Source organism: Arachis ipaensis, chromosome B1 (assembly GCF_059453495.1).
Source record: "Arachis ipaensis isolate K30076 ecotype BB chromosome B1, ASM5945349v1, whole genome shotgun sequence".
Taxonomy (NCBI): domain Eukaryota; kingdom Viridiplantae; phylum Streptophyta; class Magnoliopsida; order Fabales; family Fabaceae; genus Arachis; species Arachis ipaensis.
The window spans coordinates 8,550,478-8,622,566 of NC_142436.1; the positions used below are offsets into that span (position 1 = coordinate 8,550,478).

The 72,089-nt window shown below is 31.5% G+C and overlaps 4 protein-coding genes and 1 long non-coding RNA gene across 6 annotated transcripts in view; 3 read left to right on the plus strand and 2 right to left on the minus strand.

Annotated features, from left to right (window-relative positions):
• Positions 1 to 8,148: 8,148 nt before the first annotated feature.
• On the plus strand, positions 8,149 to 12,438 carry LOC148575656 (uncharacterized). The gene is made up of 3 exons (XR_015902662.1): positions 8,149 to 8,479; positions 9,697 to 11,171; positions 12,333 to 12,438. It is a non-coding gene; the product is annotated as an uncharacterized LOC148575656 (long non-coding RNA).
• Positions 12,439 to 18,294: 5,856 nt separating this feature from the next.
• Positions 18,295 to 19,739, minus strand: LOC148575657 (cytochrome b561 and DOMON domain-containing protein At5g47530-like). The gene is made up of 2 exons (XM_088500972.1): positions 19,128 to 19,739; positions 18,295 to 18,965 (listed from the first exon to the last, which is right to left on the minus strand). Exons 1-2 carry the CDS (start codon positions 19,737 to 19,739, stop codon positions 18,420 to 18,422), a joined length of 1,158 nt encoding a protein of 385 aa, XP_088357098.1. The 3' UTR covers positions 18,295 to 18,419.
• Positions 19,740 to 27,821: 8,082 nt separating this feature from the next.
• LOC107645609 (uncharacterized) lies at positions 27,822 to 28,643 on the plus strand. The gene has a single exon (XM_016349681.1). It carries the CDS (start codon positions 27,822 to 27,824, stop codon positions 28,641 to 28,643), a length of 822 nt encoding a protein of 273 aa, XP_016205167.1.
• A 32,515-nt stretch (positions 28,644 to 61,158) lies between these two features.
• Positions 61,159 to 62,803, plus strand: LOC107617967 (serine acetyltransferase 1, chloroplastic). Its single transcript, XM_088500971.1, has one exon. The coding sequence runs from the start codon at positions 61,377 to 61,379 to the stop codon at positions 62,433 to 62,435; it is 1,059 nt and encodes a 352-aa protein (XP_088357097.1). The 5' UTR covers positions 61,159 to 61,376; the 3' UTR covers positions 62,436 to 62,803.
• Positions 62,804 to 70,350: 7,547 nt separating this feature from the next.
• Positions 70,351 to 72,089, minus strand: part of LOC107618054 (uncharacterized) — a 5,474-nt gene continuing 3,735 nt past the window's right edge. For both annotated transcript variants that reach the window (XM_016320090.3, XM_016320013.3), the window contains exons 8-11: positions 71,129 to 71,171; positions 70,973 to 71,044; positions 70,752 to 70,853; positions 70,351 to 70,650 (exon numbers count right to left, since the gene is read on the minus strand). In XM_016320090.3, coding sequence (XP_016175576.1) covers positions 70,531 to 70,650; positions 70,752 to 70,853; positions 70,973 to 71,044; positions 71,129 to 71,171 — 337 coding nt within the window. In that variant the 3' untranslated portion in view covers positions 70,351 to 70,530. The remainder of the gene's footprint in view (positions 70,651 to 70,751; positions 70,854 to 70,972; positions 71,045 to 71,128; positions 71,172 to 72,089) is intronic.

Genomic DNA, 72,089 nt, shown 5'->3' on the forward strand with positions numbered 1-72,089 from the left:
TAATTGTAGTGAATGGAGGCTATACAATCACGATGTTGAAAGAAGGAGAATGATGTCAATAGTAAAAATATAGAAAAGTGCATCTAGTGGTGAGAGTAAAAGAACTACGAATCCAATAATGAGATAAAAATTAATAACAAAAGAATGAGATCAAATTCTTAATATAAAGTATTCACATATAGAATATACCCAAAACAAAATGATAAGATCTATACAAAATTATTTATCACTGCTAATTATTCTTTTCCTCCTTTTATTCCTTTTATACCTGGCATCGAAAATCAACATTTGGCATCGTCGTTATTTAGTTCATAAAACCATAAAAATTCATCCAAATAATTGTTATATACAGAGAAGCACATTTAGAATGGAGAAGAGAATTAAGAAAAATTGAAAAGGATAAATTATTGAAATGAAAAATTGAAGAAGAGGTTAAGCATTTCTACTGTTATTAGTAAAAACACATAATGAAAATGAGATAGAAGAATATGTGTTGTTGTTAACGGTGGAAGTTTTTTATTTAAAGTAACCGACGCATGCATGTACGGAGAACTTCTATCATTAAGGGCAATATTGGAACATAAAGTTGGATACCAAAAACTCTGTTTTGGCATTATATATTGCTATAGATATATAGAGAAGCACATTTAGAATGGAGAAGAGAATTAAGAAAAATTGAAAAGGATAAATTGTTGAAATAAAAAATTGAAGAGGAGGTTAAGCATTTCTACTGTTATTAGTGAAAACACATAATGAAAATGAGATAGAAGAATATGTGTTGTTGTTAACGGTAAAAGTTTTTTATTTAAAGTAACCGACGCATGCATGTACGTAGAACTTCTATCATTAAGGGCAATATTGGAACATAAAGTTGGACACCAAAAACTCTGTTTTGGCATTATATATTGCTATAGATGTATAGATAGTTCTAATTTAAAAATTTAAATATATCTAAACCAATTTAAATTGGTCAAGTGATTAGCCTAGTCGTCTACTTAAATAATTATTAGAAGTTTGAATTCTGTCTCGTATGTGTAGCAACTCATTGCCAGTCCAACTGCAGAATCTTAAACAAGTGTATTAACCCGTGTCATGCACGTGATAAGATTGAAATTATAATTTTAAATTATTTTATTAAAAATAATTTAAATTATAATAATTTGATTAATAAAAATATAACATGGCACGGTGATAAGATTGAAATTATAATTTTAAATTATTTTATTAAAATTAATTTAAATTATAATAATTTTATTAATAAAAATATAACATGTTATATATTATTTGTTTTTTCTTAATCTAGTGTTAAATATATTAACTCTAAAATAGTTATTAATTGATTTTAGTAATCTACTTTCTTCAATAAATCAAGGCTCATCCTTAAACGCTCCTGGTTAAGTATGGAGTGCTGCACACCTTGTGAATTCGTAAATCTGAACTCTTCATTTATTATATTTTATTTGAATGGTCTGGATTTAAAAAGGTAACCTGTTAATCAGGTTAATCATTTTTTGATAAGTTTTAGATTTTTTTTGTAAGTCTCAGGTATTGAGCTGAAGTTCAAAATAAAAAAATAGTATATAAATATTAAAAACATGTCTGTAAAAAAATTATTGGACTTTAGAATTAAAATAAATAATACATAAAAAATAAGTTGAAAATTCATGAACTAAATCTAAAAAAACAGATATATTAGAATCTTAAAAAAAATAATATTAAATATATATTATGTATATAATATTAAAATTTAAATAAATTTTATTTTGTGTGAAATAAAATTATAATATTAAATATATACACAATGCTAAAAAATTTTGTGTTATATATATATATATATATATATATATATATATATATTATGTATATAATATTAAAATTTAAATAAATTTTATTTTATGTGAAATAAAATTATAATATTAAATATAAACACAATGATAAAAAATTTTGTGTTATATATATATATAATTTTATTTTGTGAGAAACAAAATTAAAACATTAAATATGAATAGAATGATAAAAGATTTTGTATTATACTAATTTAATTAAAAAAATATATATACAACGTAAAAAGCAAACAAACATATAATAATTTTATTTTGTGCGAAACAAAAATTCATATAAGTTTTTATTAACAATTTTTTTATTGAAATATGTCATTTTACTATATTTATAATATATTATTTGGAATAATTATATTATTTTAGTTAATATATATTATTTAAAAAAATATTTAAAATTTATTATTTTGTATTAAGAATATTATTAAAAATATATTATTAGTTTTTCTTAAAATAATACTTTTTTTTTCTTTGGTTCAAATAGTATGACAATAAATTTTTTTTACATAACTGCGTCTACTCAATAAATATTATATTCATTTATTTCTATATTGTATGTAAAATAAATAATTAATGTTTAAAAAAGTTAATAAAAAAAAGTATTCTTTTTTTTTTACTAACTCTTAGGTGAATATAGAGACTATGTCATTTAAACTATAACTCGTTGGCAAAGAAAGAAATACTCTTAATTATATATTAAATAAAATAATTATTTATTAGGCTCATTCTTATACAAATAGAAATTTTTCTTAGTTTTATATATGTAATATTTTATACCAATTAGCTTCAAAATTTAATTATTTTTTGAATAAATTAATAAAAATAATACAAATAATTGTTTAAATATAATTGTATTTTAATTTTTCATTCTATTACGTACACGTTGAGGATAATTTGAAATAAAAGATAATGAACTTGTTGTAACTGTCATGTATTTTGTGCTTTGATTGCGTTGTCATGTGAGAATCATGGCGCCTTCATGGAGACCGGATTCTTCTACAGAATCAGTTTTACGTTTGGAGTTAGCCAACCAGCAGCGGTGACAGACAGCGTCTTCCTTTTCTATGGCAGCAATTTTTCGAGCTTTGAAGGTCCATTTATGGTAGATGTGGAATCGGGTGGGTTCAAGAGCGTCAAAATCTGTGGCTAGACAGAACAATAGTGGAAGCACCTGCTAGCAAACAAAACAGTAAAAATGCTTGAAGACATCACATCAACAATAACAGAATAACGGAGGAAGTCGATCAAATTTTTCTGAATACTTTTATGGTGTAAAGATAGTCCTGTGTTAAACGAGCGAATTAGTTTTTTTGTTAGTGCCGGTTTGTTTGTTCAGCCCATGACAAAAAAAAATAACAATAATAAATAAATTTAATTTACCTAATTACTTTTGATAGCAGGTTAACTTTTAAAGAGTGCTGCACTCTTTACTTTGTCTAGAGTGCACTAGCTTTCGCCATCAATCAAACATATATACTCAATGTGACCATAAATAACTTAATAATACTTAGATTCACCAATAAATTTTTATATATTATTTTACTGTCAAGTAAGAACATATCAAAATTAGCTCAAAATAAATAATAAATTATTAGAGAATTCTAATGCACAAAATTCTCTAATAAACAATAAATAATTTAAATCTACTAAAAAACAACTCAACACTTTTCTTTGATGCCTGCAAAACATATATCTAAAATAATAGAGTAAAGTATCATTTTTGTCCCCAACGTTTGGGGTAAGTCCCAAAGTTGTCCCTAACGTTTCAATCGTCCTATTTAAGTCCCTAACGTTTCAAAACTGACTCAATGTTATCCTGCAGTTAGAGATCTGTTAACAGAATTGACGGTGGGACAAAATTGAGACGATTTTGAAACGTTAGGGACTTAAATAGGACGAAAACGTTGGGGATAAAAATGATATATAGAAATAAGTTTTAATTTTATTCTTCAATAATATTAATTTTTTACTATATATAATATTCAATTATTTTTTTAATCACATCTAAGTAAATTACACTTAATCTCATATTACTTTCATTTTAAATAAATTAATTTTTTTATAATTTTACTCTTAAAGATTATTAGTTATCATGAAATATTTGTAGAATGACTAGTATATAAATTTGCAGAAAAAAAAATATATATACAATAAAATATAAATTATACTTTTATCTATAATGTATCAAAATTCTTTAAAATTATAAAAAAATAAATTTATTTAAAATGAAAGTAATACAATTAAGTGTAATTTATTTAGATTTAATTAAAAAAGAATTGAATACTATGTACAGTAAAAAATTAATATTATTGAAAGATAAAATTAAATTAAAATTTATTTTTATGTATCATTTTTGTCCCTAACGTTGTCGTCTTATTTAAGTCCCTAACGTTTCAAAATCGTCTCAATTTTATCCCACCGTCAATTCTGTTAATGGATCCCTAACGGCAGAACAACATTGAGTCAATTTTGAAACGTTGGGGACTTAAATAGGACGATTGAAACGTTAGGGACAACTTTGGGACTTACCCCAAACGTTGGGGACAAAAACGATACTTTACTCTAAAATAATATTATATCAATGTTAGTATACAGTTTTACAATCATCGACCGTATTTACTATACATGACTCATTCTTAAAAGTTATTCTACAGACATGTGCAGTTGGAAGATAAATTACTGGACTTTATTTTATTTTTCTAAATTATTATAATTATGCATTATTCATTAAATGCTAATTGTAATATCGTAATATAATTATAATAAAGATATTTTTCTAAAATAAATTTAGAAGAGAGAATAGTGCTTTCATTTTGGAGGGAAAATAAATTCATAAAGAATTGACACCTCACTTTTATTAGTTGATAATGTATTAAATATTGATTTTATATAATTATAATAAAAATATTTCTCTAAATTAGTATAATCATGCATTATTTATTAAATGTTAATTGTAATATAATTATAATAAATATATTTTTCTAAAATAAATTTAGAAAAGAAAATAATGATTTCATTTTAGAGAAAAAATAAATTCATGAGGAATTAACACCTCACTTTTATTAGTTGGAGAAAAAATTCAGTATATTTTGTCATTATTATACATTTTTCTCTAATCATATATCCACTGTTTTCTTTTCTTTGTTTCACCATTTTGAACCTGGGTTTAACTTCTCGTAGTTCTCACTTTTTAGTCATTCTATTAGATGTAGTTGATAACTATTGAAATTCTTCGATTAATATAAGAGAAAAATATATTATTATATGATAGAATTAATATGAGTATATTTTATTATTAAATAAACAAAGTTAATATAAAATAAAATTATACATAAAAAAAGCAAAGAAATAAAATTAAAATAGCAAAAGTGATAAAAAGATTATTTTTATAATTTTGTTTTGTCATTTTTATGTATAGAAGATTAGAAAATAGTAAATTTTTAACTAAATTAATTTATATTTGTTGTATTCAATTTAAATAAGTAATAAATTATTTTATTTTAATTTATTTCTTAAATTTATATATCATAAAAATTAAATCAAATAATTAATATACATAATTTTAAATTGTGTGATACTTAAATATCTATTCAAATCAATTAGTTGATATAATTAATTTATCATAATGAATTGTCTTTAATGAGTTAAACAAAATAAAGCAGAAGCATGCTACGTTGATTCTATCATTAAAGGTAAAAATTCGATTTTTATATAATAGAATAGATAATATAATAGACGGCGAGAAAGAGAAAGATAAACATTTTAGATCCTAAGTTGTTTCATTTGGATGTTGCAATGTCACATTATTTTACTTATTCTACCCTATGGACTCTTTTGTAATTTTATTTCAGTATCAATGGAATTTCACTACCTTTGAAAAATACTCTAAATAATAAAAAGCCAAATTAACTTTAATATTAAATTCATTAATACGATTTTAATTTTATATAATAGTTAGATAATAGATTAGTAAAAGCAAATGGAAGAATGGCTTTAATTAGTATTTGATAAAATATTCATTTAGAATAATTAAAAAATATAAAATTATGATATTATTAAAAATAATACATTTTTATGTTAAAAAATTATATTTAAATAAAATATTTATAAAATATAAAATTTAGAGTAACATAGCTTCATGAACATTAATCATTAATCAATTATGAACTAACATAAAATTATAATATAATTTATTTATAAAAAAAATAATCAATAATTAATATTAATAAATATAAAAATCATCCAAACACTTTGATTAAAAGTATTAGTGGTTAATTATTATTTATTATTAATAATATTTTGTTCATAACAAAAACTGAAAATATAATTATTCAGATTTAGATTTTAGAAAAATAAACGTATAAGTAACAAATGATCTATTTTATCATGTATATTATAAATTAATGAATTAAACTAACTGATATAATGAATTATAATTAATTAATTGGTATAAATTATAATAAATTATATATGATATTTAAAAAGAAAATAAAATGAATAAAAAAATAAAAAGAAATAGAAGAATAGAAGACACAATAAAATAAATTGAATGTGAATTTTTTTTCTTTTTACAAATTTTATATCACATCCACTTCAATAATAATAAATAAAAATACATCAACTTAATATCTAAAAGAAAATGATGAGATAAAATTATAACACAATTTTAAAATAAAAGCTTAAATTAAACCATAATATCATTACACAACACAAATTGAAAGTAATTTCACACTACAATATATCACACAAATAGGTAAATGACTTAAGCTTAATTACGGATTTTTTTTATTTATGCATACATGATAACACCATGGTCTATAAATGTTTAATGGATAACATATCATATATTGCTCTGAATGATGAGTACGGGAGTTGAAGAGTGTGTGTTGATTTGTATCCATGATAGTTTCCTTCTTGTGACGACGCCTCATAGGAAGAAAAAGAATTGTTGTAAAAGCTACCAAATGAAAAAGTAATTGGTAAATGATTGATATTTTCTTCTAGCATATATGGTCTTTTATAGTGGTAAAATAAAAATAGAAGGAATAAAATTCTGTATTTTTATATTAGAAATAGAATTTGATATTTATCCTAATAAAATTAAATAACTAATTAGTTATATTTAAATAAATAAAATAAATTAAATAAAAATATTTTTAAAATTAATCAAATCAATTAGTCAATACAAATAATTAATTTTATTTGATTTATTGAATTTAAAAAATAAATTAAAAAATAATTGATTAAATTAATTAGTTGATATCATTAATTTATTATAATTGATTAGATTTAATAAATTAAAAAAAATAAATAAGAAAACATAGGAGACACTGATTTTTTTTAAATAAATTAATATGTATTTATTATATTTAATCAGTATAAGTAACAAATCATCTATGTTATTATGTACCTTATAAATTAATGAATTAAAATAATTGATATAATAAATTACAATTATTTGATTGATATAAATTATAATAAATCGTGTGATATTTAAATACCTAATCAAATCAATTAGTTGATATAATTAATTTACTATAATAAATTGTATTTAATGAGTTATAAAAAATAAATTAAGAAACACGCTAAGAAGTATGCCACGCAAATCATTAAGTACAGAAATTCAATTTTTATATAATAAAAATATACATTTATGTTATAGAAATATGATTTGATTCCATTAACTTATTTATTTTTTTTAAACTTGCCACTTATATTCAACATGGAATTTTAATTTTTCTAAAATAAATTTAGAAGAGAGAATAGTACTTTCATTTTGAAGAGAAAATAAATTCATGAAAAATTGACACATCGCTTTCATTAGTTGATAATGTATTAAATATTAATTTTATATAATAGTTATAATAAATATATTTTTCTAAATTAGCATAATCATGCATTATTCATTAAATGTTAATTGTAATATAAATATAATAAAGATATTTTTCTAAAATAAATTTAGAAGAGAGAATAGTGCTTTTATTTTAGGAAAAAAACAAATTTATGAAAAATTGACACCTCACTTCAATTAGTTAGGGAAAAATACAATTTTAATATATTAAGTAGAAGTATATTATAATATCCGAATTTTTTTAAAATTAAATTTTATTATTATTATTATTATTATAGTTTAAAAGAAGAAAAAAAAAAAAAGAGTTGGCCGAAGGCCCATATATATCCATATATATATCTATATACATATAGCTAGTAAAGAAATTAAAGAAAGCAACGTGTCAATTCATATATGCATATATATACATATATATGACACATTCCCCTTTATATCTCTTAATCATCATCATATACGAAGGGTACCATTCATTCTTTGAAGAAGAAAAAGAAAGAGAATGGCCGTGAGAGAGAGAACGTGAAACCATGGCCAACCTTCTTCTTGAGTTCGATTTCTTTAAATTCGTAACTCCAATTAAAAATCTAATCCGATAAAAGTGTTCGTATCCTTCTCCTCTACGTGTTGGCGTTACTTTTGTCCGGTGGAAGTCGACGGTGACGTAGCTCCCCTACCCCTTGAGTTCGGTTAACTGGAGTTCTAGGAAGCACAGACGATTTCTGACGCTTTCTCCTTCAGCAGCTCGGTCAGAAAGTTTTTCCGGAGCTTTCGATAATTTTGATTTCATACGAAGGTAGGGGATTTAGTTTTGAAATTAACTGTTTTTAAACTATGAATGCCATGGAAGTTTAGTGGGTATTTGTAAATAATTTATGATTATTTGCAATGACTGAATGATGAGTTTGAGTTGTGTTTGTGATTGAATTTGATGAATATGTATTTGATTTCTTGATTGAAAAGAGGTTGAAAATGGTTCAGTTGGGACCCGAAAAAGGGTGGCTAACCCCGAGTTTTAGGGGAAGTGTTGCCGAAATTTTATAAAATCTGAGGTTTTATTTGAAAAGCTATTTTAAAAGATTTGGTTTTGGAAAATTAAATTATTTAAAATATATTTAGTTAAGAAAAGATTTATTCTATTTTAAAATTTGATTTATTAAGAAAAATATAATGTTTTAAACCCAATCTTTTAAGGAGAGATTTTGTTTTAAGTAAAGATTTGAGCTCGGTTTATTAAGAAAAGGAATCTCTGCAACAGGAGAGCAGAGAACAAGGATTTAAAGAATATATTAATTAATGAAGTGTCTGCCACAGGAGAGCAGATGTGACATTGTTTGGGCCTTAGTGCCAAATGTAAAGTGGGGACGCCCACACACTGAGAACTGTTTTCCAGATGTACGCTTATTGATTTGGAAAGTCACACTGTATGCGGCCTGGCCGTACGACTTAAAGTCACACTGTATGCGGCCTGGCCGTACGACTTATAAGCACACTGTATGCATCTGGAAAGCCATACCTGGGACTTGTGCCTGGGTAATGTCGGGAGCGGGTAGGCAATCGACACATGAGCTCATGGCCTGCGTTAGGGATAGACATGCATCATATTGATTGCGCATTTGCATTTGATTGCGCTTGCCTGTTTTATTACTTTGTGATTGTATTGTTTGTCTTGTTGTGACTTGCTTGTACATTGAATTGAATCTCTTGCTTGCACTATTTGTTTGTGAGTGTATTAAAGTGATTACGAGTTGACATTTGACTGAGGATTAACTATGTGGCTGAGAGGCAGAAAATGTGACTAGTTTTATATTTAAAACTTGTTTTGAGTTTAGAAATTTAAAGAAAAGTAATTATTTATCTAAAGTAGAAATAAAAGTATTTCCAAAGGGTTAACAAAATAGTTTTATTGAGTAAAGTTAATTATTTGCATTAAATTCATTACTTTTACGGCATTCCCATTCCCTACTGAGAACGTGTGGTTTGTTCTCACCCCAAAATCTTCCACCCTTTCAGTGACACAGGTTCGAAGATTCAGTTAGAAGATGCAGACGACTATTAGTTTTACTTGTGATTCCTGTTATTTTTATAGAGTTCCCTCGCCCCTGTTGCTTTAAGTTTTATTTTATCCAGAGGGATAGGTATTGTATTTGAGTTTTATATTAAATTCACTTGTATAGCATTTATTATTATGAATAATTGTGTGATTTTAATTACTACAAATAATTTTTCTGGTATTTTCTTATAAACTGAAACGCGATATCGACCTAAAGGCTCAATAGTAAATTTATAATAAAGGAAATCAGGTCCGTAACGCCTTACTTTTGGTACGATCATGACGTGCTAAAAGTTAGGGTGTTACATTATGGTATCAGAGCAGTTCGTTTCCGTTAGAGCCTTGGGAATGGACTGACTATGCTTTACTGCATACTCTGAGTGTCTGTCATGCAGTAGGACTTGTCCCACTGACAAGAGGTTGAGTTTCAAATGCATGATTGTCTATTGATTAATGCTGTTAGTCGACCGTTGCATCTCTCATGGTATTAGGTTTGGCCAACTTAATACTAATGATTCATGTACATGGAAACACTAATGGATTATCGTAGACGAGATAGAAGTAATAGGTAACGTTAATCGTGGGTTTTGGGAACGTTAGAAGTTAAGTTTAGGGGTTAGCTCCGTTTCAACGCATAATCCTTATTCGTGCTAATGTGAGTCTCTTTCTTGGTTGTTTGCCGTAAGACTTTTTGTTTCAAACTTCTTTCATCAAATATGGTTTCTTTCACATTTGCAAACTGAACATGTCATACCTCTCTATTTCCTTTCTTCGATATTTTTTGAAAATGGAGTTGATATGAATCTTTTCCATCTTATATCAATTTTTGAGGGCGAAAATTTTTGTAAGGTGGATAGGATATAATATCCGAATTTTTTTAAAATTAAATTTTATTATTATTATTATTATTATTATTATAGTTTAAAAGAAGAAAAAAAAAAAAAAGAGTTGGCCGAAGGCCCATATATATCCATATATATATCTATATACATATAGCTAGTAAAGAAATTAAAGAAAGCAACGTGTCAATTCATATATGCATATATATATACATATATATGACACATTCCCCTTTATATCTCTTAATCATCATCATATACGAAGGGTACCATTCATTCTTTGAAGAAGAAAAAGAAAGAGAATGGCCGTGAGAGAGAGAACGTGAAACCATGGCCAACCTTTTTCTTGAGTTCGATTTCTTTAAATCCGTAACTCCAATTAAAAATCTAATCCGATAAAAGTGTTCGTATCCTTCTCCTCTACGTGTTGGCGTTACTTTTTTTCGGTGGAAGTCGACGGTGACGTAGCTCCCCTACCCCTTGAGTTCGGTTAACTGGAGTTCTAGGAAGCACAGACGATTTCTGACGCTTTCTCCTTCAGCAGCTCGTTCAGAAAGTTTTTTCGGAGCTTTCGATAATTTTGATTTCATACGAAGGTAGGGGATTTTGTTTTGAAATTAACTGTTTTTAAACTATGAATGCCATGGAAGTCTAGTGGGTATTTGTAAATAATTTATGATTGTTTGCAATGACTGAATGATGAGTTTGAGTTGTGTTTGTGATTGAATTTGATGAATATGTATTTGATTTCTTGATTGAAAAGAGGTTGAAAATGGTTCAGTTGGGACCCGAAAAAGGGTGGCTAACCCCGAGTTTTAGGGGAAGTGTTGCCGAAATTTTATAAAATCTGAGGTTTTATTTGAAAAGATATTTTAAAAGATTTGGTTTTAGAAAATTAAATTATTTAAAATATATTTAGTTAAGAAAAGATTTATTCTATTTTAAAATTTGATTTATTAAGAAAAATATAATGTTTTAAACCCAATCTTTTAAGGAGAGATTTTGTTTTAAGTAAAGATTTGAGCTCGGTTTATTAAGAAAAGGAATCTCTGCCACAGGAGAGCAGATGTGACATTGTTTGGGCCTTAGTGCCAAATGTAAAGTGGGGACGCCCACACACTGAGAACTGTTTTTCAGATGTACGCTTATTGATTTGGAAAGTCACACTGTATGCGGCCTGGCCGTACGACTTAAAGTCACACTGTATGCGGCCTGGCCGTACGACTTATAAGCACACTGTATGCATCTGGAAAGCCATACCTGGGACTTGTGCCTGGGTAATGTCGGGAGCGGGTAGGCAACCGACACATGAGCTCATGGCCTGCGTTAGGGATAGACATGCATCATATTGATTGCGCATTTGCATTTGATTGCGCTTGCCTGTTTTATTACTTTGTGATTTTATTGTTTGTCTTGTTGTGACTTGCTTGTACATTGAATTGAATCTCTTGCTTGCACTATTTGTTTGTGAGTGTATTAAAGTGATTACGAGTTGACATTTGACTGAGGATTAACTATGTGGCTGAGAGGCAGAAAATGTGACTAGTTTTATATTTAAAACTTGTTTTGAGTTTAGAAATTTAAAGAAAAGTAATTATTTATCTAAAGTAGAAATAAAAGTATTTCCAAAGGGTTAACAAAATAGTTTTATTGAGTAAAGTTAATTATTTGCATTAAATTCATTACTTTTACGGCATTCCCATTCCCTACTGAGAACGTGTGGTTTGTTCTCACCCCAAAATCTTCCACTCTTTCAGTGACACAGGTTCGAAGATTCAGTTAGAAGATGCAGACGACTATTAGTTTTACTTGTGATTCCTGTTATTTTTATAGAGTTCCCTCGCCCCTGTTGCTTTAAGTTTTATTTTATCCAGAGGGATAGGTATTGTATTTGAGTTTTATATTAAATTCACTTGTATAGCATTTATTATTATGAATAATTGTGTGATTTTAATTACTACAAATACTTTTTCTGGTATTTTCTTATAAACTGAAACGCGATATCGACCTAAAGGCTCAATAGTAAATTTATAATAAAGGAAATCAGGTCCGTAACGCCTTACTTTTGGTACGATCATGACGTGCTAAAAGTTAGGGTGTTACATATATTATTATTATTATTATTATTATTAAAATGATTAAAAATATTTTCGATTGATAATTAATAAGTAGTTTAATAATATATTAAATATGGATTTTATATAATTATAATGAAGATATTTTTCTAAATTAGTATAATTATGCATTATTCATTAAATGCATTCATTTTGGAGGGAAAATGAATTTATGAGGAATTCACACCTCACTCTCATTAGTCGAGAAAAAATCCAATTTTAATATATTAAGTAGATTATTATATAAATAGAAATACTTGCTAAGTATATATAAAAGAGGAGATATATAATTATATATAATATAATTGCTGTATATGTAACAGATATAAATTGTTATAATTATAGAGACTTACTATAATTATATTAAATTTAATTATGAATGTAAATAAATAAAAGTGATAATAATTAATTTATTTTTTTCTTTTTTATATTTAATATTTACCGTAAATATAAAAAATATTGAGAAGAAAAAGTAGATACTGACTTTATTTTATTTTATTTTACGTCATGGATTTCTTTACTAAAATTAATGGAGGAAAAAAAAATCTTTATGATTATATATCAATCTCAATTACAATAAATAAGATGAATCGGTTAAACAACTAACAAATTTAACGGGTAAATGTTATGGAAAAAATGAGATAACATACATGCGTATATTAATATAGGAAGAATATATACTCACAGTTTTAAAATCTTCAAGAATATTCGATTGTATTATCCTTCAAACCAAAAAATCCATCCTTTATTTTCATTAAATATTTATATTAATTCAATTAGATGAGTGTTTTAATAAAAGAAAAGATGATTATTATTATTGAATAATAACGATAATTATCGTTATTAATATTAAATTAATTGGTTATATATATATATCATTACTATTAAATTAGTTATTTATATATATATTTATTGTTGCTTCTACAATCGTGCAATAATATTTTCTTTCATTTGTTAACTAATTATTAAACTTGGTTATTTATATTAAATATATTTAATGATTACTAAATATTAATCATATAATTATCATTATTAATAACCAATTATTAATAACCAATTTGTATTTCTCTAAAATATAATTTTTTATCTTATTATTATTATTATTATTATTATATAGGTCACTATTAAGATAATAACTTGTTACTAATAAAATTTTAGGATAATGAATAAAAAATAGAATATATCAATATAATTAAAATAGTTAAAAATATTTCTGATTGATAATTAGGTTACTAATGCATTAGTTATTGATTTTATATAATTATAATAGAGATATTTTTTAAATTAGTATAATTATGAATTATTCATTAAATGCTAAGTATAATATTGTTATATAGTTATAATTAAGATAATTTTCTGAAATAAATTTAAAAGAGATTAGTATAATTATAATAAAGAGATTATCTTAAATTAGTATAATTATGTATCATTTATTAAATACTAATTATAATATAATTATATCAATTAAAGATAATTTTTAAAAATAAATTTAAAAGAGAGAAATAGTACAATCATTTTGGAGGAAAAATGGATTCACGAGAAAATGACACCTCACCATCATAAGTTGGGGGAAAACCCAGTTTTAGTAGATTAAGTAGATAGATAGATAGATTGGTATAAATTATAATAAATTATATAACATTTAAAAAGAAAATAAAATGAATAAAAAGAAAATAAAAATAAATAGAATAGATAGAAGACTACAATAAAATAAATTGAATGTGAGTTTTTTTTTATACATTTCATATCACATCCGTTTCAATAATAATAATAAATAAAAATACGTCAACTTGATATCTAAGAAAAAATGATGAGATAAAATCATAATACAGTTCTAAAGTAAAAGCTTAAATTAGAACATAATATCATTACACAACACATATTGAAAGTAATTTCACACTATAATATACCACAAACAGGTAAATAACTTAAATTTAAATACGAAACATTTTTTATTTATGCATACATGATAACACCATGGTCTATAAATACTTCATAGATAACATATCTTATATAGTTCTGAATGATGAGCACGAAAGTTAAAGAGTGTGGTAGTTTATGTCCACGATAGTTGCCTTCTTGCAACAACGCCTCATAGGAAGAAAAAGAATTGTTGTAAAAGCTATCAAATGAAAGAGTAATTGGTAAACGAATGATATTTTCTTCTAGCATACATGGTCTTTTATAGTGGTAAAATAAAAATGGAAGGAATTAAATTTTATATTTTTATATTAGGAATAGAATTTGATATTTATCCTAATAAAATTATTATTATTGTCAATATAAATGGGTTAATAACTTGCCACTAATAAAATCATTGATTAATGAATAAGAATTAGAAGGATATCAATATAATTAAAATGAATATAATTAAAATGTTTAAAAATACTTTTGATTGATAATTAGTTTAATAATGCATTAAATATTAATTTTATATAATTATAATAAAGATATTTTTTTAAATTAGTATACTTATGCATTATTCATTAAAATAATTAAAAATATTTTTGATTAATAATTGATAAGTAGTTTAATAATGTATTAAATATTGATTTTATATAATTATAATAAAGATATTTTTCAAAATTAGTATAATTATGTATTATTCATTAAATGAATTCATTTTGGAGGGAAAATGGGTTCACTAGAAAGTGACACCTCACTTTCATTAGTAGGGAAAAACCCAGTTTTAGTATATTAAGTAGATGGAATTCAAATTCACGAGGAATTAGTCCTTAATTTATTGGGTATCGTGGGAGGCCAAAAAAAATATCTATACCTAAAATATATTATATTCATGAGTTAGGTTTTTTTTTTATTTATTTTAGAATATAAATCTTTGTTGTAATAAAATTATTTTATATTTATTTTTTTAACTAATTAAAATTTTTCCCTCCTAAATTTATTGAAAAAAGTTAATATTCAACCTAGAAATATTTAAGTACAAATTAAATTATGTCTAAATATATCTATTAGTTTTGGATTTGCACGTAAATTGTACTTGAGTGCAGAGATTGTGTATTTACACGTAAATCGTGCTAGGGTTGTAGGCTTTAGGTGAAAAAACCTAATTCATGTTAAAGTAGGACTATTTACATACAGCTTAAAAAACACATTGCCCTGGATGATTTATGTGTATTTGTTCAATAAATTTCATGCATAAATCATCCTAGGATAACATGTTTTATGCATTATCTAACTCACATCATCCTATGACGATTTATATATTATATAATTTAGGGGATTCAAGTTTTAAAATTTTATTTAGGGGATTCACGTAAATTTGATCTTCTATTATTTTATTTAAATAAAAAAACCTTTGATATATTATATATATACCGAGACGGATAATGGCAGGTATTATCTAAACTTAAACTTAACCCCGCCGGTCCCGCTCAAGACTATGTCCCGCCAAAATTCGCCCCACACCAGGTCGGATAATTATTTGCCCCGATTGAATATGGACAGCGCCATGGTCCTGCGTACTCATTACAATTCCCGCGTACGCATGAATGTCATTTCCTTTAAAAAGCTGTTAAAATGCAGAAAACCAATTTTTCACACCAAACTTCCGACACCCATAACTTTTTCGTTAAAAATCATTTTCATTCCGTTCTTTGAATGTTATAAACTTCACAGACCCAAATTTTCATTCAAAACAAGTTTTATAAGATTTGAGAGTCCAAAAACTAAATTATGGCTCACCAAAATAGGTTAAAAATAAGTTTTTACTAAAGTCTAGAAAACTTTTAATTTTCCAAAATTCTTAGTTTAAAACCAGTCAAACCATACCAAAAATATTCCTTTATATTATTAAGCACTTCTCAACCAATTTTCAATCGGCCAATACTTAGAACATTCAATTTATTTAATACTTTTCATTCCTCTATATTATTAAGTACTTCTCAACCAATTTTCAATCATCCAATACTTAGAACATTCAATTTATTCAATACTTTTCATTCCAAAATCTACAAAATCAAACAATAGCTCTCACCAATCATTATTAAAATCAACAATTATAATCATTCCATAGCATCGTATCAAAATTCCATGATATTAATTCATTTTTCACTCAACCAACGTACAATTCAATTCTCAACAACAATGCACAATTTCATAACATTCAACTTATCTTACAGACAATTAGCCTAAATTTTTACGCACATTATATATTAATTACGAGAAACCAAAATTATACCTTGGTCGATTTCTCCCAAAACCAAAAATATCTCAAAAACCTTCTTTTTCACACAAGCTTCCAAAGATTCTAAAGCTCCAATTCAGCTAATCCAACTACAAATACTCCAAATCAAGTAGTCAAGACACATGCAACTTATAATCAACACAAGGTTCACTAACCCAATTAATAAAAGTGATATCTTCAATTCCATTTATACTTCTAACCACATTTCTCCTGATTTTTTTTCCTTCTTTTTTACCCTTTATTCTCATGTGAATAACAAGGCTAACCCAATTGGTAGAGTGGAGAGTATAAAAGTGCAGTCTAAGAAACAAAAAAAAAAAAAAGAAAAAGTATATATTTAAAAACAAATAAATAATATAATTAACTTAAGATTGTTGTAACAACCTAAAAACAACCCCCTAAAATGGAAAAGAATATAGGGTGTATTTGACAAACACGTTAGAGAGCATAAAAATGCGTTTAATTTTTTTAAACGCTGTTATTTGATGTTTGATAACCTTTTTTTGCATCCTAAAAGCTTAAGTTTGTTACTGGTGATTATTAGTTTTAATAATTTTTTTCATAATCTTTTTATTATTTTTAATATTTTTTTTATATTTAATTTTTTATTTTTATTAAATTTTTTATTTTAATTTTGTTATAATATGAATTATTAATTTTATTAAAAAGGACAAAATAAATAAAAAACTAATCATACATAATAATAGAGTCATAAATAATAAAATTTTATTGTTCAAAATAATACTAAATAAAAGAATACTGAGAATATTAAAATAATTATAAAATATTTTTAGTTTAATATTATAAAAATTTATCATTGTAATTCTTGTATACTGTTTATTATTCTAATTTTTTTATAATATGTATTATTGTTCTTATTAAAAATAAAAATTAAATAAAAAATTAATTATAAATAATAATAAAAATATAACTAGTAAAAAATTAGAATCTAAAACAATAATAAAAATAAAATTATCGAGAATACTTAAAAAGAGTACTAAAATATGTTATTTTTAATTTAATAAATAAATATTAATTTTTATTATAAAAAATACTAAAAAAGTTTTTATTTTTTTATATTATTTTTAATTTTATACATAAATATTAATTATTAATATTATAATAGTAAAAAATTATAACATACTAAAATAGAGTACAATAAAAATATTATATAAAAAATATTAAAAAAATATAAAAAAGAATTAAATATATTTAAAAAATAATATTATAATTTAATATTATATTTTTATAGTAATTAAATAATTATCTATCTAAGAGTGATTTTAGCTAATATTATCTAAATAATATTTATTTTATTAAAATCAACTTTAGTATAAAATTGCCAAACATAAATAATATTGACATAGACTCATTTCTACTTAAAATTAATCCTACAAAATTACTTTCCTTCAAACTCAAATAAACACACACATAGTCGTTGATACCTACAACTAAGAGTAAGATAAATTTAATATAAAAAATAAGAAAAGCTGAAAAAAAGAAAGAACTGAAATATTTGTTGACTATGGGATCCGTTGGTCAACCACATCAACTTGGTCCTTAGAGTGGGTGTTAGGCTTGTTTATGCATGGCAATATCCAAGTGATCACCTCCAAGACCAAAGCAATTAGAGCCAAACATATGATCACACCCAAATACACACTCTTCCATTCTCTTGCTTCCATTATGTCAATACCTTTGAAGACGTTCCATATGCCAAGTCCAATTGTTCCGTAACCGACTACATAGTGGAAGATGTTCCAGAAGATTCTGTGCCTGTGATCCTTCTTAGGCCTCAAGAACATAGCAACACAAACTTGTAGGGATGCTAGGCATACGAGAGTGATTCCAATGCATCCGTGAGAAGAGTGATGACGGTTATGTCGTGCCATGTATGAGCCAGTTGCAAAGCCAATTATGCCAATGATATAGGCCATGGATTGGCATGCTCGATGCACGTGAAACCACGTGGCACCCAAACGACCATCGAACGCCTTCAAGTAACGAGCTAATATTGCCCCCATTGGCATCAGTATTCCCCAGCTTATGCCATTCAATATCCCATGCACCTGTTGAAAGCAGAATTTGTTGTGAGAAAAATATATATAGATATGATAAGAGGCGGTTATTTTTAAAAAGAAATCTTTATGTGAAGATATCTTAATATATATTTGATTAAAAGGACAGAAGAAATTTTTTTACAACACAGAGAGTTTATGCATATTTCTGACCTTTCGGAGTTTGATTTTCGAATTTCCGGCGGTTTCTGAGACCTTCCCGGACACAAAATCTATAGTCCCAAAGGATTGAATGTTAGGTCCTGACAAAGAATGCATCCCAAGAGTTCCATCGTTAGAAACAGGGCCTTCTTGCCAGACATGATTCAGCAGAGTTGTATTCTCGGGGAGTTTGAAACTCGCAAAAAGGATCATATCGCCATTGGAATAAGATGCTGAGACGCTATAAACAGGAAAGCTAAGAGATCCTTCTTCCAAAAGAGTATCATAACTCGTGACAGAAGAGGTGTAGGCTTTGAGAGTAGCGTCAGAAGAATTTCTGAAAGCAAGGAATGCCTGGGATCCAACCATACCCTGTGAGGTTGGGTTGATGGCCCAAGCAACCCAGCTTGAATCCGTTGCGTTGGCCTTCTTGAATGCCACGTCGACTCTGCTTGATGATTGGTGGTAGTTCCAGTGCAGTGATGAATCAAGAACGCCCAGGTCCTTGCATGTTGCGTAGTTAACGTTATTCGGAAAATTCAACGACTTGCATGGTTCACAAGTCGCTGTGATCGACAACACAAGGAGCGAGAGTAACCACGCAAGTTTATGGATTGAGGCCATGGATGTGTGATTGGAAAGAAAAGAAAATATTGATTGAAGTTTAAGAAGAAAACTAAATATGGTGATTATTTGAACTCTCTGAGTGTTTTAGGATGGCACAATGAATAGTGAGTAATAAGTAGCTGATAATTTATATAGGATTCAAGTTGTAACGTAGCTTCAAAATTTTTATAGAATCATTTCGGATTTGAATCTTATCAAACGGTTTGAACTAATATGATTTTGTTTTCTTTTGCAGTTCAGTTTAATTTAAATCAAAATATATTTCTCTTATTGAAATATTCTTTTGATATTATCTTTAATTAATAATTTTTTTGTATGATACAAATAACGTTTTTAATATTTTATAATAATAATCAATATGGACTTAATATGGACTTTTTCGCCAGCGGACTCATTTCCTAGTTTTCAGTTTGAACCGACTAGTCTATCATGATTTAAAATTTTAATAGCATAACTTAATTAATTGAATATAATTGATCCAATTCATACTTTTAGTTGACAAAAATTCGACATAATTTAATTTTAATATGGAAAGGGGGCACAGGGGATTGATTCTTTGTGATTAATCTCAAACAATTATTTTAGATGTATATTAAAAATTAGTTATTAAATCAACTATATATAAGATTAGGTAAAAAAATATATTTTTTTATATAAATTAATAATTAAAAATTATTAACAGATTTAGTTAAAAATCAGTTATCAAGTTGATTCCAATCTGTTAAATTATTATTTAATTATTTTTAATTATCAATTTACATTAATACAATTGCATGTAAATTTTTGTTATATGATATGTATTAAAATATAAAATATACATAAAAAAATTTTAAATTTATATATAAATACATAATGACTAATTTGGTATCTGATTTTTATTGTGCGAAAATTCAAAACAGAAAATAAGAGAGCAGAAGAAAACAATAAAAATATTATTCGTACACTGAAAATCTAAAATTAACTCCTAAAATTAGTCGTTAATGTATTTGTATATAAATATATGTGTAGTTTAATTTATTTTTAATGTGTATTTGTATTCTAATATATATTTTATACTAATAATTAATTTTAGTAGTTAATTTTAGTATACACGTAATATAATCTAAAAAATAAATAAAAAAACAACTAAGAAGAAGAAAATCAGCAAAACACGTAAAAAAGCAGAAAATAATTGGTGATATTATAAGATCATATTTAGAATATTTTAGACATTTTACATATAATTTTTTATTTATATTTTTTTAATATTATTTTCTGATAATGTAGATAATTTATTTTCTATATTAATAATAAAATAGTGTTATAGAATGCCATGCGGTGTTTAGTTTAAAAAATTTGATTTACACGGTTTTTGGGTGGTAATGAAGTAGGAGCGGTTTTTTATTCTATTTAACTCTGTTGTTTTTATTCTTGGGTAGTAAAAAACTAAAAAAGTAAATTCTAATATGTTTCTATTAGAGCTATCAAATGGGCCAACCCAATCGTTTCAGTTTGACTTATTTAAATTTACAGGTTAAATAGACTGGTCTGTTTAAACCTATTCTATTCACAAATTATAATTTTTTTAGCTTGAATCATTTATGGTCAATTCGATGGGTTAAATGGATTGACACATAACTACCAAAAAAAAGATGGATTGACCCATTTACTTTCTTATATTAATTTTTAAAAATTATTTTGATAAAAAAAAAATTATTTTTAGACAAAAAACCTTAAATAAACAATATTTTTATTGTCCGGTCAAATTTTTGGATTAGGTTGAGAAAAATATTAGCACTTTTTTTAAATGTAAAAATAAAAATAAACAGGTTGTGAATTTTGTTTGCATAATAGCCCGTTTTACTCGTCATTTTTTGCAGGTTAATTGGGCTTAACTTGTTTATCTTGAAATTTAAATAGACTGAATTTTATAGGCAAATTCATTCATTTAAACTGATAAACAAACTAATCCAATGGATATTCGTTCCGAGTCTTAACCTTATTAAAATTTAACAAATAAAAATAAATTTTAAAATTTATATATAACTATCATCACATGCATAAAATAAAAAATTTAAAATACTACAATATTATTAATCATTTAATTAACTAATTATTTTATATATAATTATATATATTATATATTAAAATTATATATGTATTACCTAAACTTAATCCCACCGCCTTCGCCTAAGATCATGTCCCCGCCGAAACTCGCCTCATACCAGGTTAAATAATTATCAGTCCCGATCAAGTAAAAACAGGATGGGTACTCAGTTTAAAAATGTTGTCATCTCTATATGTTTCGACTTTTTTAGCATAAATTAATTTTAAAAGATTCATAAACTGGCAAATTGAGCTTAACTTATTTGATTTACATAAATTAAAATATGACATACTTATAACTAAAATAGAATTAAGACATCTGTATAATTTTGTTGGTGAATTATTTTGTTAAAGTAAATTATTCTAAATTAAAACTATTTAGGACAAACACGTAATATTAGAAAGATTATTTTATATACATGATTGATTATCCTTTATTTTACTACCCCTAGCTATGTTGCTATCAAGTTACTCTCCTTGAGATCCGCATGAATTTTATATTTTATTTTTATTTTTCTCACTAATTAATATTAATAATATCGTAGTATCAAGGTAATTGATATGTCTCAAATTCTCAATTGTGTTCAATAATGAAGCTTAAATTATTGTGTCCAACATTTTGTGGTTGTTGTTTTCTATCATTTGGTATGCGACAAAGAGGTACGCACTCCTATCATCTGAGAAGACTTCAATAATATTAGTATATAACATGAGAATGATGATGAGATGCTTTAAGCTCAATGATAGGTTTCAGTTTTGTTTTAAGAAAGAGAGGAAAGAAAAAAAGAGAAAAGTGATGTCCAAATTTCCTTCTTTAATTTACGGGTTATTCAAAAGTATTGTCATCCACTTATAAGATTATTTTAACTTTTGCTGCAATATTCCTCAATTGGGAATATATCACAGAATATACCTTTGCACTACTAGTAATAGCAGGAGAAAGCAAAAAAGAAAAAAAAACTAATATAATTATTTTGTTGGCTAAATTAATATTTTGGCACATAAACTGCTATTATAAATGTTTTCTACTCGTTCATTCTTAAATCATGTAAGTATTTGTATGGTCGTTTGCACTGTTTAATGATCCAATATTTAAGCTGAAATTTATGATTTCTAAGTACAATAAATTTGTTATTGCTAAATTATAGAACTTGGAGAGATAGGGTGTGTTTCTTCTAATACTCTGGATGTGTACAGGTGAGACACTATTATCATTGTACAATACTGTAATCTCTTAAAGAACTCTAATTGTTTAGACAATAAAAAATGGGTTAGTGCCTTAGTGGCCTTTTTCTTCATCTTAATTTTTCTAAATCAATGGTTTATTTGCCTTAAGCATTTTGCTGAACAAAAGTTGACAATGTGACTGAAGATAACATATATGGGACATGTGACTTGCTTTTATATTTTGATAAAAACAAATGGCTGTTTAATTGTGCTAATTGAATGTTGCCAACCCTAGTGAGACATGTAAAGATATAAAGAAAATGTGCTTGCTTTTGTTAATAAAAAAGACTCTCGTGTTATGCGTTTACAAGGTTGTACTTTTGAATAAAATACTAAAAGATTTTTTCTTCTAAAAAAAATATATACAGAATCAGAAGAAGTAGAAGATGGTAACACAAAAATTAAGCAAATGACAATAGAAATAGAAATTACATGTTATTATTAGGTTTGTTTACGTTGCTTTGATCCATGTGTGTTTGTAAGACATACCCCTATGCAGCCTTCTTATTTGTTTTTTTTTTTTGGATTCTCTAAAAATTTATTCTATTTTTTCAGTATTGATATCAGTTCTGACAGTATATGCAAGAGAATAAGTTAACAAATAAAATTTTTTATGATAAAGAGTAAGTTAGCTTTACAACATATCTTACAAATCAAAGGATTTATTATTGTTTTCGGAAGACGAATCCTCAACAACGTGCTTTCTTTTTCTGGATTGCGTCCTGGAAATCAATGAACTGTTAATCAGACAAATATAAAATTGACGATAAAATAATCCCAAAAGCAATGCATACTTTTTTGGTGGAGGCTGAACTTTTTTCTTTGATTTTTATTTTATAATTGGTTCCGATTCTTCACTTTTGATAATAAATGAGAAACACTCTGTTAATACATAAAATTTTGATATAAACAGGAAAAGAAAGCAATGCAATGACAATTTCAGAATTTTACTCATTATTGGATTTGCTTTCACTTTTCGAAGAAGAATCCTCCGCAATCTTCTTCCTCTTTTCGGATACCATTCTGGACAGCAAACAATCATTAGCAAAATATACCCTAAAAATGATAAAATAAACCCAAAAATATTACTTACTTTGTAGTTATTCTGGTGGGTTATTTTCTTGTTTCTGTTAGTCCCTCTGAGTCTTGTTCAGGCTCGGACAATAGCAAAGTCACTCTCTTATGAATCACTCTTCGATGAACTTTGCTTCTTCTTTTTTGTCTTTTTCTTTTTTTTTTCTTTCTTTTCTTCTTCTTTCATTTTCTTCAATTTCTTTTTGAGTTCCACCCTCTTGACGATATCCTGAAAGAAGTAAAACGTTAGTTTATACCATCTACATAAATTAAATACATCCAAATTTAAGAAAGTATTCTGGTCAGTTACCATATGACCGTCAATTTCAACTCTGATCCTCTGAACTAGTGCCTCCCTATCCCAATGCATCACCCGGGTGGTCTAGGGATTGCATCTACTTTCTTGTCTTTGTGTTTTGTTTCATGAAAATAGACAATCATAAAAACATAGAGGCAGCCATCAATGGATTTTTTCTTTTTCAAGTGGTAATTGCTTATGCCCTTGATGATGAAATTGAGGACATGGCCACCCCAGTTTCACGCTGTTATGTTGTCTAGTTAAAAAATTGGAGCCATGTGGGCAGGAGATATTTTGTTAATGGTAGTCGACAACAAGAACGCCATTTGAATATAGAGGATGAAAATCCTCTTGAACATCAGGCAATCTTGATCATTGTCAATGCCAATATTCATCATTTCGTCAGTCGGGTTCTTCAATATTTTTTCTTGGAACCTTCTAAAAAATTTTTTATTCTCCTCAGATAGCCCTTAATTTTCTTGAGAAATAGATTCCCTATAGAAACAGCACAAAAGATCACCAATTATACTCCAAATTTTTTGAAATACACCTAAATACCAGTCATATACAACTCAATTTATTTTTTGATCACATGAGATCAGAAGAATACATTACAAAGAATACAAGTATAGAGGTTTTCTATAATCAGTTACCTGATGCATTCAAGCTAAGGGTAGCTCCTATTTTTTGGGTTTAATTCTCAATGCACCGTGTCGGGTGTCCAATTTGCTTTTTGACAAATTAAAGGAATGTGCCAACTCCTTCAAGAGTTTATGTGGCACATTCATCGGAGGGATATGCATCAAACCCTCAAATCCTAATTCCCAGATGATGGCCTTCTTCACTTCACTCATGTTTTCGAACTTTTCATGCAAAAGTCTTATGGAGCATCTTAAATCTTTGGTTTACTGTAAACAAAGCAAACGAAGATCATTTAAATAAGCTATATTTAAAAATTATTGTTAATAGATAATAACCTTACCAGTTACATTTGAATTCGATTGATATACACCCAAATACCAGTCACACACACCCAAATACTAGTCAAATACACCCAAATAATACCAGCCACATACACCTTTATTATTTTTTGGATTACATGACAATATATGAGTTCAAAATGATATTCAAGTCAACCAAACATGCATCAATGATACTACAAGCTAAGCACCACTTACACTCGAATACGCGTGATATATACTCAAATAGCTGTCACATACATCTTTATGAGTTTAAAATGATATTTAAGTCAACCAAACATGTATAAAATAACACTAGAAGCACCAGTGACAATCGAATTCGATTGATATACACCCAAATTTCAGCCATATACATACACTCATATATGAGTTTACTTAAAATACAGTCAAAAATTTATATTTATACAAACTCACTTCCAAACATACAAACATTCACAAAAACAGATAAAAAAATACGTTAAACCATTCACGAAAGAGTACGTAAAATATTTTAAACAACAAGCAACAATCATCACCGACTTGAACAGTTTGACGAGTATAGTAATATCTACTTTAAACCAAGAACACATAATGAATCTACTTAATAACTGCAAAATATGGTGATATAGTGTTTCGCATTCGAAATCAGGAAGAGAAAAGTGAAAAACCTCCAAGATTAGTGAAACAGTACCTTGAATAATGTTTCTTCATTTTTTTGGTGTTTTTTTATGGAGATTGTGAAGTTTTCTTGTTGATTTTCTCTAGTGTTGGCGGCAATTTTCATAGTTTGTTGAGAGATTTCGAATGTGGTTTGAATCTCGACGGTTGTGGTTTTGATCGAGGAAGAAAAAGAAGAGTTTTTCATAATGGTAAGTGAGAGTGCGCTTTGGAAACAGTTGAGTGATACGCGTGTTATCACGCTCGAGTGGGTGAGAGTAGTTTTTTTTTTGCTTGGCCCAACTTGTAATACTTGTAAGCCAAAAATACTTGTATGTATAGCAGGTCTGTTTCAAAAATATGCAATATTATTATAATACCTAATAAGTATGCAAATTTAAAATTCAATACAAAACACAATCATTCAACGAACAACACAATTATCTCATAAACAACATAACCATCAAATATTCAATTCTACATAAAAGTTTTAGTTTAAATTAATAATATAAACACAAATATAATATTGTAATATAACGTTGTATTTATATATCACTAAAATAAAATTATTTTTTATATAAACAAAAAGTATGAAATTATTAATTGATAATCCTAGTTTAATAGTAAAAATATTTTGTACTAAGTGAGAGATTTTTGGTTTAATATCTTTTTTTATTAAAAATAGTATAGAGATTTAATTAAAAAATAATAAAAAAGAAAAGGGCAAATATTTTGGGAATAAGAAAAACTGATAAAAAACAACTAATTAACTATGTTTTCTTTGTTATTTTTAGGAAGGAATAAGAAAAAAATAATAATACATTATTGATTAGCGTTTTGTCCGCAGTTCCGCACTTACATCAAATTGCAATTTTATTGATTAATTTATAAATATTTTGGTTTTAATTAAAGTTATAGTAAGCAAAAATGGAAGAAATATTTATTTGAAAAAAAAAACAAAAAAGGAAAGGGCAAATGCAAGTTTGGTTTGGGGAGAGAAAAAAAATGCCATACATGTTAGTAGAGAAGTGTGGCGCTAATAAGATGGGCACCAATAGAGACACTAATAGATACTATCACCATATATATTACCTGATATAACATATATATTACATATATACTGTTGTTTGTTGTATTTATAATGAGTTAGCCTTAGTTAGTTCTCCCTAGTTTGGTTAGTGCAGGTTAGCGTAGTATATATATATATATATGTAGTTTGTTATTGTATGAGTTACTGAAAACATTTTTTGAGAGAAGTCATAATGAAAATTCTCTTCATTGGCTCTGAATCTGAATTTACTTGTCTCTTCCCTCACACACCTTCAACATGGTACGGTGAGCGTGGAAGCCATGGTTGAAGAGGGAACAACTTGATTTATGGTCTTTGTGACTAGAAAATTGATAATGAATCCATTCCCTTTTAATCTCCTGTTTCAATTTCTCCATTCAATAGTTCTTTCACTTCTCACTTCGACATCGTCTTTGACCTAATTTCTCGATTCACCATAATCGTTCGTATTCTCACATCAATAATTTTTTTTCCAATTTCTAATTTCTCGGACCTAATTTCTCTCCTCTCAATTCGATTTCTCAGATTTATCTCTTCCTCTTCTAAATTTCTTTTCTTCTCTTCTCTTGGACTCTCACGACAGTGTTTGATGAGAGTGTGTTTGTCTCCTCGTATGTTCATCAAAGAGTGAGGTAACAACTCCGATCAACGAGATCAAGAGAAGAAGGTCTGAATTCTCATCACTGAAATTCATTGAAGTTGTGCCGGAAATGGCAGATTCAAGTTTGGGAGGCTCGACAGGTGGTCCAAGAACCATGGATATGCATCAGATAGCATCATTTCTGAGTCAGATATCAGCGATTCAAGCGCACATCGCGAAAACCAGTAATCCAGTTCAAGATCCAACAAATGCCTATTTTCTTCACCCATCAGAAAACTCAGGTATCCCCATAACTACTGTTGTTCTTACTGGTCAGAACTATAGTACATGGAGTAGAGAAATGTGGAGAGCACTCAAATCAAAGAACAAAATAAAATTCGTTGATGGAAGCATCACAAAACCAGAGAGCACAGATCCATTGTTTGAAATATGGGAAAGGTGTAATACTTATGTAATTGGCTGGATAAATCTTTCACTTAGTCCAGATATTCGTCAAAGTGTAACATGGAACAATCTTGCTAGTGATTTGTGGCTTGATCTGAAGCAACGCAATTATCAAGGGGATAGGTACCGTGTTGGTGAACTATATGAAGAACTATACACATTAAGACAAGGCGAATTGGATGTGACATCCTACTACACGAAACTCAAAACAATTTGGGAAGAAATTGACAATTTTCGGCAAATACCATCATGTGAATGTGGCATCACGTGTCAATGTGATCTAGGAGTAATTAGAAGTCAAAGGGAGGAAGACAGAATTGTGAAGTTTTTGAGAGGATTGAATGAGCAATATTCTAATGTGCGGTCTCAGATCATGCTCTTGGACAAGTTGCCGAGTCTGAATGTGGTGCTCTCCAAGCTTACTCAACAAAAGAGACAGTTCCTCAGCCTTGAAACTACCTCAGACATTCAAATTTTGGCAATATGACACATGGTAGTGAATTTTTCGAACTGACAATGGTCCTGAATTTTTAATGCCAACCTTTTATGCTTCATTTGGAATTTTGCACCAAAGGTCATGTATTGAGACGCCACAGCAAAATGGTGTTGTTGAACGAAAGCATCAACACATTTTGGCTGTGGCAAGGGCCATTATGTTCCACGCCCAAATACCTAAGTGTTATTGGAGTTTTGGAGTGATCCACGCAGTCTATTTGATAAACTGAATTCTCACACCTCGTTTACATGAAAAATCTCTGTTTGAAGTACTGCATAAATCACTCCCCCATATCTCTCACCTTAAAGTATTTGGTTGTTTAGCATATGCAAGCACGATCAAGAATAGCAGAACAAAATTGGACACTCATTCAAGAAAATGTGTTCACCTCGGTTTCAGGGAGGGTACCAAAGGTTATGTGCTTCTTGATCTGATTTCAAAAGAAATTTTTGTGTCTCGAGATGTCAAATTCTATGAAAATCATTTTTCATATATTGCTTCATCTCAGTTGTCTATTGATTCTCCCCAAGAACCAGCTTTTCAGCAACATAATATACCCCACGTGATGCATGATTATGATTTGTTTGACCACCACATAACCGATCTGCACACCCCTGCTTCTAATCCACTCCACACTAGTCAACCTACACCACACATACACACTGCCACACAGCCCACAGATATTGAATCCTCGAGTCCAGCATTATATGCACAATCCACTCACTCAAACATTCAACATCACAATGTATCACCATCTTCTCACCCCACACCGAGAAGATCATCACGCATTAGTAAACCACCAGCATACTTAAAGGATTATAAATGCATGAATATTACTAATAATCACAACAGAGAAACTTCTTCCAATCAACGATATCACATCTCAAAGTTTTTATCATACAAATCTCTTTCACCCATGCATAGTGCATACTCATTAGCTATCTTGAACATTGAGCCTAAATGCTATGAAGATGCCATACTTGAACCTTGTTGGAGAGAGGCCATCCGAGCTGAATTGGATGCTCTGAATGAGAACAAAACCTGGACATTGACTTTCCTTCTGAATGGTAAGAAGGCGATTGGTTGTAAGTGGATCTTTAAGGTCAAATATCACCCTGATGGTAGTGTTGAGCGACACAAGGCTCGTCTCATGGCAAAGGGGTTCACTCAAGTCCCCGGAATTGACTATAAAGACACGTTTAGTCCCGTTATCAAGCTAGAAACACTGCGGGTTATTTTGGCACTGGCTGCTGTCAAGGAATGGCATTTGAAGCAAATTGATGTTAATACTGCCTTTCTGCATGGTGAGCTTGATGAGGAAGTGTACATGAAACCCCCCGAAGGTCTTGCGATAGCTCCGGGTCAGGTTTGCAAGCTTGAAAAGTCTCTATATGGGCTTAAACAAGCTAGTAGACAATGGAACTTCAAACTAAAATCTGTTCTGCTAGAGTTAGGACATAATCAGTGTAAATCTGATTACAGCATGTTTACTAAATCCCAAAGTACTGGCTTTACAGTCATTTTGGTTTATGTTGACGATTTAGTGTTGGCAGGGGACGATTTGTTTGAAATTGAAAGGGTGAAACAGACTTTGCATAACAGATTTCGGATTAAGGACATAGGTGATCTCAAGTTCTTCCTTGACTTAGAGGTTGCTAGGTCTTCAAAAGGCATAACTTTATATCAGCGAAAATATGTTCTAGATCTCTTGCGGGACACTGGCTTTGAGCATTGTAAGCCTGCCTTCACTCCCATGGACTATGGGGCGAAATTGAGCAAGGATGATGGAGATAGTCTGCCTGATTCCTCCGATTATAGGAAAATCATTGGGAAATTGTTGTATCTCTCAAATACAAGGCCGGATATAAGCTTTGCAATTGGCAAGCTCAGCCAATTCTTGGATTGTCCCACAACTAATCACTTGCAAGCGGCACATAGGATCCTCAGGTACATAAAGAACTCTTTGGCAGCATGGCTGTTCTTCTCGGCCAATTCCGATCTATCTATCACTGGATTTTCTGATTCTGACTGGGCTGGATACCCTGACTCGCGACGATCAGTTTCAGCCTATTGCTTCTATGTGAGTTCCTCCCTTGTCACTTGGAAGAGAAAGAAGCAAGTAACTGTCGCAGCTTCTTCCTCTGAGGCAGAGTATCGGGCTCTTGCACTGGCCACTAGAGAAGCTCAATGGCTTAGTTATGTGTTGAAAGACTTAGGAGCACCTCTTGGTAAACCTGTAAATTTGTACTGTGATAGTAAATCTGCCATTTATATTGCTACTAACCCAGTATTTCACGAGCGTACAAAGCATATTGAGGTTGATTGTCACATTTTGAGGGATAAATTGCAAGAAGGCTTAATTCATCTTTTACCAATTTCTACACATGAACAAGTGGCAGACATCATGACTAAGCCTCTGGCACCAGGACCGTTCAACACATTGTGTAGCAAGCTTGGGTTGTTGGACATTTTTGTGTCCAACCCTCCCAGCTTGAGGGAGGGTATTACCTGATATAACATATATACTACATATATACTGCTGTTTGTTGTATTTATAATGAGTTAGCCTTAGTTAGTTCTCCCTAGTTTGGTTAGTGCAGGTTAGCGTAGTATATATACATATGTAGTTTGTTACTGTATGAGTTACTGAAAACATTTCTTGAGAGAAGTCATAATGAAAATTCTCTTTATTGGCTCTGAATCTGAACTTACTTGCCTCTTCCCTCACACACCTTCAACAATATATATGTTTATTTTGATAAAATTTTTATTTTTTAAAAGTAGTTTACAAAAATTAATTTTTAAAAGTTAATTTTTTAAAAATTATATCGTTTATGTTTGATAAATTGAATTAAAAATAATTTTTAATAAATACAAATAACAATAAGTATATTTGATAAAATAATTTTTAAAATTTAAAAATACTATAATAGATGTGAATGTAAGAATTAAATTTAGATATTAATTAATGTATAAGATTATAATAGATTTTTTAATTTTGATAAGTGCAAATCAATTTTTAAAAGTTTTCTCTTAGGTATTTTTAAAAATACTCCTAACTTTTAAAAGTTGCAAACACAAATACATGAGTTTTTTTTATTTACTTAATGCAAAACAAAGTACTTGTACTTTTAAAAAGAAGAAGCACTTCTTCAAAAAATTTTACTAAATCAAGCCTTAGTGATACGGCCGTTACAAATCCGATGATATAACTCGTCGTTATGCACTATAACTTGGCCCTTATACGTTATAACTCGGCGTTATACATTACAAACAAACTAAACGGACTATATCTTGAAACATAAATGTTCGACTAAGACATTATCTCTTATTAAAACCTAACAATTGCTCTTCATTTCAGATGATCAACAGAATGTAACCGACCATCTCCACCTCACCTATAAAGGTATGATATTCTATCTTAAAGGGATATACAAGATTCACAGTACTAACCTAAGCATCGGAATGCCTTTTGCAGATACACTCCCCCATCTTTGCTCACTCTCCCCACAAGCGTGTTACAAGTTCGGACTCCCAGAGCTCACAAGTTCAGTGTTGAAAGCCATAGTTTGGCATACTCACCAGGAGCCGAGTTCTCTTAAAGGTATCCATACGAGAACACTTAATATGAATATTGTCACTTTAACAAAAAATTGCCACATCATTTTTATGTAATTCTATTTTTTCTAAAATATTTTTTATTTAAATGAACCACAACTCTCATTTTCATAATTAACTTACTATCGATTTTTCATTTAAACTCACTAAAACTTGATTTAGTAAAAAAATTTTAAAAAGTATTTATACTAAATACTTCTCAAAATTATATTAAAACTTGTTTGTGCTTAGTGTTTTTCTTCTTTCTCACGAATCACTTCTTTTTTGCCATGTATTCTTGGAATTTTTCATTCTTTAGTCCATATTATTGAGCATCCTTGCAATCTTCTATGTCATGTTCGTAAGCTTTGTAATATTTGCAGTAAAACTTTTTGTCTTGAACCGAAAATTTGGGATGCGCTTCATACGACATAGTTTGCTCTATATCTGAGCTAGCAATACATTCAACGATGTGAAGAAAGTGGCTCCATGGCATTGATCTTACTTTTGGCTCCTCGGCGATTTCAGTCTGCTTTTCGCTGCTTTTTGCCTTTCCTCCTGTTGTAGGTAGTTGTTGGTGCCTTTCTGGAACTCGAACATGGAACACAAAAAACGCATAGTGAGGCTCTTCAAAAAAGCAATGTAGTCTTTTAGCCCGTTAACAAAGGCCATGACAACTGTCTGGTATTGGGAGTGTCGATCTGGGTACACTTTACATTGAAACGATCTAAATAGTCTCTCAGTCTCTTATAATTCGTTCTAGTACAATTCGATATAAGTAAAAAGTTTTTGACAAACTTATTTTAGTAGTGAAATTGTTTAAATATCACTTAAAGAAACCTTAAAAAGTGAAGATGCACTTTAAGAAAGGGAGAGAGAGTTAAATCAGACTATGATAAATTTTTTTAGTGTCTCATGAGAATCTTCTCTCTATAGAGCGTAAAAGGCATCTTCTAGGACTATGCGGTTTTCGAAAGCATTCAGGTGGTGCTGAGAGTATGAGGTTTTGTCATTTGCTTCTATGTCAATGGGATGCCTAAACCTCTTCTGAATTAGTTCGTTGAGAACCTATTTGAAAAATGGATGTGATTCTCTCTTTTTTCATGGGTGCTCTTTCAATTTGTTTTAACTGGATGCTAGGTATTCTCAATTTTGACTATGAATAATTTTGAGAATAGGTGTGCTAGGAGTTAGTAAATTTTGTAATTTGTAATCATTCATTAGTTATTATTAATGTAAAATTACTCTTTTTTTTTTTATTAAGTACTGACCAGATTTTAATAAAAATGTTTATCGCTAGATTTTTTTTTTTGAAATTTCTGTTCTATTTGTATAATATAAAAAAATTAATACGAAAATGCTCTCCCTCTTTTAACAAATGTTATATCAATATAAAAATAAATTATTTTAAAATAAAAATAATACTGTATAATATAAAAAAATTAATTAAAATATAAAAATATAATATAATATTATTAATTTTATTTTAAAATATATATTTTTATTATAAAAAATAATTTTAGACCAGACCGAATAATTCAAAATATAATTCCAACCCGATTCAAAAAATAGCACAAAACAAAAATGATACATCTAAGTTGGACAAAATAATAAATATACCTTAAATTTGGATCACGTATCGAGCCAAATCGAATTTGAAGACTCCTATTAATGGTTTAAATTTGGCGCTCTCGCTCGGCACGCCTTGTTTTCAATCAGAACGGAAAAGGGCAACGTTCCGTGGTCGGCAAGTGACTTGTACTGAATGGGAGAGTCACGAGCAGCTGGAATATTTTTGTGAGTGTGACGTAATGCATTACATAACTAAGTCAAAGAATCACTGAATTTGCCATGGCGGCTATTTATTTTCTTCAGGGCCGTTATTTTATTTATTATTCTTTTCTTTCTTGTTTTTTTCTCTATCACTTACTTTTTCATTTCACCTTTTCTTTTATTATTTTAAACATCATGTCATGGCAAATGTCATCTTTGTTTTTGTATTGAATCTTGCTAGCTGGTCAAGATTTTTTGTTATGTAATATGTAACAAATATTTATTAGAAAGTTTACCACATATAATAATATATATATATATTATGTAACATAATAAATGTTAAAAATTTGGTATATATATTTTTAAAATATATTATATAAAACTATAATATTATCACATTATGGCCTTAAGCAAATTTCTCATGAATAATTTAAAAGATTTAATACTATTATATATAATTTTGGTTTTATTTACAGTTTTGATAAGAATACTCTCTTAATTCATAAAAATAAATATGAAGTTATTATTTTACTTTTATATGTTGATGACATGATTATTACTAGAAATTATATTAATGGTATTTTTTATTTTAAAGTATTTTTCACCACATTTTTGAGATGAAAGATCTTAGTTTTTTTAATTATTTTTTTGGCCTTGAAGTCATATCCTCAAATGACGGTATCTATCTCTCTCAAGCTAAGTATGCTTTTAATCTTCTTACTCCAGCTAGAATTATAGATAGTTGCATTGAGTCTATTCCTCTTGAGCCTAATGTTCGATTTACTCCTATGGATGACACTGTTTTGGAGAATCATACTCTTTATCGACAGTTAATTGAAGGTCTCGTCTATTTGATTGTCACACAACCAAACATCGCCTATCCAGGTCATGTTTTTAGCCAGTTTTTGTTAGCTCCTCGTACTACTCACTATGCAGCAGTTCTTCGTATTCTACGCTATATCAAAGGCACTCTGTTTTATGACCTCATTTTTCTGCTCATTCATCTTTAACCCTTCAAATATACTCAGATGTTGATTGGGTTGGTGATTCTATTGATCGTCGTTCTACTACTTGTTATTGTTTGTTTCTTGGTAACTCCCTCATTTTCTAGTGAGCCAAAAAGCAAACGTTCATTGCTCGATCAAGCACCGAATCCAAATACCGTGTTCTCGCTGACGCTACTGCTGAGGTTATCCCAATTCATTGGCTTCTCGAATACTTGGGTGCTCCTCAGTCATCTCCAACTGATGTTTCTTGTGACAACTGCAGTGCTATTCAGATTGTCCATAATGATATTTTTTATGAACACACCAAACACATTGAAATTAATTGTCACTTTGTCTAACAACGTCTCCTTATTGATGATGTTCATCTCATAGTTATTGGGACTCTGGATCAGACGGTTGATATCTTTATGAAGGTTCATCATCTTACTCGTCTTCGGACTCTAGTATCCAAATTCAAGATAGTATCCTTAGCTCTCACTTGAGTTTGAGAGAAAATATTAAAATATAACTAAAATTAATTAAGATCAGTTAGTATCAATTATATTTATTTAATATATCTGTATATTTATTATAACAAATTATGTTTTATTGGTTTGATTCTTCTAGTACGTATGTATATATATTTGTATATTGTATTATTTCTTAAGACACTGATCAATAATACACTATCACTTTTTTTAGATTACTCTTTTAATTTATTTCTAATACTAACAACGGAAATACATATAAATTGTATAAAATAATGTATAATTAGATATTATATAAAAAAATTTAAACCTTTAATGCCTCAATTTATTTTTCAGACAAATAACAACAATGTATATTTAGTTAGTTCTTTAACTAATTATTCGGTAACGTCTTATTTGTTATCCTAATTGTTAACATACCATATGGTATTTAAAGATAATACAACAGAAAATTAAAAAAATTATTAACTTGATTTACATTAATATTTTTAAAAATATAATTAAAATATTAAATTTATTAAAAATAAAATTAATTCATAATACTCACTTAAATATTAAGCTAATAAAATATCCTTTAATACCATAGCTGACGTGACATATTTGTGAAGGTGTTTGTGATTTATTTTATTTAATTAATTATTATTTTAATTTGAATTAATTTTTTTGTCATATACATTTTGATTAATATTTTTAAGAGCGTCATAATTAATTATTTATTTGATTTGATTGAAATAAATATTAAATTATTTAATATTTTTTACTACATTAACTATAATTAATCAGTTATATTAATTATTTGATTTAATTGGAATATATGAATTAATTTTTTTAATTTTTGTTAATTTTTTAGTCTTATGTATTTTAATTAATAATTTTTAAAAGTATTATAATTTTTATATAATATATTTATAAGATATTTTTATTTATTTATTGAGCCAAAAACTTATAATTAATTTATTATATTAATGATTTAATTGAATTAATTTAAGTATATGTTATCTGATTCAATTTATAGTTACATTAATGTTTGAATTATTATTTACCTAAAATTCTTCTTCATTTCTTTTCTTGATCTTAAATATTTTGATTTTAAATTTTATATTTTTATTCATTGTTTATATTTTTATTTTAATATTTTTATTAATATTTTTTTATAATTTATTATCTAATAGTTATATGTCCACCATTAATTATATAGTCTTGAATATTTCTTTAAATTATTAGAAAAAAATATAATTTTATTTCTTTTTTTTATTTTACCTATTTTTATATTCCATAACTTATTCATTATAAAAAATTATATATGCTAAAAGAGAATTTTATTTTTTACCAATTGCTTTTTTATTTGGTAATATATTTTTTTTCCTATGATACATTATTTCTATTATTTAATTTTTTTATAAACTATAAAATATTATAATCTATTGAATACTCTTTTCCTTTTCATATGGGTTTGTTAAGATGTCATTAATATTATTATGCATACCAAATAAGCAATTTAAGTCATTATATAGAAAAATAAGTATAATAGTATCAATATATATATATAAATAGTATAAATTGCTATTTTTTTTGGTAGAAAAACAATAATAAAGGTTATTAACTAAGTTAATTATATACTTAAAAAATTATGAATAATTTTTTAAATAATAAAAATAGAGTAAAGTATTGTTTTTGTCTTCAACGTTTGGGGTAAGTCTCAAAGTTGTCCCTAACGTTTGAATCGTCTTATATTTAAGTCCTTAACGTTTCAAAATTGGCTCAATGTTGTCCTGCCGTTAGGAATCTGTTAACAGAATTAGCGGCGGGACAAAATTGAGACGATTTTGAAACGTTAGGAACTTAAATAGGACGAAAACGTTGGGGACAAAAACGATACAAAGAAATAAAATTTAATTTTATCATTCACTAATATCAATCTTTTACTGTATATAGTTATCAATTATTTTTTAATCACATTTAAGTATATTATACTTAGTCACATTACTTTGATTCTAAATAAATTTATTTTTTAATTTTACTCTTAAAGATTTTTACCCATCATAAAATGTTTATAAAATGACTAGAATTACATTACTTTATTGTATATGTATCATTTTTTTCCACAAGTTTATGTACTAGCCATTCTACAAACATTTTATGATGAGTAAAAATTTTCAAGAGTAAAATTATAAAAAAATAAATTTTTTTAGAATAAAATTAATGTGATTAAGTGTAATTTATTTATATGTGATTAAAAAATAATTGAATAACTATGTACCGTAAAAAATGATATTATTGAAGGATAAAATTAAAATTTTTTTCTATGTATCGTTTTTGTCTACGTGTTCGTCATATTCAAGTCTCTAACGTTTTAAAATCGTCTCAATTTTATCCTGCCGTCAATTCCGTTAATAGATTCCTAACGGCAGGACAACATTGAGTCAATTTTGAAATGTTAGGGACTTAAATAAGACGATTCAAACATTAGGGACAACTTTGAGACTTACCCCAAACGTTGGGGACAAAAACGATACTTTACTCGAAAAAATAAAATCACTATTTTTACATACTATAAATTTTATAAAAAAATATTTTAAACAAAAAATCAATTTTCAATAAATTACGTTTGAAATAGTTTAATTTTTTTAATAATTAAATTTAACATTCATTATCTAAAATTTGAAAGAATTTAATGTGTATACTTTTACATTTGATTAGATGTTAAATCTGTTGTACAAATAAAAATAATTAATTTTCATACTTGTTATTTAAAAAAATATTTTTCTATCCATATATATAAAAATATAATTAGATATTAGTATAAAAAATTATATTGATAGTTATAAAATTAATTCAAAATATTTTTTTAAACAATTGAATCTTGATTCTAATTATTAATTATAACATCAATATTCTCTTCGAATTATATGTGATAAATATTTGAAAAAAGAAAAGTAAAAATATAAATTAAAAAGATAAGCGGTAAAAATTTAAAACTAAATAAAAAAACTAAAAAAGTATGCATATAATAATAATATATGTTTATGTGAATAATATTATAGGATTATTTTTAAATTATATTTATTTATAAATTTAATATAATATATTCTTTATAATTTTATGAATTTATTTGAATTATATTATTTTATTAATTTTATTTTTTTTTAGAATAAAAAGGTAGAGAGATAGAGAATGAGAGAGAAAAGAGAGAGAAAGATAAAAAGAAGAAGAGGTAGAGTTTGTTAATTTTGAAAGAAAAAATTTTATTTTAGTATAATGAAAGAATATCTCGTGATACATTTTGGTTTATCAAATTAGTAATATAAAACATAAATTATAAGTTATATATAAAATGAGAAGGATAGATAGAAATAGAGAAGGAAAGAGAAGTAGATAAGAGGATAGAGAGGAGTTCATCAATTTCTGAGAAAAATATTTTATATCAATTTTAACAAAAGAGTATCATGTGACATATTTTGATTATTAAATTAGTAATATAATATAGTTATATTTTAATTTTAATTATAATTAAAAAATATCATATTTCACTTTTGAATTTTAAATTTAATGATATATATGAGAGATAAAGTGGATGAAAAAATGAAAAAGATAGAGAAAGGAAAAAACCTCTTTAATTTTAGAGAAAATGATTTAATTTCAATTGTATCGAAAAAATTTTATGTGGTATATTTTAATTTTAAAATCAGTAATATATAAAAGATAGAATAGATTTAAGGTTTAATTATTCTGTTTGCCTTTATAATTTGACTAAATTTATAATTAGGTCTATATACTTTTTTTTTCAATTAGATCCTTATACTATTTTTTTTATTTTAATTTAGTCTTTATAATAAAAAAACGTTTGTTTTAATGAAATATTCCATTTTCAAATTGGATATACCATAGTTGAGTTAAACTCCAAAATGGTCCTTGAGATTAGCGTCGTGCACTAAAATCGTCCATGAGATTCTAATTGCACTAATTACGTCCCTGAGATTAACAAAAATGCACCATATTAGTCCCCGACTCATTTTTCATTAACGACGTGATGACATGGCTTGATGATGTAGAATGTAAGTGACACATGTCACTCCATGATTTGGCCACGTGTAATGATACGATGATGTGGTGACCAGTGACACGTGACATACTGATGTGGATGGTTGTGCCACGTGTCACAATGTTATTTGGCCACGTGTCTGTTTGTGCCACATGTCGCAACAGTATTTGACCACGTGTCGTCCATTATGTCATCATTGTAGATGTTCTAAATTAGTCCTTCACTTTGCATTAAGTGACTCATTTTAGTCCCTGAAATTGAATGTCATGCACCAAACTAGTCATTTCACCAGTTTTTTTTTCATTTTTTCTATAAATTCAAAATTCTCAATATCTTTGAATGCATTAATTTCAATTCTATTTTTTCATATATTAATTAAATAAAAGTGCTTTTATAAAATATTTTTTCTCTTACGAATACTCAAACCACTAACTTGGAGTTGACGTGAAGCTGTGAAGGCATTTCCAGCACCTTCACTACTATTTTCGACCTCTTTTAGTGCTTTTATAAAATATTTTTTCTCTTGTGGATACCCCTAACCGCCGTTTTGGAGTTGACATGAAGGCATTTCAAGCTTCCCTCATTGCCATCTTCGACCTCTTTCGTCTAGACTGCAGAGGTCGGAGATGGTAGTGAAGGTGCTTGAAGTGCCTTCAATCTAGCTCATTTACACATAACGATAACGTGTATTTCATAAGAACAAAAAAGATGTTTATTTTAATTATTGATTTCTTGTTAAAACACATGTTTTTTTATGAAAAAATGTGTCTAATCAATCATGTAATTATTTTTTTAATAACATACTTATATATTACAAAATTTATCAATGTTAAATTATTAAAAAAAAATTATATAATTAAAACTAAAATCTTAAAACTTTTTATGAAAGCACTTATATTTAAACGATATATAAAAAAATAGAAATGAAATTAGTGCATCCAAGATATTGAAAATTTTAAATTTAAAAAAAAAAGAGAAAAAATTGGTGAGAATGGACTAGTTTGGTGCACGACATTCAATTTCACGGACTAAAATGAGTCACTTAATGCAAAGTGAGGGACTAATTTGGTGCATCTACAATGATGACATAATGGACGACACGTGGACGAATACTGTTCTGACACGTGGCACAAACGAACACGTGGCCAAATAACATTGTGACACATGGCACAACTATCCACATCAACATGTCACGTGTCACTGGTCACCACATCATCATATCATTACACGTGGCCAAATCATGGAGTAACACGTGTCACTTACATTCCACGTCATCAAGCCATGTCATCATGTCATTAATAGAAAATGAGTCAGCGACTAATATGGTGCACTTTTCTCAATCTCAGGGACGTAATTGGTGCAATTGGTGTAACACCCCAATTACTCTAAGCCTTACCTCTAGCCGTAAAGCAAAGGTTAATCAGAGGTTACTACAGTCCTAAGACTTATACATATTTATATATAGAAAGAAATAATATATTCTAGGAGCCCGATGAAGGATTAAGCTCAAAGACAGATTTACAAAAGCGCGAAACGTTCACACGAAGCTAACGCATAAGATACAAGGTATAAGTATAAGATAATAAAATATATATAAATATAAGAATATAATATTCATACAGAACTAGCCGCAGCTTGCGGAGTTTAAGCCGACTAGTTACAAATAGAAAGGTACAGAGCTTTAGAATTAAAACAGCTTATACAACCTATCTCTCAAATAAGCCTCTAAGGCTATAAAGATAAATATACAAAAGGTAAGAGAATACTATGACGAAAGTAAAACAGAAATAAATAAGGAACAAACCATACTCCGCTATATCATCATATTCGCAATCTCACTGGAGTAGATTACGACCTGCATCTGAAAAATAACAAAGTATGAAATGAGAACCGGAGGTTCTCAGTATGGTAACAGTGCCCAATGATGTAATGATGTAAGGCTCCGGGACGCCGAAGGCAATCCTAGAACTTCACATCACATACAGATATTCAAGCTTAACGAAATAAAATAAATACATAAGAAACTTAAACCATAAACCGGGTTATCTAAACTTATGGGAATTCTAACTAATACTAATTACACCGCTGTATCCCACAGCCTTCGCCAACTTAAGCTCCGTGCGATCCCATCGCCACCACCTACCTAACCTCCTCAGCACTAGACAAACACAAGATAAATGCAAGCAAGTAAAACACTGATAGTATTCATTTACAGCAAGTAATTCAAGAAGCAAGTAGGCATGTTATACAGTTAGGCAAACTCAAGTAATCAAAGCAAACAAGCATATAGAAGATGCATATGATGAATGTCTATCCTAATGGCTCATGATATCACTTGTCGGTCCGTAAATGCTAACCCGACACATCCTCCCGGATGTAGCCTTTTCTGTCCAGGGATATAGTACCCTGCACACTCATGCAGCAGCTCTTCTGCTACGCCAGAGATATAGTGCCTTGCACACTCATGTAGTAGGGAGTCTACTACGCCAGGGATATAGGCCCCGCACACTTCCTGCAACAGAGAAGGAACCAACCACAACAAATCATGCAGCAGAATAATCTGTCACGCCGGGGATATAGGCCCCGCACACTCTCAACATTCAACAAGTCATGTGACAGAAACATCTACCACGCCGGATATATAGGCTCTGTACACTCTCAACAACAACTAGACATGCAGCAGAACAATCTGCTATGCCGGAGATATAGGCTCTGCACACTCTCATATAATCTAATCATTTCCTCATCATCAAATCATCACCATACATTACCATTCCTCATCTTAAATCACTTTCAGTTATCAATTCTCAATATTCATCAAGATCATCATTTCTCTTCAAGTCCTCGACTCATCTCAACCATCCTCAATTCATATTTTCCATTCCAACTCAATAGTTCATCAGGTTTTCCCAATTCCAATACCATCCTCCTTTCTCATCTACCATACCCATCCTCAGTACACCAGAAACCTAAGCCTATGTTCTCTAACTTTTCAAAATAATACCAAGTAAATTACCTAGGTCCTTTCCCATGTTCTAAGACCCGGAATTAAGCCCAAAAGTCTTAAAATGGTGTCATAGAAACTTACAAGCCTAATTTTCCGTCTCTAGACTCAAAATGAAAGTATCCTATAGATTCAAACCTAGTTGAAATAGTTTAGTTGAATACAATTAAAAAAAAAGAAAAACCATTTCTCTTGCAAAAACTGATTTTAAGTTTGAAATCTCTGCACCAAGACAGCAAGCTACCCTGTTCTTAGAAAATTCACCAAAAATCATATTTTCATTTGATGTATCTGAAATTTTCCAAAAATAAACTAGACTCAGAGAGTTTTAAATCAGTCAAAATCTCATAGAAAAATTATTTTTCTAGAAAGAGTTATACTGATTACAAGTTTACTTTCAAACACTAGTTTTGCTGTCAAAATAGCTAAGAGCTCTATTTTTAAAACGAGCACAACTCCTTCCACAAAATTTATAATTGTCTGAAATTTTGACACAAATAAAAAAATAGTCCAAGTCATAATGTCCTTTTGGTCCCACTCAAAATTATAGTCAGGATTGGGAGATATACGATGGGAAAGTTGCTGGTTTGATTATGTAGCAGCAGAAAATCAGTTTTAAAGTAACAAACTTCAAAAATTTATATCTCCTAATCCAACTGGTAAACTTTAATAAAATTTTCCAGGATTTTTCTACACATCACAAAGATTCGAGAAAAATTAATCACATTCAATTGTGATGGTTAGATCGTTCCCAAAAAGCGTCTGAAGCTGCTGCCAGAAAAATAGATTATGCAGATTTTTGCCAAATCTCAACTTTCAAAATATTTCAACCAAAAATCAGACCAAAACCATAGCAACTCCAATTTATCTCATAACTCGCTCTTTGTGTCACAACCTACCATTCATACTAAATTTTTTATTCACCCTTCAATATCCTCAACCTCAAATATCAAATATATAACACTATAATCATTCCTCCACCAACCACATTCATCAATTTCCATTATCAAATACATAACAATACATTCAGTTTTCAAATCAACACATTAATCAAATTCCATTCCACCATTTCCAACAATCATCATAATCAATTTCAATCTCAATCCTCAATACCATACTATCAACATCAATATTTCAATTCATCAACAACCCAAATCATCAAATTATCATACATCATACAACAACTCTAACAACCAATTTAATTCAATCCTATCCTATGGTCATTAGCTAAAGTATCCATAAACATTACATATTACATAAAGGAAACCGGAACCATACCTTAGCCGATTCTCACTATGCTCCGACACCAAACATGATTCCAATCAAGCTTCCACCAAGCTCCAAACTATCAAAGCTAAACCAAAAGCCACCACCAACTCCAAAAACAAGCTTCATACATACAACATAACCATAGATCAACAACTAAAGCTTATACTATACCAAACCATAAGAATAAAGAGGTTCCTTACCTTATCCAACGAGAGTAGGGGTAAAATCCAACAATTACCCGCTACTAGAGATCACCTAAACAAGCAAAACCACAAATCTACTCAAAACCCATAACCTCGAAAATGTAGAAATCTAGGGCACAAAACTGGGACTTGAGCTTCGAGTTCTTATCAGGTTTGCTTAGATAAAAATGTAGAGCTTGACAAGAGCTTCGCGTGGCCGCGAACAGCTCCTCAATCGGAGCTCCGTAGCTTAAATTATGGCTCCCGGAAGGTGGAGGTGAATAGTAACCGCTCCCCTCTTCTCCTCTCATCTCAAAACCGCGGCTCTCTCTCATTTGGAGGAAGAAATGAGCTGAAAAGCTCATTAAATGAGCTTATATATGTTGGGCCTTGGATCCGGTTTGGGTCCGGTCCAACCCGTTAGCATTTTTAGTCCGTTTGTCCCACTTTGGGCCAAAACCTTTAAGATTAGTGCCCGGTTTTCAATTCTAAATTATTTTTGTTCTTTCAAAACAATAAATCAATCTTCAAAATATTATTTTCCAAAATATGCGGTACTGGACAGACTAAAGTCGGTACTGCCAGCTTAAGCGCCAGTATGCATTTTTACAAAAACTTTTCGAAAGAGAAACATTTTCCAACTCAGAATAATTCACTGAAATCAAATTTCACATTTTTATTTTTAAATTAAAACTTCTAAATTTTGAATCTATTATGGGCACTAAAAATTATTTTATTAAAACGGTTTTACGTGAAAAACTCTGGTTCTTACATCCTCCCCTCCTTAAAAAGATTTTCGCCCTCGAAAATCGAATCACGCGATATATCCTCCTCGAAGCGCCCTATTGTGTCGATGTCCCCTCTTGCCTTCCACTGCGTCACTCTGATTATCGTCATTAAGAATCCGGAATTTATCCTTTAAGCCAAAAATCGATTTTTGTAATACTTTTCAAAACCTTTAAAACAAGTTCAATATGAACGAGTTCATTGTTAAAACTTTCTCTCAAAAGAGTAAAAAATCATTTATTTGTAAATCAATCACTTTAAAGCATGATTCTTCTAAATTCATTAAAATCCTGAAATCAGAACCTTTCAAATTGAATCCCTTCTGATAAGTTAAATTACAAGCCAAAATCACAAGTTGATAAAATCATAGAACTCACTTTTATTTTTAAACGATATCATTCAAACCAAGAATTTCGACTTTCTTTCAAAAACAAATCATTTAAACCAATAGTTTCAAACCAAATTTTCAAAATTATTTTAAGCTTTAAAACTTTTTCAATAAGAATTCTAAACCATATCGTTTAGAAATTGAAAACCTTAAGTAAAAATGCAAAATAAATAGTCGGCACTTCTCTTGCCACCAGTGTTGAGGCTCACCCATCAACTGATACGCCGCAACTCCGCGAACTGGTTTTCCGGGACATGTTGAGCTCATAACGCATAGGTTAGGTTAGTCTTCCTCACTACCTCTCTGTTAATGTGATCGACCTCGTCTGCGAGTTGCCTATTCAGGCTTCCTTTCCACACCAAACAATCGATATCAAGGTGATCAATCTCAATATCAAAAGTCTAGTGCTTCAATTATCCAAGAAGGCACTCACAAACAAGCATTCTATGAGATATCAAGTAGATAACCTAAATAGCATGAAAGAAAAAATGACCCAGAGTATGCAACGAAGCATAATCGGTCCATCCCTCAGACTCACGAGGACGAACTACTCTGATACCACTAAATGTAACACCCCAATTACCCTAAGACTTACCTCTAGCCGTAAAGCAAAGGTTAATCAGAGGTTACTACAGTCCTAAGGCTTATACATATTTATGTATAGAAAGAAATAATATATTCTAGGAGCCCGATGAAGGATTAAGCTCAAAGACAGATTTACAAAAGCGCGAAATGTTCACACGAAGATAACGCATAAGATACAAGGTATAAGTATAAGAGAATAAAATATATATAAATATAAGAATATAATAATCATAGAGAACTAGCCGCAGCTTACGGAGTTTAAGCCGACTAGTTACAAATAGAAAGGTACAGAGCTTTAAAATTAAAACAACTTATACAACATATCTCTCAAATAAGCCTCTAAGGCTATAAAGATAAATATACAAAAGGTGAGAGAATACTATGACAAAAGTAAAACAGAAATAAACAAGGAACGAACCATACTCCACTCTGTCACCATATCTGCAATCTCATCGAAGTAGATTACGACCTGCATCTGAAAAACAACAACAAAGTATGGAATGAGAACCGGAGGTTCTCAGTGTGGTAATAGTGCCTAATAATGTAAGATGTAAGGCTCCGGGATGCCGAAGGCAATCCTAGAACTTCACATCACATACGGATATTCAAGCTTAACGAAATAAAATAAATACATAAGAAACTTAAACCATAAACCGGGTTATCTAAACTTATGGGAATTCTAACTAATACTAATCACACCGCTGTATCCCACAGTCTTCGCCAACCTAACCTCCGTGCGATCCCATTGCCACCACCTACCTAACCTCCTTAGCACCAGACAAACACAAGATAAATGCAAGCAAGTAAAACACAGATAGTATTCATTTACAACAAGTAATTCAAGAAGTAAGTATGCATGTTATACTGTTAGGCAAACTCAAGTAATCAAAGTAAACAAGCATATAGAAGATGCATATGATGAATGTCTATCCTATTGGTTCATGATATCACTTGTCGGTCCGTAAATGCCAACCCGACACATCCTCCCGGATGTAGCCTTTTCTGCCATGCCAGGGATATAGTGCCCTGCACACTCATGCAGCAGCTCTTTTGCTACGCCATAGATATAGTGCCCTGCACACTCATGTAGTAAGGAATCTACTACGCCAGGGATATAGGCCCCGCACACTTCCTGCAGCAGAGAAGGAACCAACCACAACAAATCATGCAGCAGAATAATCTGTCACGCCGGGGATATAGGCCCTGCACACTCTCAACATTCAACAAGTCATGTGACAGAAACATCTGCCACGCCGGAGATATAGGCTCCGTACACTCTCAACAACAACTAGACATGCAGCAGAACAATCTGCTACGCCGGAGATATAGGCTCCGTACACTCTCATATAATCCAATCATTTCCTCATCATCAAATCATCACCAGACATTACTATTCCTCATCTCAAATCACTTTCAGTTATCAATTCTCAATATTCATCAAGATCATCATTTCTCTTCGAGTTCTCGACTCATCTCAGCCATCCTCAATTCATATTTTTCATTCCAACTTAATAGTTCATCAGTTTTCTCCAATTCCAATACCATCCTCCTTTCTCATCTACCATACCCATCCTCAGTACACCAGAAACCTAAGCCTCCGTTCTCTAACTTTTCAAAATAATACCAAGTAAATTACCTAGGACTTTTCCTGTGTCTAAGACCCGAAATTAAGCCCAAAGGTCTTAAAATGGTGTCACAGAAGCTTACAAGCCTAATTCTCCGTCTCTAGACTCAAAACGGAAGTATCCTATAGATTCAAACCCAATTAAAATAGTTTAGTTGAATACAATAAAAAAAAAAAAGAAAACCATTTCTCTTGCAAAAACTTATTTTAAGTTTGAAATCTCTGCACCAAGACAACAAGCTACCCTGTTCTTAGAAAATCCCCCAAAAATCATATTTTTATTTGATGTATCTGAAATTTTCCAAAAATAAACTAGACTCATAGAGTTTTAAATTAGTCAAAGTCTCATAGAAAATCATTTTTCTGGAGAGAGTTATACTGATTACAAGTTTAGTTTTAAAAACTAGTTTTGCTGTCAAAATAGCTAAGAGCTCTAATTTTAAAACGAGCACAACTCCTTCCACAAAATTTATAATAGTCTGAAATTTTGACACAAACAAGAAAATAGTCCAAGCCTCAATGTCCTTTTGGTCCCACTCAAAATTATGATCAGGATTGGGAGATATAGGCTGGAAAAGTTGCTGATTTGATTATGTAGCAGCAGAAAATTAGTTTTAAAGTAACAAACTTCAAAAATTTATATCTTCTAATCCAACTTTTAAACTTTAATTAATTTTTCCATGATTTTTCTACACATCACAAGGATTCGAGAAAAATTAATCCCACTCAATTGTGATGGTTAGATCGTTCCCAAAAAGTGTCCGGAGCTGCTACTAGAAAAATAGATTAAGCAGAATTTTGCCAAATCTCAACTTTCAAAATATTTCAACAAAAAATCCGACCAAAACCATACCAACTCCAATTTACCTCATAACTCACTCTTTGTGTCACAACCTACCATTCATAACAAATTTTTCATTCACCCTTCAATATCCTCAACCTCAAATATCAAATATATAACACTATAATCATTCCTCCACCAACCACATTCATCAATTTCCATTATCAAATACATAACAATACATTCATTTTTCAAATCAACACATTAATCAAATTCCATTCCACAATTTCCAACAATCATCATAATCAATTTCAATCTCAATCCTCAATACCTACTGTTACGGTGGGTAACCGGAGATTAATGGGCTGGATGGCGTTGGTTGGCCCAAACGTATGAAGGAGGTGGCTTTCGAGTGGATCTGTTACTCGGTGTTCCTCCGTCCGACTTGTACGTGTGAAAGAATGGGGAGTGGTACCTGCAAAGACACTCCGATGCCTAAGTTAGCAAGAGTGTGAGCAGGTTAGAGAGTATTGGAACTTAGCGATACCTGAATGGTGTCAGTGTATTTATAGTGGTGAACCAATAACCACCGCTGAAGTAGTACCACCTTTTTAGGTGGATAACCGTTCCCATATCTTAGGGAGGTTAAGATATGGCTCTATGAAGTGGTTAGAGAGTTTCTAGGGGCAGTTACTCATTCGAATGAGTGTTATCTGCCAGCTAACCCTCGTATCCGACTTCTTTGGAGCAGGTCGTGTTCAGTACCGACTTCTGGGGATGAAGGCTGGTACTGGGTGAGGGCCAACCCTTTGGGTTGGGCCTTTTCGCTTGGATCCTGGACCTTTATTATTGGGCCAGAGTATGAATAGTGCCCCTACTCGAGCCCAATTTCTTTTTAGGATTTGGGTTCGAGTATTCAACTCGGGGTCGTAGCCGATTTGCAAGAGGACCGACGTGATGGTTTAAGAACCGACGTGATTTTTCGTGACCTTTTGGTTCTGACAGTTACGTCTAATCAAGCGTCGTGTCCGTTAGGGGTGTGCGTAGGGATTTAATGGCCTTGGTAACGGTGCATCTTCATTAATGATTGCCCCAATTTTACCATTATGCCCCTAACGTTCTTATAAATACTTTCCCTCTCTTTTGTTGTTTCGTTTCTGCGATCTTTCAAATTTCCCTTGCATTCGTTCGTGCTGCATTCTTGCGTTTTTGAAGGCTTTTGCTTCCAACCCTTATTTCCGGATAAAGGTTAGTTCTTTAATATGCTCTTGTAGATAAATTTGATTTGCAGACTTTAGTTTCGCATCCTCCTCCCTTTAGAGACCGTGTTGGTGATTTTTCTTTTCCCCTTGTAGGTTTTGTTACCCCCCCTTTTTTATAAAGAGAAATGGCTTCTGTAGATGCTCTCTCTCACTGGGTTGATGTCACGGTCTTAGGGGAGGAGCCCTCAGTCGATTCTGAGTTCATTACCAACCTTCGCACTCATCACAGAATTTGTACTTCTGAGGATGACGAACCAAAATATGAATTGGTAGTCCCGGGTCCTGAAGACCGGGTTTGTTTTGGAAGAGTCAATGAGGCGGCCCCTCATTTTTTCTTTATGTATGAGTGCATGATCACCCGTTTGGGTGTTTTTCTTCCTTTTTCAAATTTTGAGATATCTGTTTTGCGTCACTGTCGAGTCGCTCCCACCCAGCTTCACCCCAACTCTTGGGGTTTTTTGAAAATTTATCAATTCATCAGCCAGGCTTTAGAGTTTCCGACTTCTTTAAAGATTTTTTCCATCTTTTTCATATGACAAAACCCTTCAGTGGGCTAAACAATAAACAACAGTGGGTGTCGTTCCGAGCCATACAAGGTCGGAGAATCTTCACCCTTTTTGACGAATCCTTTCACGACTTCAAGAACTACCTTTTCAAAGTGCAAGCTGTAGAGGGTCACCACCCCTTTTTCCTGGATGATAATTCCTCTCCCCGATTTCCTTTATATTGGCTGGAGGCCTCCCCCTGCGAGAAATATGGTTTGGATAACCTAAATGAGGTAGAAGCAGCCATTGTGGGGTTCCTCCGAGAAGTGTGGGGGAGGGCCCCATACTTGGACACAAAAAAGTTTCTCCAGGGGTCTCCGACCTTTGTCCAGGCACAGCTAGGTAGCTTTTATTTGTTTGCTGGATTTCCGACTTGTCTTATCCGACTTGTCTAATCTATCATTTGTTGCTTTTTTTTCAGAGATGGTAAAGGCAAACGCTCAAGAATCTTACCAAAGGGTCCAGGAGGCTAAAGCAAGGTCTCGCGCCAGGACTGGTGGCACCAGGACAGTTATCTCTCCTCCTCTTCCTCCTCGGAATGTTGGGACTCCCTCTCAGCCCATTGTAATTTCTTCTTCAACTTTCTCTCAGCCACCCCCCTGCTCGACCTTCTTCTGAACCAGATAATAAGAAGCGCAAGACCTTAGAGTCTGGCTCTTCTGGTGAGGCGAAGGCGGATGCTCTTGCATTCGTCCGAAAGAACATCTATCCCAACGTTCGCATAAACATGGATGATGTTTCTGTTCGGCGCCACCTTACCACTCTGGTTGAGGAGAGCCTGAAGGCAGCGGGGGTTTGTGGCAAACTCTTGGATATTTTCGAGAAGGCCCCTCTCAGCTCTTTAGGGATGACCTCGAGGGTCGAAGAGCTGGAAGGAAGGCTTCTCATATATCAGGAGCATGAGGGGAAGTTGAAGGAGGAAGTCGCCAAGCTGAGGGAGGAGAGAGATAATCTCCGGGAGAGTGGGAGGAAGTTGCAAGCCCAATGCAACATGGAGGTGGATTTGAGGAAGGCAGCGCAAGCCAGCTACAACAGTTTATTTGATGATCTTGTGTCTGTAAAGAATGACTTGCTGAATGCCCGGAAGGCCTATACCGAGTTAGAGGACTCTATTGCGGATGGTGCTGATGAAGCTTGGCGGGTTTTTAAGGAACAGGTCGGAGTCATTGCTCCTGACTTGGACCTTTCTCCCTTGGACCCTGATAAGATTGTTATTGATGGTGCCATCGTGGATCCTCCTGTCCCCGTGGTGGAGTCCGAGTCCGATTTGAAGACTCGGGGGCAGAGGATCATAGAGTCCCCTCCTCGCTCTAAGGACGCTCCGGGTTCTTCTACTGCTCCTCCGACTTCCTCTCCAGCCCTTGCTCCTGGCGTTCCTTCCGACTCTGCTGGTGGTGCTCCTTCTACTCCTCTTGCTAAGAAGTGATTTTGGCTATTGGGGCCCGGCCTGTGGGCCCCTCTTTTTAAACTCTTTTATATTTATTTGTTGATGTTTGCAACAATTTTTTGGCCTTTTAGGGCCGTAAACAAAACAAATTTTCGATACCCTTTTTAATAAGGGTTTAATTTAGCGTTTAAATAAATGCCCTTTTTTGGATAAGGGTTTTGAGTTACCTTATGCGCGCATGCTTTTTCTATTCGTGGTTCTTTTGACTCTTTGATCTTTTCTGGAAAAAATCTTTTCTTTGGGGCTTGCCTGCTTTTCTGAATCTTTTTTGATCTTCAAGGCAGCCTTATAACTTTTTCTTAGTTTTTCCTATCTCTTTTTATTATTCCTAGTACTCAATTTTGTTTCATTGAGTTTTTCGTGACTTAGGCTACTTTTGCGATTCATTTTAATTTTACTCGGCTTCGCTTTCCGACTTATGAGTCGGACTGCTCCCGAGTTTATCATGATCGACTTCTATAGCCTCTTTACGCCGATTTGTACCTCGTCGTTTTATCCTGACGACCATCTAGGTCGGTTCATGGGATTTTCACGTTTTGTCGAGCTTAAATCGGCGCGTTTCGTAGAAAGAGAATAAAAAGGGAATTTAAAAGAGATATTTAAAATGAAAGAGATCTTTATTAATTGAGGAGGTACCTTATTGCTACTAAGGGCTTTTGATAATTTATTTTTCCTTAGCCCCTACTATGATGCCTCGTTAAAAACCCTTTTCAGAAAAAACCCTTTGATTTTGGGAAAAAATCATGAAATTGGGAAAAGAGTACATCAGGGAGTAGGGTTCGCTTTTAGTTGTAGTACCTTTTCATATTACAAGCATGCCATGATCTTGGTAACTCGTTGCCGTCGAAGTCGGTTACCCTATAATAGCCTTTTCCTAAGACCTCGTTGATCTTGTATGGTCCTTTCCAATTAGCAGCGAGCTTTCCTTCCCCCGATTTGTTGACTCCAAGATCGTTTCTGATTAGGACCAAGTCATCTGGGGTGAAACTCCTTCGAATGACTTTTTTGTTGTATCTCGCGGTCATCCTTTGCTTCAACGCTGCTTCTCTTATTTGGGCTTCTTCTCGGATTTCGGGGAGCAAGTCGAGCTCCTCTTTGTGCCCCCGTATATTCCCGATCTCGTCGTGGAAAATCACTCTTGGGCTTTGCTCATTGACCTCTATTGGGATCATGGCTTCTACGCCATAAACTAGTCGGAAGGGTGTTTCTCCAGTGGCGGATTGGGGGGTTGTTCTGTAAGCCCATAGTACTTGTTGGAGCTCTTCAGCCCAAGCTCCTTTCGCATCTTGTAATCTTTTCTTCAGCCCTGCCAGTATGACTTTGTTGGCTGCTTCGGCTTGCCCATTGGCTTGTGGGTGTTCCACTGAGGTGAACTGGTGTTTGATGTTCATACTGGCTACTAGGCTTCTAAGGTGGAGTCGGTGAACTGGGTTCCGTTATCTGTGGTAATGGAATAAGGTATCTCATACCTTGTGATTATATTTTTGTAGAGGAACCTCCGACTTCTTTGTGCAGTGATGGTGGCCAGTGGTTCTGCTTCTATCCACTTTGTGAAATAATCTATTCCCACTATTAGGTATTTGACTTGTCCTGGCGCCTGGGGAAAAGGACCTAACAAATCCATTCCCCATTTTGCAAAGGGCCATGGGGAGGTGATACTGATGAGCTCCTCTGGGGGGGCCACGTGGAAATTTGCATGCATTTGATACGGTTGGCACTTTTTCACAAAGTCTGTGGCATCTTTCTGCAAGGTTGGCCAGTAAAATCCAGCTCGGATCACCTTTCTGGCTAATGACCTTGTTCCGAGATGGTTCCCGCAGATTCCACTATGTACCTCCTCTAATACCTCGGTGGCTCTTGAGGTCGGTACACACTTTAACAATGGTGTTGATATCCCCCTTCTATAGAGAATATTTTTCACCAAGGTATAGTGTTGTGCTTCCCTTCGGATTTTCTTGGCCTCCTTTTCCTCCTTGGGGAGGATGTCGAATTTCAGGTATTCGACCAAGGGGTTCATCCATCCGAGGTTTAATCCGACCACTTCAAAAACTTCTTGTTTGTCTTCCATTTTTACCACTGAAGGTTCCTGGAGAGTTTCTTGGATCAGGCTTCTGTTATTTCCTCCTGGCTTGGTACTTGCTAACTTGGATAGGGCGTCTGCTCTGCTATTTAGGTCCCGAGTTATGTGCGTGACCTCGGTTTCTGCAAAACGCCCAAGGTGTTCCAGAGTTTTTTCCAAGTATCTCTTCATATTTGGGTCTTTTGCCTGGTATTCTCCACTTATTTGGGAGGTCACCACTTGAGAGTCACTGTATATCATTACCTTCGTAGCACCGACTTCTTCTGCCAGCTTCAATCCTGCAATCAAGGCTTCATATTCTGCCTGATTATTTGAAGCTGGGAATTCAAGCTTGAGGGAGACCTCTATCTGGGTTCCCCTTTCATCTACCAATATTATGCCTGCGCCGCTTCCTGTTTTATTGGAGGATCCATCTACATAGAGTTCCCATGTAGTTGGTTTATCCTCTTGATCCCCTGCATATTCTGCAATGAAGTCGGCGAGGCACTGGGCTTTAATCGCCGTCCGAGTTTCGTACTTCAAGTCGAACTCGGAGAGCTCTATTGCCCATTGAACCATTCTTCCTGCAACATCCGTCTTTTGGAGGATTTGCTTCATGGGTTGGTTCGTGCGGACTCTTATTGTGTGAGCTTGAAAGTAAGGCCGTAGCCTTCGAGAGGCTACCACTAAGGAGTAGGCAAATTTCTCTAATTTGTGATACCTTAGCTCAGGGCCTTGTAGAACTTTACTGATGAAATAGATTGGGTGTTGACCGTCCTTGTCTTCTCTTATCAAGGCTGCTGAGACAGCCTTGTCTGCCACGGATAGGTATAGGACGAGGTCTTTTCCGGCTACAGGTCGGGTCAAAATAGGAGGTTGGCTCAAAAACTTTTTGAACTCCTGGAACGCCTCCTCGCATTCGGGAGTCCATTCAAACTGGTGTCCCTTTCTCAATAGGGAGAACAGTGGAAGGGATCTTAGTGCTGATTCTGCCAAAAATCTGGAGAGAGCTGCTAGTCGGCCATTCAGCTGTTGGACCTCTCTCAAACAAGTCGGGCTTTTCATTTCTAGGATAGCTCTACACTTGTCGGGATTGGCTTCGATCCCTCTTTGTGTTAGCATGAATCCTAGAAATTTTCCTGCCTCCACCGCGAAGGCGCACTTTGCAGGATTTAGTCTCATCCCGTGCAACCTTATGGTGTCAAAGACTTGTGAAAGGTCAGACAAGAGGTCGACTTCTTTCTTGGTCTTTACCAGCATATCGTCGACGTACACTTCCATTAAGCTCCCTAAGTGAGGGGCAAACACCTTATTCATCAGCCTCTGATATGTGGCCCCTGCATTTTTCAATCCAAATGGCATGACCACGTAGCAAAAGTTAGCTCTGGGCGTGATGAATGATGTTTTTTCTTGGTCTGGTTCATACATCGGGATTTGGTTATACCCTGAGTAGGCGTCCATGAACGACAAGTATTGATACCCCGAGCTAGAGTCTACTAGGGCGTCAATGCTTGGTAGTGGATAAGGGTCCTTGGGACATGCCTTATTTAAGTCGGTATAGTCGACGCACATTCTCCATTTACCATTTTGTTTTTTGACTAGCACTACATTGGCTAGCCATGTTGGATACTTGACTTCTCTGATGAAACCGGCTTCTAGGAGCGCTTGTACTTGCTCCTCTACTATTAGAGCTCGCTCTGGGCCGAGCTTGCGTCTTCGTTGTTATACAGGTCGAGATCCCGTGTAGGCCGAGAGCTTGTGGGACATGAGTTCTGGATCTATCCCAGGCATGTCGGAGGCCTTCCAGACGAAGAGATCGGAATTATCTCTTAGGAGCTTAGTCAACTCTTGTCTTAGGGTTTCCCCCAGGTTGGTTCCTATGTGAGTGTTTTTTCCTTCCTCTTCTCCGACCTGAATCTCCTCGGTTTTTCCTCCGGGTCGTGGTCGCAGCTCTTCTTTAACCTTGCTCCACCGAGCTCTATTGTGTGAACTTCTTTGCCTTTTCCTCTCAGGTTTAGGCTTTCATTGTAGCATTTCCTTGCCAGCTTCTGATCTCCCCTCACCGTTGCTATCCCCGCTAAGGTCGGGAATTTCATGCAGAGGTGGGGTGTCGATACCACCGCTCCGAGTCGATTAAGGGTAGCTCTGCCGATTAAAGCATTATAGGCCGACCCCACGTCGATGACTATGAAGTCTATACTCAGAGTCTTTGATTTCTCCCCCTTTCCAAAGGTGGTGTGGAGGGGCAAAAATCCTAGTGGCTTTATTGGCGTGTCGCCTAATCCGTACAAGGTGTCGGGGTAGGCTCTTAACTCTTTCTCATCTAACCCTAGTTTGTCGAAAGCGGGCTTAAAGAGGATGTCCGCTGAGCTTCCTTGGTCTACTAGTGTTCTGTGTAGATGGACATTTGCCAGGATCATGGTAATTACCACTGGGTCATCGTGCCCAGGGATTATTCCTCGCCCATCTTCCTTTGTGAATGAAATGGTTGGAGGGTCGGAGGACCCCTCTCCGACCTGGTAAACTCTCTTGAGATGTCTTTTACGAGAAGATTTTGTGAGTCCCCCTCCCGCAAACCCTCCTGAGATCATATGGATATGTCTCTCCGGAGTTTGTGGTGGTGGGTCTCTTCTATCCATATCATCTCGCTTTCTTTTTCCATGACTGTCCGACCTTTCTATGAGATATCTGTCAAGCCGACCTTCTCTGGCCAGTTTTTCTATCACATTTTTAAGGTCGTAACAGTCGTTTGTGGAGTGCCCATATATCTTATGGTACTCACAGTAATCACCGCGGCTCCCCCCTCTTTTATTTTTAATGGGCCTGGGAGGAGGCAGCCTTTCGGTATTGCAAATTTCTCTGTATACATCCACTACAGGAACTTTCAGTGGAGTATAAGAGTGATATTTTCTTGGCCTATCGAGGCCGAGTTCTTCCTTCTTCTTAGCTTCCCTCTCCCTCTCTTTCGTTGAGGGAGGGTGACCAGGTTGCCAACTCGGGTCTCTTAGCCTAGCATTTTCTTCCATATTGATGTACTTTTCAGCTCTTTCCTGTACATCACTTAAAGAGACGGGGTGTCTTTTTGATATGGACTGTGAGAAGGGACCTTCTCTAAGACCATTGACTAGCCCCATGATGACTGCTTCGGTGGGCAGGTCTTGAATCTCCAAACATGCTTTGTTGAACCTTTCCATATAGGCCCGTAAGAACTCCCCGACCTCCTGTTTTATTCCCAGGAGACTTGGTGCATGTTTTACTTTGTCTTTCTGGATGGAGAACCTCATCAAGAACTTTCTTGAGAGGTCTTCAAAACTGGTAATTGACCTCGGAGGGAGGCTGTCGAACCACTTCATCGCTGCTTTTGACAAGGTTGTCGGAAAAGCTTTGCATCGCGTAGCGTCAGAAGCGTCAGCCAGATACATCCGACTTTTAAAGTTGCTCAGATGATGCTTTGGATCAGTGGTTCCATCGTAGAGGTCCATATCAGGGCTTCTAAAGTTTCTCGGAACTTTTGCCCTCATTATGTCCTCGCTAAAAGGATCTTTCTCCCCTAAGGGAGAATCTTCTCTGCCGTCGTGGGAGTTCTGACCTTTGAGGGAGGATTCTAATTTTAAGAGTTTTCTTTCTAACTCTTTTCGTCGCTCCATCTCCTCTTTTAGGTTCTTTTCGGTTTCCTTTTGTCGTTCCCGTTCCTGTTCTAGCTGCTCGAGGCGACTGTGGACTAATCCCATGAGCTCAATTGCGTGGGATGGTCCTTCTTTTTCTGATTCGCGCCCCTCCGAGGAATTTACCTTCGGGTTTTTGATTCTGGAGGTGCCTTCCCTGTGTTGATCATTGGCTTCCTGGTGAAGGGTCTGGTCTGCCTCATTGTTTCCAGTGTTCAGATTCTCTTGTTCAGAATCTGTCTCCACATGACCCTCTTCAAGGGATCTATCCGCCATCACTGGTTGATCTCTCGGGTCCCCGGCAACGGCGCCAATGTTACGGTGGGTAACCGGAGATTAATGGGCTGGATGGCGTTGGTTGGCCCAAACGTATGAAGGAGGTGGCTTTCGAGTGGATCTGTTACTCGGTGTTCCTCCGTCCGACTTGTACGTGTGAAAGAATGGGGGGTGGTACCTGCAAAGACACTCCGATGCCTAAGTTAGCAAGAGTGTGAGCAGGTTAGAGAGTATTGGAACTTAGCGATACCTGAATGGTGTCAGTGTATTTATAGTGGTGAACCAATAACCACCGCTGAAGTAGTGCCACCTTTTTAGGTGGATAACCGTTCCCATATCTTAGGGAGGTTAAGATATGGCTCTATGAAGTGGTTAGAGAGTTTCTAGGGGCAGTTACTCATTCGAATGAGTGTTATCTGCCAGCTAACCCTCGTATCCGACTTCTTTGGAGCAGGTCGTGTTCAGTACCGACTTCTGGGGATGAAGGCTGGTACTGGGTGAGGGCCAACCCTTTGGGTTGGGCCTTTTCGCTTGGATCCTGGACCTTTATTATTGGGCCAGAGTATGAACACCTACTATCAACATCAACATTTCAATTCATCAACAACCCAAATCATCAAATCATCATACATCATCATACAACAACTCTAATAACCAATTTAATTCAATCATATCATATGGGTCACTAGCCTAAGTGTCCATAAACATTACATATTACATAAAGAAAACCGAAACCATACCTATTAGCCGATTTCCACTATGCTCCGACACCAAACTTGATTCCAATCAAGTTTCCACCAAGCTCCAAACCATCAAAGCCAAACCAAAAGCCACCACCAACTCCAAAAACAAGCTTCATACATACAACATAACCACACATCAACAACTAAAGCTTATACTATACCAAACCACAAAGATAAAGAGGTTTCTTATCTTATCCAACGAGAGTAGGGGTAAAATTCAACAATTACCCACTACTAGAGATCACCTAAACAAGCAAAACCACAAAATCTACTCAAAACCCATAACCTCAAAAATGAAAAAATCTAGGGCATGAAACTGGGACTTGAGCTTCAAGTTCTTACCAGGTTTGCTTAGATAGAAACGTAGAGCTCTACGAGAGTTTTGCGTGGCCATAAACGACTCGTCAATTGGAGCTCCGTAGCTCAAGTTATGGCTCCCGGAAGGTGGAGGTGAATAGTAACCACTCCCCTCTTCTCCTCTCCTCTCAAAACCGCGGCTCTCTCTCATTTGGGGAAAGAAATAAGCTGAAAAGCTCATTAAATAAGTTTATATATGTTGGTCTTTGGGCCCGGTTTGGACCCGGTCTAACCCGTTTGCGTTTTTAGCCCGTTTGGCCCAAAGTGGGCCAAAACTTTTAAGATTAGTGTCCGATTTTCAATTCTAAATTATTTTTGTCCTTTCAAAACAATAAATTTTCAAAATATTATATTCCAAAATATGCGGTACTGGACAGACTAAAGCCAGTACTGCCAGCTTAAGCGCCAGTATGCATTTTTACAAAAACTTTTTGAAAGAGAAACATTTTCCAACTCAGAATAATTCACTGAAATCAAATATCACATTTTTATTTTCAAATTAAAACTTTTAAATTTTGAATCTATTTCGAGCACTAAAAATTATTTCATTAAAATGGTTTTACGTAAAAAACCCCGGTTCTTACAATTGGAATCTCAGGGACGATTTTAGTGCACGACACCAATCTCAGGAACCATTTCGGAGTTTAACTCTACCATAGTTAAAATGTTTGGATTATTATTCATTGGCTCTAGTTTATTTTTCATATTGACAAAATAACCCTTATCTCTTTTCCTCCTCTTTCACTCAGGCAGAAAACCCTTTTTCTTCTTCTCTACTCCGTTTGGTATTATGTGGTGCTATTAACGCATCTCAACCCATCATTGTGTGATCCAAATTCATTCTTCTCTATCGTGACCTCTGCCATTGAAAGAACTCCAGTATCAATTCAAAGAGTCCAAGAACAAATAAGAACAAACACTGAACACTGACTGAGCATCCAAGGCATTACCTTCGATAAAGACAGTAAGCAGAGATTTGAGAGAGAGAGACAGATGACTAGAAGAAAGCGACGAATACTGGTGAGCTGGCGACGGATGACGTGGAGCTGGCGACGGATGACGAGGAGCTGGCGATGAATATGACGGACGGACGATGAAAAAGAGCTGTGGAACATGACCTGAAAATGCTTGCGTTGAGCGAACGATGGGAGGACCTTCGAGGACGACGAACCAAGAGGATTGGTTAATGACCATGACGAATCAGGCGGTGATGGTGAGACAAACCAGGCGACAACGATGAAATGAACAGCAACGCTATGCAGATTAGGGTTTTCAAGGAAAAGCTGAGATGGAAGAGACTGGTTTATGCTTCTGCTATTCTACGTGAGTGAAAGGGGAGAGAGAGACTACTTTGAGTGGTTTCTACTCAATTCAAAAAAAAATTTTCTTTTTTTTTCTTTTTTAAATGAAACACCAAAACGACGTCATTTAGAGTAGACCAACCGACTTCTGATTGGATCCATAATTGGTCTGGTCTAATTTTTTGAACTATACAATTATGTAAGGTTAGAAATATGGGTATTTTAGTAAATTCAATTCATATAAACGTTTTTTTAATATCTGCTATAATTAGAGACTAAATTAAAATAAAAAAATGATATAAGAATTTAATTAAAAAAATATAAAAACTTAATTAATAATTACCGAAACAGTAATTAAACCTAAATTTAAATATTAAGCTAATAAAATATCCTTTTAGGTCTTCCTAGCCGAGGATGAGAAGCAGCATTTCGAACACGCAACCTCTTTTGCTGGCACAGGATTTCACACAGACAGAGGCATTATATATTTGTAATTTTGCATAATTTACTATGAAAATGAAATCCACGATGAAGTGCTCTGTTCTGATGTGGCCTCCTTTAGACCAGGATCTTTTGGCCTTTCCCTTCGGAACACGAATCTCATTCATTCATTGCTCATCCGCAAATACAAACTACACAACAAAACCAAAGATCATAAAAAACTAAAAGCAAAACTGCACTCTATATTTATAAATATATATACTTACTAGACACCCAAAAAAACTATATATACTTACTTTTAACCATTAATTAGTAGTTGTTAGAGTTATTTATACTTAGACAAAACTAATCACTTAATATTTATATATTCAAAATATTATATAAATATTAAAAATCAGCTATTAAATTAGTTATTATATATTTATATACACATATTGTTTAATTTATTTTTAATATATATTTTATATTAATAATTAATTCAATAACTAATTTTTTGTATATATATATATATATATATATATGAGTTCATAGACATTTTTAATCAATAATACACTATTAAAATTAGAATTTAATTTTAATGTATTACTATATAAAATATTTTATATAATTATCTAATAACATTAATTTTTTAGATAATAATTTATATCGTTAATATAAAAAATAATTATTTTTGCATATATGTTACTACATAATTAAATACCGTATAACTATGTATCAAAATTTAATTTTTAAAATTATTTAATAAATATAAAAATGATCATTGAATTAATTATTATATATGTTTTTTTTAGAATAATCAGTTTCACACGATTGTGTATTATTTTTATTTTTATTTTTCATTAGACTACTCCTTGTACTGAAGCATTATTAATTTATGTATTATAATAATTTTTTTCCCTGAAAATCATCCCCAATTTTCTTTCCATGAAAGTTCTGGTCGTGGGGCGCTCCATCACTTGCCCCTTATATAAGACTTGGAATTTCACTCCAACACCAATTCAATCCACACCCAAAATCTCTCTGCAAGCAATTCACACCCATCTTCTTTCATTTTCATCTTCTACATCATCATCATCCATCATCATCTTCTTCTTCTTCTTCTTCTTCTTCTTCTTCTTCTTCCATGGCTACTTGCGTAGATTCCTCAACCTCCTCCCCTTTTTCTCGGAAGCCAAACGGGTCCCAAACCGATGATCGTTCCTATAACTACCTCAAATTCTGCCGACCCACTTTCTCCGATCGTGTTTCCATTCCCAAGAACAAACCCCTGCATACACGCACGGTTATTGAAGAGTCTGACCCTAAGGTTGATGTTGACGATCGTGTTCATGTTCATGTTCATGATGAAGATGAAGATGCTGATGATGATGATGATGATCTATGGCGGAAGATGAAGGAAGAAGCGAAATCCGATGTGGAACAAGAACCTATTTTATCCAACTACTATTTCAGTTCAATATTGTGCCACAAGTCTTTAGAAAGCGCGTTATCCAATCATCTTTCCAACAAATTATCCAGCTTGAATCTCAACAGCACCACTCTCGTTAATCTCTTCATGGGGATCTTGGAATCCGACGAAGAAATCATGGCTTCCACGAAGGAAGATCTAAGAGCGGTTAAACAAAGAGACCCTGCTTGCATAAGCTACGTGCATTGCTTATTAAATTTCAAAGGCTTCTTGGCTTGCCAGGCTCATAGGATCGCTCACAAGCTATGGCTCCAAGGAAGAAAAATTCTAGCCCTCTTGATTCAGAACCGCGTATCCGAGGTTTTCGCGGTCGATATTCACCCTGGCGCGAACATCGGCCGCGGAATCCTTCTGGATCACGCGACTGGCCTCGTGGTAGGCGAGACCGCCGTTATTGGGAACAATGTGTCCATTTTGCACAACGTCACGTTAGGTGGGACCGGAAAAGCTTCCGGCGACCGGCATCCGAAGATCGGTGACGGGGTTTTGATAGGTGCAGGGACTTGTATCTTAGGGAATATTAAGATTGGTGATGGTGCTAAGATTGGTGCTGGTTCAGTGGTGTTGAAGGATGTTCCTCCAAGAACAACTGCAGTTGGGAACCCTGCTAGATTGATTGGAGGAAAAGATAATCCCATTAGGCTTGATAAGATTCCTAGCTTCACTATGGACCATACTTCATATATTTCTGAGTGGTCTGATTATGTTATTTAGATTATGATTATGATTATGATGAAGATCATAATAATAATAATAATAATAACCATCCTAGTTTTAGATTTTAGGGTCCTTTTGATTTGGTTTGGGGGGTTTCCTATTCCTGCCTTTTGGGTATTTTGTTATACAAGAGAGAATCTAAGTTCTCCTGTTAACAAATAACAACATATATATTATTGTTGAAGATTGTGCAGAAAAAGAATAGCTGCTATGCTGCAACTTGTGTGTAGCAGTTTTATTTTATATGTATGATGATGATGTAGTACTAGTACTGGTTTTCTGTTGTTGTAAGGTGCAATTAGGAACACCCTTTTATGTAGTATATATGAATATGAATATGAATATGAATGACTCTGGCTTCCCTTCCCTTGACTTGCTTGCATTTTTGTGCTCTTAAATTTTTCATTTTTCATGCTTAATCATTGTTGAAGATGCAAGTGAGTGTAGTAATTTTGCAAATACTAGGTTGGTCAAATAGTAGAAAAGTGAATAATATTCTGCAATAGTTGCAATGATGTTTGGATTTCTGATACAGGCAATATTGCCCATGAAAGAGATATATTGAGAATTGAGATGTTGCTTTCACTCTTGGCAATTGTTAATGTGTTTCAGAAAAAAGTAAATTGTTCTAAATTCTAAACTTTAAATTTAAATTATTAATATAAAATATAATAAATTAAGAATTAAAATTTATTTAATTAATAAAAAAATTATTAAGAATGATTTAAATATTAGCTTAATTCTTCTCTCAGCATGGGACAAGGGATTTGGGATTTTACTTTGTTAATTCTTTGGTTCAGCAAGTGGTAAAAGTTGAGTTGTGTTATTATTTTTGTTTCTGTTGGGTGGTTACTGTTTTTAAGAGGAGACAACAAAATTCTAAAGAAGCTACATCACTCATTACTACACAATAATGAAGTCCACTTGCTTGACATTTTTTATGTTATACCAAAAGCCAATAAAATCAATATTGAAATGGAGAATGAGAGGACAATTATTTTATTTATTTTCAAAAAGAAATTTAGGTTGATTTGAGTTCTGAGTGTTAATAGGAATCTTTATCTGTTTACCAACTAGTGGAACCCTATGGATGCATCATATATAGTGGTTAGATGAAATTAAATTTCTATTGAGGTTTGATAATTTTTAAAACTCACAAAATTCAAGTGGAAAATAAGCAATATAAAATTAAATGAAGTACTGAACTACTATTTATCTTTGCAATGTTTTTTCTCTCTCTTTTTTTTTTTTTTTGCTGTAATGCTTATCCAAGACAGGTTTAGTACATGAATCAACTGCGTGACCACCTATGTCAGAGTCACTCTAATTGCAACATTTTAATTGATCAATAGTTGTGCTTTAAGCACTTTCATAGGGTAATTTTGGCTTTTCCTTTCATCAGTGGTTAATTGAATTTAATAAATGGATTTGATTTGATGACCTTGTGATAAACAACAGCATGAACAAATAATTGACCCAAGTCATAATTTTTTTTTTTAAAAGCACTAGTTCCATTTGACAACCATTTTGGAAGGACAGGGAACAGGGATAGTGTACATAGAACATTTTCCTCTGGCCAATTAATTACGTTTCCGAATATGAAAGAATCTGAGAAACAAGTAAGGAAGAGTGATTGGCTATAAGTGTAATTTGAAGTCAAAAATATTACAAATGTGGTGGTGTACAAAATTGTTCATACTATATTATTATTAGTCAATCAGTGACACCAATCTACACGTTGGATGAGTTTAACTTAGTAAAGAGAATCACGTGTTTTAGGGCTTATTGAAATGGTCAGAAGAAGCAAAATCTCATGCCATGGAACTGCTATCAACAGTTCAAAATCTCATGAATTTGAACCGAGTAATGATATTTGAATAATTTTTAGCTTTAGGTACTATGTGAATTTCTATAAATTACTAATTTTTTAATTTTAAAAATTTTTCATTAGATCTTTAATTTAAAAAAAAAGTTTATAATTAAATTTTTATTAGTTGTTATTTTCCCAAAAAAAATACAAATTTTAAAATATTTACTTTTAGAATATTCTATAATTCATCCTACATCAAACATAAAAATAAATATTTAAAAAAAATTATATTTTAACAAAATAATTAGAAAGAATTTAATTAAATTTTTTTTATCTAATATAGAGACTCAAATCACAAACTTTTAAATTATAAAAATTTAATTAAAAAACACTTACTAAATAAACCTAATTTTTATCTAGATTTGCTCCTAAGTGTTATTACCTTATATTAACACATATGTTCCCTTTGGTCATTGATTTGCTTTCCTTTTTGGCTTGTTATCCTGTTTATCTAATCCACGCATGTCTATTGTTTCCTTCTGGTATGGATGTGGATGTTATGCTTTCTAGCTACGTATCATTGTAGGAAGGATAAGATATAAGATATTTTGTTGGGAGAATAACCAATTTAAACTCCAAAAAAGGGTTAAAAACAGTGACAAATTAATTTTTAAAAGATATTTTTATTAATTTTTAATGATGAGTTTTATTATTGTTAATAAGTTAGTCCTAATATAATACATTTTAGAGATTAAGTTTTAACAGGCTAACAATTTATTAGGAACAATTTGTTGGTATATATTGATATTTTAAACTAGATTGGGATTGAAAAATATCAAGAGGCCAAACACAGTTAACACTTAGATTATTTAGTTACTTAGTTAATGATTCTAATGGACACATATCCCTTTGAAATGTTTTTGGTGCAAAAATATTTAGTTTTTTAATTTCCACAATTAGTATTTTGAATAACTCCTAGAGAGAACAAAAATCTGTTAAAAAAATTTAAATATTATCAGCACTTTGATCTTGATCTTTTAATGACCTTATAGGCAACTACTCCATCTAATGGAATGAGTTTTATTGAACTATTGATTCACAAGGAAAAAGTTTCAAAACTTGTTACCTCACATAGAGAGGATGTTAATGGAAAAAAATATTAGGATAGAGCTCTAATTTTATTTGGCAGTATAATTTTTTTTTTTTTAACTTTTACTCTATTTTATCGACAGGTTTAAAATTTTTTAAATTGAAATTGTATTCGCACTCTAAATTTTTTACTCGATTTACTTATAAAAAAACAAATTTATTATCCGTCAAACACAATATTTAATCCTTCTACATTTTATACATATTAATAATATAAAATTGCAAAATTAAATATATACAAAATTATATATATTTGAATATGCACATTATATATAAAGTGTAAATTGGTCAGATAAAGTTGATGACATATCTGAATTCAGGTTTTTTTATGATAAATTAAAAAAAAAATTATTATTTTTCAAATAAAATTGAACGGACTTTAAATTTCGGAATGCATTTTTTTGTTTAGGATGAGTTCGCTGCATGTTTGGCGAACTTTTTTTTACTGAGAACGAAATTCAAATTCTTAAACCATTATTATCGTCTCCAAAAGTACATAGGAGTACACAAAAGTACAGCAACAAATATTCGAAATGAAGTTCACAAAAAATGCAACGAACTTTATAGTTTATATAAAGTTTGCCCGGAGTTGTGATGAACTCTTTTAATTTTATAGATGCGGCGAACTTACTTAAAATTATATAAAAAAAACGTATCTTAATATATAAAGTTAAAATAATTTCTTTTTAAAAATAATATTTTTTTAATTTATTTCAAAAAAAAATCCTCTTAATTCAACTCTATAGGTAAACCTGCTCTATTTAACACTGCCTGCTATAAATCTTCGGATTCAACAAATCGGAAGGATTTCAAATAACACCATGTTAGGATTTTATTTGAGAGTAAAGTATGGTTTTTGTCCCCAACGTTTGGGGTAAGTTTTAAAGTTGTCCCTAATGTTTCAATTGTTCTATTTAAGTCCATAACGTTTCAAAATTGACTCAATGTTGTCCTGCCGTTAGGGATCTGTTAACAGAATTGACGGCGGGACAAAATTGAGACGATTTTGAAACGTTAAAGACTTAAATAGGACGAAAACGTTAGTGACAAAAACGATACACAAAAAAAAAATTAATTTAATTTTACCTTTCAATAATATTAATTTTTTACTGTACATAGTATTTAATTATTTTTTAATTACATCTAAATAAATTATACTTAATCACATTACTTTTATTTTAAATAAATTTATTTTTTTTATAATTTTAAAGAATTTTGATACATTAGAGACAAAAGGTATAATTTATATTTTATTGTATATATATTATTTTTTTCTGCAATTTTATATACTAGTCATTCTACAAACATTTCATGATAACTAAAAATCTTTAAGAGTAAAATTATAAAACAAATTAATTTATTTAAAATGAAAGTAATATGATCAAGTGTAATTTACTTAGATGTGATTAAAAAATAATTGAATACTATGTATAGTAAAAAATGATATTATTAAAGGATAAAATTAAAATTTATTTCTATGTATCATTTTTGTCCCCAACATTTTCGTCCTATTTAAGTCCCTAACGTTTCAAAATCGTCTCAATTTTGTCCCGTCAATTCTGTTAACAGATCCCTAACGATAGGACAACATTGAATCAGTTTTAAAACGTTAGGGACTTAAATAGGACGATTTAAACATTAAGAATAACTTTGGTACTTATCCCAAATATTAGGAATAATCTTTTATTTGAAGATTATTGTTTTGGTGTTGCATTTTGATGTATGTCTCATTATAATGTTCTTATTCCTTGATGGCAATGTAATAAGAATGTCGGAAGATTTTAGGATATGTTGAGCTAGTTGATGGTTATATACTTATTTTTATTTAATGATTTCGAATTATACTTACCAAATTGGGCGGGGTTGGGAGTTAATCAATTATAATAGAAAAAGTCATTTTATATATTTAAATATTTTTATCAATTAGATTTAATTAAATTTGGTCTAAATTCAACTAAAATTATTCGTATATGTGCGTGTGAATCCCACTTTTTTTTCTTCAAGTATCAAAACATGACACAAAAATTTCTTAATTTTAATACCAAAATTTTTTAAAATTTTAAATTTGATGCTGCAATTTTTTTTTCTTAGCTCCTCTTCTTTTTTTTTGGTACAAAATTTCTGTATTTTTATTATAAAGGTTACGTATTTTTTTTAATTTTTTTTGTATTTATTATCAAAAAGGATAAATAAAAAAATAAAAAGTTATATAATTTTTTTATTTGATTTTTTTTTCTATTTTTTTCTTTTTTATCGAAGGTGAAACAAGAAGCATTATAAGTGTAAAACAAGAACTATGAAAACAAAAAGGAGAAGGAGGAGGAATTATTTAAAAAATAAATAAATAAAAAAATAACACCAAAATTTTTTAATCGCAATACAATATTTTTTAACAAGAATTTATTTGACATTTTTTTCTTATTTTTCTTCTGTCTTTTTTTGTTGTTCTTACTTCTATTTTGTTATGTATTTTTTTTTTGTTTTTTCTTTTGTGCTTTTTTTTTTAAAGAAAGAAAAAAAAACCGGAATAAAAAAGAAAAGAAAGTAAGAAGAAAAAAAAGATGTGGAAGAGAGGACATGTACATTACATAAAATTAAGTTATTTATGTTTTCGTTTCAACTGAAATAAAAGTGCCAAAAGAAATTGAACTAATGACTAAAAGTACGAGCTAAAAGATAATTTCTACTTACCTTTGTGAGCTTTTCTCAAAAGAAAATAGAAAAAGGACAAAATATATTTTGCCACTAAATTTGCTAAAACTTTTAAAAAATATTCTTAAATTTTATTTTATTTTAATTTTATTCGATAAATTTTTTATTTATATCAAATATATTTTTGACAACTAAGAGTGTATTTGATTTATATTTTTATTTTTAATTTTTATTTTTAATATTTTCTATTTTTTAGATTTTGTGAAAAAAAAAAAGAGGTAAAAACAGAAAACAAGATTTTATTCTTTTTAACTTAAAATAAAAACAGAAAAAAAAATATACGCACCCTAATTTAAAAAACTTAAAGAACAATTCAATAATAATTTTACAAAAACAAAATTCATCATATAAAGCCACTTGGTTGAAAAGTGTGCATGTGAGCATGTGCAATAATTGCATGCAATACGTTTCGGCTATGGTATGCTGGCAAAACTAGTTGCATTGAATTCTCAACATCACTGTTGAAACTTGAAACCCAAAAGAATAAAAAAATAAAAATAATAATAAAAAAGTAAAAACTCTCCATTTAGATATCTCTTCTGTTTGACGCTTTAGCTACGAAGCAGGGTCTTATCTTAATTCTCGAGCGAAATAAAGATCTCTTGAAGAGGTAGAGAAAAATCACACGCTAGATTGTTGGGACGAACACACCATTTTTATGCCACTGAAAATCATAGAAAGTGCATCGAAACATTACAAGTTTACAACATTATCCCCCTTGTTTGAGCACTGAATATATTGGGCTCATTTATTTGTACGTACGGATTAAAAAAAAATACTTCTTTAGAAGAAAAAACAGGCAGATGAGATTTGACATAAATAATAGATTTGTTGATCTTCTTACAGCGGCATTTGGATTCGAAACATGAGTTTAACACATTTCAGATAGTGAAATATAAAAACTCATATACTTATGTGTACAAGGAGGCATGTGTGTTTATGATGTAATGTTTAAGATTGAAAATTGTATAATCTATCTAGTTCAAAAAAAAATAAAAATAAAAATCATTTTATATTTAAATATATTTATAAAAATAATTTTTATTTATGTTAGATGCAGTTAGTTATTTGAAAATAGTAAATATATAAGTATTTTTTATATAAAATTATAATTATGATTGAGGAAGAAAACTATTTTATGTAATTATTTTATAATATGCAAATCATAGTGTTAGCCCAACAATAATAGATTTTGATAAAAAAAAGGTTGATCAAATTTAAAAACAATATCAAATAGTTAAAAAATATAACCTTAATTTTAACTATATTTTTAAGTATCATCTAGGGGTGGCAATATGTATCCTATCTGCGGGTACCCAACCCGACCCCACCCGATCGGATAGGGTTGCAAACTCGATCCGCAGTGGGTAGGGTAGGGTGCAGATAGGGTTTTCGTGCGGATCGGGTAAGGTGTGGGTTGAGCATCAACCCTACCCGACCAACCCGCACCCTATATATATATATATATATATATATATATAGGGTGCAGATAGGGTTTTCGTGCGGGTCGGGTAAGGTGTGGGTTGAGCATCAACCCTACCCGACCAACCCGCACCCTATATATATATATATATATATATATGTTTTAAGTGGATGTTGAACCAAAGACCTCTCACTAAATGCAAAAGATCTTTAGTCATTAAAAGAAGATCATTAATTGATAACTTAATAAACTTTTTTTTACATAAAAGTCATTTCTATTTTAAATTATCATCAAGTTATATAATAGTGTTGCATCTTTTTTTGTAACCCGCGGATAGGATCGGGTACCCGCGGGTTAAGAGCGGGTAGGGTTATGGTTGAGATATTCTCAACCCGCGAGTAAGGTAGGGTTGAGTTCATATAAAAATCTCAACCTACGGATAGGGTTAGAGTTGGCTCCAAACCCTACCCTACCCTACCCATTGCCACCCCTAATCAAAGTTTTCTATTCCTCATAATCATACTAATTATAGAATATTAGAATTCATCAAATAAACATCACACCATATCCGATGTATAAACATGTGTTGTACTGAATATAAAAAACAGTATGAATAACAGATATCATTCTTGTCATTAACAGGTTCAGTGAGAAATTTTTCAAAGCTTATTTTCTTGTCACAAATTTTAAAATCAGAGCATGTAATTATGTATCTACCCAAACCATATATTTCATAGATTCAACAATAAGAAAATTTTTAACATATTGATCTGGATATTTGCTTAAATCATGAGCAGAAGAGAATGAGACCACAACAATTAAGAAACACTACTTTTTAATTTTTCTGTTAATATTCACCTTTCATCTGTGTAGCGCGTCAAATTATTATACACCGTAAATGATATACAGCCTTAGCACTGTCCCTTTTCTGAAGCAGCAAAAGGGAGAATGAATACAATTCCAACATTAATTTTGCTAACTCTTGATTACATGCAGCATCAGAGGTTCCTCTCCAGCCATCTTGGTAACCTTAGTTGAGATTTCATCCCCATTCTGGCGAGGAAAACGGAATACAGCAGGTGAAGCAAGAACATGAAGCACCCACTATTGATCAAAACCTTGAAAAAGTTTCAAAGAGCACATCAGAATAGTCTGAAGAAAAAGAAATATAATAAACAGAGAAGACCCTTCCGAGTAGAGAGTAAGTTTTTTCCCTTACCAAAATGCCAAACAGGGTATATATCATGTTCAACGAGGGAATGGAATTAACACCAGAGGCGGTAAGCAGAAATGTAAGAGAAGCATGAATGTTAATGGTGATCTACAAGGCCCATTTGCAGCAAAAACAAGAGAAAGATAAGAACAATATTTCAGTAGTTTTCATGGTACAAGATGATATATAGAATTAAAAAATTAGGAGAGAATTGCGGAATTGATTACCAAAGCTAGTATATTTTCCCTTATTAAGAAAGATGAAATTAAGACAAAGCCAACAGCTCCTAGTGATCGTACCTGCAACTTTAAGATTTCATTATCCAGCAAAAAACAATTACTTCAAACGTATAGAATTTTTTGGCAATAGGTAACAAACATTACAATTGTGCACAAGAAAATTGAAAGGTTCCAACTTGCTCCAGACCTGACAAGATGCAAAAAAAAAAACTGTAAAGGAGTTGCAAAAACCAGTTAGCTAATATAAACAACAAAAGAAAACAGAATTTAACAATCTTGTGATACACCTCCACAACTGAGGTGCATATTAGGAAGAGATTTATCAGAAGCCAACATGAGCCGCATGGAACACATGTGACATCATACAACTATCTGCCTAGCACATAGGCTGCAGATTGAAAGAAACGAATCTGGTCAAATCATAATGGGGCTATGGAGAAGAGAGAGGAGAATATGGGAAGAATAGAAGGGACAGTAAGATTTTGAAAGGGGGTGGGCACCCACTTTTGATTAGCTTGAGCCCTAAGAGTGAAATCTTGGTCTACACGTTTCAAACCGTTACTTAAATCAATAGCAGCAGGAAACTGGATTTTTCTTGGTTTTAGTTCTATGTTCTAGTTCAGTTCTATCATCTTGCAGCATACTGCGTAACAGTAACATAAGAGAGAAACCATATTTAAGAAAACGGTAGTAACAACCAAGTCTGTTACAACAACAACAAAACACCACAAAGTCTTATCCCACTAAGTGGATCCTCTACATGGATCAAACAATATTATTACATCCTATAATGTATCATGTGTTCATGTCTACCATGAGATCATTCACACAGAGATTCGCTTGATCGTCTAGTGAAGAGTCTTTTTGGGTCTTCTTCTGCCTCTAACCATAGATTTATTTTATATTTGATCCACCTTTCCCACTGGATATTCTACCAATATATCCCCTTTATTATTGTAGATACTTCATTTGGCATCTTCTTAAACTTTATAATCTCATTAAAAAGTTTAGTTCGCCAACTAAAACTTTCCAAACTTCAATTTATAAATTTTTTGGAACCACCGATCTACCATTCTTCATCTTTTTTAGGGGCTCCATAACTTCA

Bases quoted from the DNA above. Each gene is read 5' to 3' on its own strand.
- LOC148575657 (XM_088500972.1), bottom strand. From the start codon at position 19,739: ATGGCCTCAATCCATAAACTTGCGTGGTTACTCTCGCTCCTTGTGTTG. The intron at 18,966-19,127 runs GTCAGAAATATG...TGCTTTCAACAG, and splicing joins CGAAAATCAAACTCCGAAAG to GTGCATGGGATATTGAATGG.
- LOC107645609 (XM_016349681.1), top strand. From the start codon at position 27,822: ATGGCAGATTCAAGTTTGGGAGGCTCGACAGGTGGTCCAAGAACCATG.
- LOC107617967 (XM_088500971.1), top strand. From the start codon at position 61,377: ATGGCTACTTGCGTAGATTCCTCAACCTCCTCCCCTTTTTCTCGGAAG.